We start from the raw sequence: 72,089 nt of genomic DNA, 5'->3' as shown, positions 1-72,089 counted from the left end.
AAAATTGGCTCGACGCCACAATTTATCATCTAAGTGGGAAGGACCCTACATAGTGGTCAAAGTCACTAGACCTGGATCAGTGCGGTTATCTAATCTAAATGGTGAAATGCTCGAAACCTCATGGAATATCGATCAACTCTGATAGTGTCATTCATAGATAAGGGCAAAGTTGACAGAAAGTATTCACCTAGCTCTGACACATAGTGGAGATCCTACTTTCCCTTGAACAAGTCGAGGATCCTCTTCTTCTCCTCCTTGGGGTGGCAGCTGATCGCCCTAGAAATCGACCGTCGGCCAGCATAAGGACTAGGGAGAGTGGCCGATGCAAAAACCCTACCTGTGCTCGAGCTGATGACTGGCGTCGGAGATGCCGAAGGACCCTTCATGGAATATAGAGACGATCTGGTAGTTGTCAACAGAGATGACAACCATGCTTTCTTTACCACCGTATGCTTGGGGGCTATATCACTGAAGACTTCATCGGTGACCTAGTCGATGGACTCGTCAAGATCACCACCGTCTTCATCTCCCTCCTGTGAAGCTTGCATCACCAGCTCACGCACCACGGCAACAGAATCGAGGAAGCGTTGGATGTGCCAGGTGAAGAGTCGATGACCTTCGATGAACATCATGTTCCCTCTCCTATTAGGCCTCTCACTCGATTCCTATTCGTCAGAGGAAACGATGATGACTCCCAGTGGAACCATGGCGAGAGGCCATTGGGTGTGAGATCCTACTTCTTTGGTTTTTGGACATTGCTCAGGAGACGACGGTGGAGTGGAGGCCATGGTTTCAAGTTCTACGAGTGCTCCTGAGCAATGCGTAGGGACGAATGGAAGGAGATTGGGGTGAAACAAACAGCTTCAGGTCCCCCCCTATTTATAGTTGCGGGAATGGGTCGAACGGAAAAGTTTTGAGCCATAAAGATCCGATAACGACAATTGAAATTCTGAGGTCGCCTCGTGTGCGTGGCGTTCGAAGTTGACACAACACGAAGAAGCTGAGACGTCACCAAGGCATTATGTGAAGGCAATCATAGAGATGAATGTATCACACGTCTATGTTCATGTACTATTGAATAATGTGTTATTCTAAGAATGACTATTGTTTACATTGATTGGCAAGTTTGTGACTTGTTCAAGAAACTCTTTGTTTATTTCATGATGTTATTCTTAGTCAATCCCTGGTCACATATCATTGTGATGATACATAAGACCAGCACATGTATTGATTGATGATCATGTTTCATGGATCATAGGTATAGAGATACCAAGTCAATAATATGGACATTTATGTTAGAGAACATGATGTTGGATAGACCCACCTTGAGATACTACTGGGATTGTTATTTATGATGCGCCATTTGTTGTTATCTCAAATGGTGTATCTGTAGGATCATTAGAACTGATATCGTCATTGGTTCCCAGAATGTGCGTGACATACTTTGAGGCTACCAAATGCTATTCCGTAACCGGGTAGTTATAAAGGTAATTTTTGTGTTTTCATGAAACATGCCGTGGGGTGTGAGCGATCAAGATGGAATTTGCCCCTCCTTGATAACGGAAGAGATATCTCTAGGCCCCTCGAGGTAGTTGGATTGAGAAAGTGTATGTCCATGCCAATATGATTAAAGAGTTAATCATAATGAATCCACTACTTGATCGAGTGAATGCTCGGACTATCACAAGGGTGGCACATATCTCGCCTTGAGCTTAACTGCTATCATGGGGCGAAGGGATCGGTGCATGTGTATATCAAGGTTCAGCCGATATGATCTTTTATGTGTACTCGGGAGTCAACATGTCCTGCTAGGGACCGCTATTGATTTCAGTTTGGAAAGGGTTTTCGAGTCATAGCCGTTTGTACATGAACCTAACGGGTCACACACTTAATGGGTTGGAACAAAATATGCAAATTGGATTCGTATATGGGTTTTGATTGGATTGTGATCCATGAGAAGTTAGAGTCCTAAAGAGCTTCCAACATGGGAGTCCATTTGCGAGCTTATATAAGGAGAGGTGTGGGTAGGGCGTGCTAAGGTTGAGCCACTCTGAAACCCTAGCTGCAGCCTTCCACACGATCTCTCAAAACCTTAGTCGCACGTGCGGTGCTAGCACATCGATGCTCGGTGTTTCTGCCCAGTACGTGTGGATACCATAGAGGCGCTTCTGCTATTGTGGCGCTGATCTTCTCGGTGAGTTGAACGCGACGTGTTCGGGACTGGTAGCCACCTGCTCGGAGTTGGTCGAGGAGCATGACCACCTGCTCGGAGTTGGTCGTGGAGCGTGACCACCTACGCGGGGCTGGTCATGGATCTGATTGAGAAGCTGCTTGAGGAGTTTGATGCACACGACGTTGGATTGGTCTACTCCAACTCTTCTTCCGCTGCACTGCACGTCCAGCGGTAACAATCTATGATCTCATACTAGCATGATTTCCTGGGTGAATGCGGTAGAAAAATTTTGTTTTAGGCTAGTGTAGCCTGCCTATTCCCCAACATTATGGTGCGTCCAAACTCCATGTAGAGGGATGTTGCGTCATTATGGCACGTCAAATCAAAAGTTGCGGTGAAAATGAGCATTCCCAGGAGTGGGTTTTTAACGTTCACCAACCTGACTGTTTGAGTTCATTCGATGACCATTACATAATCACAGCCATACGGTTGTAGGTCTATGCCTTCGAGCATGTGGTCGGGAATAATGAGTCGATGCTTATGCTCTACTTTCTACTCGATCCAGCTATTGAGCGAAGAGTCAAGGGCCATGTCAGGTATTTTTTTTATGCTACAGCTCTACTCCCTATCTTAATTATCACATCAAACAAAGAGTAGGGGGCTACATCAAATACTTTTGATGATGTGGCTTTCCTCTCCACTCGATCCAGTCATCAAGCAGAGAGTCGGGGGCAACATCATATATTTTCGATGATACAGGAATGTTCTGTCTTACTCTCCGATCGGGAAATCTTCTCCTCAACCAGAGAGTTGAGGGATACATAGTAATACATATTCTATAAATATATAGTTTTTTGCAAAAGTTTATCTGGCTTTGCGTTGGTTATAGTGGATAGAACCAACTGAAGCATGTGTTGGGTCAATGACGAACAACTACACCTTATAAGGCATAACGACATTAGAGATTGTCAGACATCTCACGCCTAATGGCCCATAAGGTTCTGAAGTTCTAGTCGGTCTCATGTGTGTTCTCTACCGAGTTCATGTTCGCACGCTGGTTAAATATGCAAGTCGGTGAAAGTTTGTAAAATATAATCATGTTATTCCTTTTTCTAGTTTTGTACTAGTCTTTTCCTTATTCATTCGGTTACTTTGAGTGATTACTTTAGGTCCGATGCATTTAATAATATATCTAGTTGAGCTTTCTGGTATCAACAGATTTTCAATCAGCAAGTTTTGAGGATGGGTATAACACATAGTAATCAATATTGCATCTACTTTTGCTAACTCTATTTCATCAACAAAGAAATAGTGGCAAAAGCATAGTAGGCAAGCAAAATAACAGTAGTTTTTACAGACATCCTCAAACCACGGAGAGAGATTCCAATGTTTTGAGTCAAGAACCATAGAAAATCAGCTAGAAAGACTACCCTCACTTTTGTCATCAGACAGCCTGAGTGCTAAGGACTTGACGAAGGCAAGAATTAGAGGTTGATGCTTTGAATGATGTTTGCTGCCTCTTCTGCAGGGCACTCGAACCCCTCTGTCACTACCAAAGTGTCAATGGTGGGGTTGTTTCTCTTAAGGAGACCAAGCGTTATTTTGGTGTTGATGGAAACCGATTGGTTCATGACATCAAGGGCCTTATCCCTCAGCTTCTGAAGTGTTCTGGCCACAGTGTCCCATTCTACAGCCATGGTATCCCAATTAGTTTCCACTTTCTTCAAAGTGCCAGATACTTGTCCTTCCTCTCAATAACTTTCATTGCCTCATCAAGAACAATGCTTTTGTCTTTTAAGAAGTATTCGAGAGCTGGGAAAGCAAACAAAAAAAATATCATCAATTGCCTAATGTTCAAATCACAGACTAGTGATATGTGGGTAGACTAACTTTCAATTCTTTCTTGGCTAGTGGCAAGAATGTATTCTTTTCCTTCTAGTAGCTGGTGTGGTCAATCTCCGAATACCAAGCTTTGGTGATTCTTACCAGGGCACCTATAGCCTTAATGAGAGCCTCTATCACTTCCCAAGGATCGTTAGTTGGGGTCGATGCTACGGGCTCAGTTTTGTTGGGCCGTAGGCTTTCTTCGTGTGCTTCTGTGGGGGGATTTTCAGCTCGAGGAAGTGAAGGCGGAAGGATAGGAGAGGCTGGAACTAGCTGACTGGCCGATCCGCTTACAATCTATTCCTTCAATGTCTCCGGGGGTGACGGTCTGCAATCAACAGGATGAGGAAGGGAAAGGAAAGTCGCAAGTCAAGACAAATATTCAAGTCAAACCTTTTGGCGATCAGAATGCGTGAAAGGATGTTCAACCTCTGCCTCTTGATTGTTATTTTCTTCTTCAGCATACCAGCAACTGTGGCTGGTTGTATCGAAGGGATGGCCTGGGAGTCCGATAAAGCTAAGGAAGCCATTGCTTGCAAGAAACCCATCCACAATGACTCATCATCATTCTGGACTTATCAAGCGAATCCTCAGAAGAATGACCAACGTGAGGGGGGACAACTTGATACAAGTTACCTCTCCTACCAAGTCATCAGGCGCGGTGGTCACACAAGGAGGCGATCAAGGGGGAACTCCAGTTGTTCCCTATAGGAAGGCCACCCATACAGCGTGACATCAGTTGGCATGTACTCAATAATCAGAATAGCAGCTAGACAAGTGATCATTTAAGGGCTCGATTTCAGTACCAGTTGACTTTTTCCCCGCGTGCACTTGAGGGGAGGTGAGTTAGATGGTGAGGATTATCTCTTGGATCAAGGAGACCCTTCAGCCTCTTGATTAGTCAGCATTTTTCCCTTGTCACTGGCGTGCGAGGAGGAAGTATCCTCTTGGTGGAAGGCTAGAACCTGGAATCAAAAAGATGAATTAGGTCGAACAAGTAATAATCAGTACTACTTTCTTAATCCAAGCAAATTCTCACTGGTGGTCGAGGATTTATGAGGGAGTAGGGCTAAACAGAACATAGTTATGCCTCTTTAGCAAATAATTTTCTCAATCAAGCAGTAGTGTCCTACAGGGACAGGGCTAAAGAAAGAAGAAGTCACTCAAAAGATTTTGACCGTAGCTACAGAAGTAGTAAAATGCTGACTAAATCTTACAGCCAGTCGCATCCCGAGAGCTATCATCGTCTCCATCATAGTCCCTGGCAAAGCGATCCCACGCTTTCAAGGGGCTCGACCTTTGACTAACGAGTCATTAGTCACATGCCACCCAATTAAGCTACTCTGCCTAAGTTCGCTAATCTTCTTGACGTAGTATGCAGTGTGGTCTGATTCACAATGCTTCTTTGACTAGGACGGATTTGGGCGGGGATGAATGCCTTTATAAACTAAGGGAGAGTTGACTAGGTCAGGGATGGAAACATAAAACCAGTTTTTCTTCCAATCTTTTTGCCAGGAGGAGGTTAGTGCAACTAGGATACAGGAATTCTTCATCCCATTCTGCAGTTGGAAAATACAGCCTCTGACACATTTGTTTTCATTATTCCTTTTCAGATGATAGAAATACTTGAACAAATTTAAGCTCGATGTAATACCATGGAATGTTTCACACAGGTGAACAAACACGCTAAGCATGGTGATTGAGTTCCAGTTCAGATGCTGGAGCTCGATTTGGTAACAGTTGAGTATGGTGAGAAGAAACTTGGAAGGAGGGACATTGAAACTGCAGTGGAAAAATGACTAAAATATCACAATCTCATGACCAAATTGGCAGGATGGGAATTCCTCACGCGATGATAGCCTCTAGTTGGCCAGCTCATGAGGAGGGATGATTCCTTCACCTTCAATTTCTTGGAGCTTCGACTCTTGCATCGTCGAGATCGCAAAGACATCGGTTAGGTGCTTCATCTCATCTAGTTGTTTGGGAGAGGCGTCAGTAGCCTTCAAGTCGGATTCCTAACTAGGAGAGGAAAGAGAGGCATCGTTCGTGGAAGGGCTAGTGGCCATGGAGCGAGATTGTTGTGCAGCGGCGTGCGCTTGGGTGAAAAAGCGAAAACTTGAAGTAGGAGACTGGTGGTGAGAGGATGAAGAATAGCTACAGTCCAAGTTCCTACGGAAAAAAAGCCTGGTACTTAACATTTGTTTGGTAACCACTCCAGTTACTGTAGCACCTCGTTTAGCACAAAAGGCGAGGTGATGGTGTCATGTGAATCTTTGCATGCCCGTCCGGATGCATTAAATGTGTTTATACCCAACGGTTCAAATTTCAGAGATTTCTTTTTAACTGTACTCAGAGTCGGGTGTCAATAAGTCGAATCTTTAAGCCTTTCTTGAGACTTGAGTGCAGACAACAACAGGGTGCTTGACCTAATTGTGATTCCACTCAATACTCGGAACATGACCCTTCTTGCTCGATTCTTTCGACTACAAGCTTGATCCACCTTACTCGACCAAGCCCCAAACTTGGCAATACTCAAGTGGACGCTTGTCGAAGCCCTCCCTTCTGAACAAAGGTAGGGGTTACTCTCGAATATCTAACTATAGGGTATATACGCATAAGGAGTACACCGTATATTAACAGGATACATCGTACACATGTTTAACAACTTCGGATATTGTGGACCTGAATCTGTGGGAAACAATATACTCGGGGATTTCAAAAACCTATTCTAGGAAGGTCTTGATTGGGTTAACCAACTCAAGTACGACTGGTATCTAGGTTGAATTCGATTGCCTTGCCTTGGCCAACAAGACAAATGACTCCCTATCGACTACGACTGGACCCACGGCAGTGCCAAGACCCCTATATAAGGCGGGGACTCAGACCCCTATGAACAGACCAACGCATATGCAACTCGATGTAAGCAGCAGTAAGACCATAGCCATCAGAAATACTCAGCAACTTCAACACGAGATCAACTTAGATCCAATTTGCTCCATTGTAATAGGTCTCACCACATTGCTTATGCTTGAGATAATCAATATACAGCAACATCCACATAGGACGTAGGATATTACTCCAACTGGGGGCCCGAACCCATATACATTGTGTGTCTTGTTTCCTGCTTGATCCTTGATCCCGAAGGTACCCCTGTTTAATTAGGGTTCCAAGAATGCCTTGGGAGTTTAAGTGCTACCTGTGTAGCAGGCTTAACGTAGACATATTTTCCTTGGCTCGATTAAGAACTAAGTTGATGTGGCATCTTACCAAGTCTTTATAGTAGCCACTCAATACTGTATGCGATAGGGCTCAGTCTAAACCCCACCAGCCAGTCTATTGATCGTCCGGAGGGAGGAGTGCGATAGGAAACCATGGAGCAGGTGCAAGCAGGTGAAGGCTTATCAACCCGGTTGGAGGCCTAGTATAGGTCAGGAACCTCTGGTTAGCTCCCATAGGCTAAGGCTTAGGTGGGTAATGGCTTTGTTGTGTCGTACTGCCACGATGGTGGTATGTTGCCAAACTTGGCTTGTGGGTAAAGTGTACCACTCTGTAGAGGTAAAACTATTCGAGCATGTCCACAGTCATGGATGAATTATGGTTCAGTCATAACATCTAGCATGGGTTGTGTGTGTTTCCTTAGGGTGTGAGTGGGCAAGATGTGCCGATTGTTTATATTTCGATATAGGTCCGACAGTATGTCGTGGGTTGCTGTGGACGGAGTGTCTGACAACATTAAAACTTGGGCCATGGTGACCTTCCACCACGGTCGAACCCCTCCTTCATTTAATAATGATGTTATTGTTTTCTTTTCACAAAACCCGCCTTATGAAAATAAACCCTTGCATGTGTAAACTTGGCATTTCTACAAAATTAAACTTATAGCCATACCCTTGTTAACACTGTATGCATGTATTTATACTCCTTGATGTAGGGCAAGGGTTTGTACTTGCTAAGTACGTTTGTGCTCACCCTTGCTTATTGTCACGTCCCGAAATCCGTAATTGAGTGTTTAATATTAAACATGTGTCATTTGAGTCATATTTGAATTTGGATCGCTTTCGATCGCCTGATTGGAATTTGAGCTGCAGTTATGTGATCAGATGCCCCTATGGAATAAAATCACAACATAAAATTTTTTGGGTTTTTTGGAGCACAATAGCACCTCAATTTGGATTAATGAAGTGAGCGGAAAGAAAATTGGAGAGAGAATTGAATTAGAAGCAAAATTGGACTTTTTCTCTAACTTGTGGGGCCCACATGAGGGAAATATCTCTCTCTCACTCAAAAGGGGGCAGCCCACCCTCTCTCTCTCTCTCCTCCCTCACTCCCCACGTGCTCCTTCCTCTCTCCCATCTCTCTCTCTAGCTCTCCCTTTTTCCCTTGTCTCCTGCCACTACAAGCGAAGCCGAGGTGCGTGTGTGGTACCCACGCGACCACACGCTCGAGAGCTACTCATCCATCAATTTCTTTTCGTTTTCCCAAAGGATTCGATCCGGTTTTGATCGTTTTAGGTGTTCAAGGTTGAAACACTTGGAGCATCAAAGTTCTTCTTCATCCCGAGTGTTTTGCTTCTTCCCGAAGGTCGCAAAGCGGAGCAAAAGCATCCTTAGTGAGTCTCCTAGGCTTCCCATGGCATGAACTTGCATTTGGATGGTCGATTTGGGTTTTGGATCACTTTTTGAGAAATCAAGAGTTCTTGATGTTATAGTAGCAATAGTCGAGTTTTGGTCGATTTTGGCGTATCATGTGATCCTATGCGATAGAGGAGGTCAAGGTGATGCTCTAGGACTAAATCCCCACCCTAAAGGTCACCGGAATCATCGTCGGCGAGCTCGCCAAGTTTCCCCAACTGTATACAGTGGTCTGACCACCAGCTCAAGCCGATCAGACCGTCAGGGGCTAAAACTCTCTATACGCGGGCGGTCTGACCGCGTTTCTGGCGGTCTGACCACTGTCAGCTGTTTTAGCACAGTTTTCTGTTGCCTGAAACTTGTAAAATTCATAATAAATTCTCTGTAACTCCAACAATTATGAAACAAATGTTTTTGGTTTCATAATAAACTACTATATCTATTAAAAATATCCCCAGCCATTAAATGTTGAATTAAATTTCTGAGATTAATTAATTATGTTAAAGCTTCATTAATTCATCGATAATTCTTCACAAGTCCAAAGTGGGTGAATCCAATTTTCCTACTTTTCTTATGACTTGTTCTAGCTAGGAAAAATGTTTCCATGCATTGTAAAGCATTTTTTTATGTTATTTCATCTTGTGCATATTGTGGCATGCATGTTTGCAATTCATTCATACTCATTGCATTGCATGCGTTGATTCTTTTTAGAGAACACCGATCCGTCGATCCCAGAGGCCGAAGGTGATCCCGTCGTGCCGTATCTTTCTGATCCAGAGCAGCAATGCAAGCGTCTATCATATTACACCGTGTTAACTTGAAAGTCTAAAGTGTTATCTATGCTTATGTATGTATGCATGTGTCGGGTACCTTTGGGTAGAACCTATGCCGTTGCATTCTTCCACCTTGGTCACGAGTTCATGTGTGTTCCTTGAGGCCTAGAGGTGATGTCGATGTCTAAAGGTCTTCGCTATGGTTAGCAATGCTTAGGTATTTCGGTAGAAGTCGAACAACGGCGTTCTCTGTTGTTCGCAAGAATAGGATCTACTACTGTTTACAATTACATGTTGTTGGTGATGGAATAGTTAGGGGTGTCATCTGCCTCGATGGAGAGTCCAGGGGGCAGGTCGGGAGAGGAAACCCGAGCATCATAGACCGCTTGCATCATTTAAGGCTGATCGTCGGGGTTGTTGGTTTTAGCACTTACCTTACTCACCACATGCCGATCTAATGGTAAGGCGAGCCGAATACCTTTGTAGATGTGGCTTTGTGGGTGTGAACATCGACGGTGTGAGCGGGCGGGCTTGTAAGCGGTACTAGTTTGCTCCGGGAGTAGTTCTAGTATCGCCTCGCTGAGCGATGCATGCCCCACACGGTTGGGGTTGGTTGGGAAAGGTTGTCACGAGTATCTCCTTGTGTGCACTTTGGCCGGTGGCATAAGCCAAATGATCCTCGTGTCGTGTGGGTCCAGGAGTATCCCCCTGCAGGGTGTATAAACAATTTGAACTGCCACACTCTCGGTCATGAGCATGCTATTGTTTCATCTGCACCCGGTCATAGAGTTTTCGTTGTGGTTTGTGAATGATGGCATGAGGTTGATGGTTGGGCATGTGATTTTGGTCTGGGTATGGTGGTTGGTGGTTGGTGGTTCGAGTTGGCACTTGTTTACATTAATATACTTGTTGTTACATTTACATATGCTCAGTTGTTGGTTATGGCAGGGTAGTTTCATATAAGTTGGTTAAGTTAGTTGCTCACACCTATGTCTAGGATGCTTACTGCTTAATTAACTTAACCACGTTTAATTCTTGCTACCAACTTAATGCATGATCCTTGGAGTCAGGAATATATATACCCATACTGTGTAAGACTTGCGAGTACCTTCGTACTCAGGGTGCTGCCCTTAAGTTGTTGCAGGTTCACAGGTCGGTGAGGAAGAGGCGGTGTTCGGCTACTTTGTACCTGCCGATTAGGGTGGCGGGCAGGAGTAGCACACTCTACTTTGAACTCGGTACTTTTGGGACAGTGCCTAAGGGCATATGGCGCCGTCGGCTTTTGTTGTATAGGTTTATCTTCTGCTGCGTAGTTGTTGTTTCCTTTTGATGTAAATTGTGGAAACAACTGCATGTTTAAAGACTTGTAATATAAATGTTTAATTACCTGTTCTTTATTAAACTATATTGTGATGAATATGTTGGAAGGCATGTGTTCCGATCCTTGGGCACAAAACACGTGCCGAGACTACCGGGACGGCATTCTGATTAATCGTTGAGGTTGTGATTATGAAAAATGATCTGCCTGATGATTAATTTGAATACCATTTGGACGGTTCCTCACATTTATGATTTCAGAGGAAGACCTGGACTTCACCGACATAGACGGTGAGGCTGACGAATAAGTCTTGGTTGAGTCCACAACCAAGTTGCCTATCAAGTGGCATGTCCCCAGGCTGATCCTATTGTGCCCTCTGGTGATGTGAACTTCGATGCTCGCAAGCTTTTACAGAGCCCTTTATGTACTATTAGCTTTGTGGATTTAGTTCACACTCCCTTTATTGTATGACTGTGATATCACCTATTGTAACACTTGTATTTACCAACGACTGATCCAGGGACTGGTATAATAAAGTTTTAAGCACTGGGAATGAACCGGGGTGCTTCAAAGACCATGATGGACTACCTTACGGAGGTGAGGAAGCTGGAAAAGAAATTTATTGGACTCGAGGTCAAGTATATCCCAAGGAAGGATAATAGCCTTGCTGATAGTCTTGCCGCATGGCATCCTCACGGTCTCCAGGACAACCTAGGTTTTCATAGAGAAACTCTCGAAGCCGTCTACAAAATCATCAGAGGATGCAGCTAAAGGAGTGGTGGACGAAGAGACTTATAACCAGCTCGGGGGCTCGCCAGGGATTGATGCCCCAAAGGGAGTCACGGGGGAACTCGTGGCTTAGCTTGAAAGTGAAGTTTCGTGGATGACCACAATCCACAAGTACCTTCAAGATTGAGTTGTGCTCTAAGGATGATGCAATAACTGAGGAAATTTCCCGTCGATCCAAAATGTATACCTTGGTGGACGGCATCCTTTATCAAAAAGGTGCTCACAGAGTACTCATGAAATGCATCACCCAGAAGTAGGGTAGAGAACTACTTGAAGATGTCCATGGAGGGGTGTGCGGAGCTCATGCTTCCTTTAAAACCCCGGTCGAAAAGGCATTTAAATAAGGTTTCTATTGGCCTATGGCTCTCCATGATGCAAGAGAGTTGGTAAAAAAGTGCACAAGCTGTTAATTTCACAGCAGAAGAGTACATTAACCCGCTCAATCCCTACAGACGATACCTTTGTCGTGGCCATTCGTGACTTGGGGGTTGGACATTCTGGGGCCCTTCCTGGTAGCGCCCGGGGGCTTCAAGTTCATATTTGTTGCAATTGATACCTTCACCAATTGGCTTGAAGCTAAACAAGTCGAAAAAATTACGTTAGTGGCCGCCAAGAAGTTCATCATGAAAAGAGTCATGACAAGATTCAGCGTCCTGACTAGAGTCATCACCGATAATGGCACTCAGTTCTCTAGCGTAGTGTCCATTGATTATTGTGAAGAACTTAGCACTACAGTCTACTTTGCGTCTGTGGCACATCAGCGAAGCAATGGACAAGTCAAGCGGGTGAATGGCCTAATACTTTAGGGAATCAAAACCCGTGTCTTCAACCGCTTATCCGCCTATGCTAAAGCTTGGGCTTCTGAGTAACCTAATGTACTCTGGGCACTTCGAATGACATCCAGCAAGGCGATGGGTGAAACACCTTTCTTCCTAGTCTATGGGGGCAAAGCAATGCTGCCCTGTGAACTAAAGATCAAATCTCTCCGAGTTGAACTATACATCGACAAGGATGAAATCCTGAGAAGACAACATAACCTTAATGTTCTCGAGGAAAAAAGGACGCAAGTGTTGATAAGATCAGCACGGTACTAGCAAGCTCTACGATGCTACCACGACAAGAACATCCACAAAAGATCCTTCAAACCCAGAGATCTAGTTCTGCGACTCGTACAAAGTTAGAAGAATAGCAACAAGCTATCTCCAAAGTGGTAAGGTCCTTATAGGGTGGTCGAATGTAACCGACCAGGGTCTTATAGGTTAGCTATGGAGGATGGTCAAGTCCTTAAAAATTCTTAGAATATCGACCAGCTTCATAAGTTCTATGTGTAAGTACTTAGAATATATTTTGTAATATTCATTATCATATTATTAATATACATCTTTTCACCTATCCTCAAACGAATACCATAAACAACTGAGATAGGCCGCAATTCGGGAACATATACCCATGCACGAACTTGGTTTTTTGGACTGCCCATCCTGGAATCCTTCCCCAATAGCCAGTCGGGAGCTTCATGTGTACTAGGAGTACAAAACTTGTCACGCATATCTTTTCCTAATAAGAAAGGAAGAAATTTTCTTTTAGGGACTACGAAGAACCTTATCGGGCGCGGCTGCTTTTCAAGTCATGGATGTCCAAGCGATGCTCGGTCATCAACGCTACATCTTTTCAGCTAACAAATGTAGACAAAAGGGCAAACTCCAGTGCAGTAGTTTACTCGCTAAGGTTTCCAACGCATGTGTGCAGTCAAAAGGATGGGATGACGATCCTTTCGCATTTATGATAGATAATCTTTTTCACCACCACGTAAACTTTCTGTTGACATGGTTCAACTTCCAAGCCTAGCCAGCTACGAGTCCTATCTCCCTTATACTTGGCAAAGACAGGATAATTTTTCGGGCCGACTAGAAAACCTACTCGGATGGGACAAAGAATCCAGTACTCTCTTGAGAACTAGGAGGAGTTCAGAAACCCAAGTAGCTGATCTGAGAACCCAGGAAAGCCAGTCAGATGCTTCATCCTAATCGGAAATTCGAGTCTACTTGATGACACGGTCAGATAAAAAGCTTATCTTTCATTGCTATGTATTTAAACCATCAAAACCTCATTTTACGTACTGATGGGGGCTTGACGATGAATAATAGATAGTTACCATATCTGGTACCCTAGGGTTCTCCATAATTCTCAGAACATATCTTTATCTTTGGGAAAGGGAACCCTGGAAGAATGGCATCCCGTAAACAGGAAAGTTTATTTCCAAGAGTAGGAAGGAGGAGTACAGAGGACATATGATACCCACATATATATATGAAGCCGAGAGGCCCTATAGAGGACAGGCCAAACTTAAGGGACACAAGCCAAAACAAGTCGAGAGAAGCGAACGGAAGCTAAGGAGGAAGTCACCGACTAGGTTTAGATCCATCTAGGCTAGCTACACCCCCTTGTAACAGGCTCAAATCAATAGTGGACAAACAAGATGTATTGTTATTAACCTCAGTGAGGCCTGAACTTTTCTAAAAAAACCCCGAGTGTTCCTCTTGTGATTCATCTACTCAAAATATCCCCTAATTCTTCAACAAGTTCGTTAGATCAGTGGTTCACAAATCATTGACAAAATCCAAAGCTATTGGTACAACATGACCAAACTCTATGAGTAGCCATAAATGTTCACAATAGTTTTAATGATAGAATCAAACGCAGCTAAATCTTTTCAAGGTCATAACTATTCAGGTAGATTCTGAGGCATTCAATGAACAACATTCAACTATATTTGTCTCTAGTAATAATTAGTCTCAAAACTTTCAAGGTTTTTCTAATTGCCAAGTCCAATTGTAGCTCTAGCTCTAAATCCTATTTGTAATATCGAAGCTTTTGATTAGAGCAAAACCGAACACTACCCGTTGTAATAAGTGTTTGCACTAGTTTTAATGATAGAACCATACCCAACTAAATATTTGTAGGGTCATAAAAAATTACATAAGGTTCTAAATTATTCAATAAACAACACTCAACTACATCTGTCCCTACTATTTAATAGCCACTTTACCGTCATGGCTTTCAATTAAGCCAAATCCAACTATGCCTCAAGCTATCTACAAATTCTGATAGTAAATTCAAAGCTATTGGTAAAACTAAACTAAACTCTACCAGTAGTCATAAATATTCACACAAGATATAATGATAGAACCGAACCCAGCTAAATCTTTCCAAGATCATGACTATTCAGGTATGGTTATAAGGTATTAAATGAGCAACAATCAACTATATTTATGTCTAGTAATAAATAGTCTCAAAACTTTCATGGCTTTTCCAAAACCCATGCCCATTGTACCGCTAGTCATAAATTCTATCAGTAATATAAAAGCTTTTGATAGAGCAAGACCAAACGCTACCAGTTGTCATAAATACTTGCACTAGTTTTAATGATAGAACCAAACCCAACTAAATATTTGTAGGGTCATAACAAATTACATAAGGTTCTAAATTATTCAATAAACAACACTCAACTACATCTGACCCTACTATTTAATAGCCATTTTACCGTCATGGCTTTCAATTAAGCCAAATCTAACTATGCCTCAAGCTATCTACAAATTCTGATAGTGAATTCAAAGCTATTGGTAAAACAAAACTAAACTCTACCAGCATTCATATAATATTCACACAAGATATAATGATAGAACCGAACCCAATTAAATCTTTCCAAGATCATGACTATTCAGGTACGGTTCTAAGGTATTAAATGAGCAACAATCAACTATATTTATCTTTAGTAATAAATAGTCTCAAAACTTTCAAGGCTTTTCCAAAACCCATGCCCAATGTACCGCTAGTCATAAATTCTATCAGTAATATAAAAGCTTTTGATAGAGCAAGACCAAACGCTACCCATTGTCATAAATACTTGCACTAGTTTTAATGATAGAACCAAACTCAACTGAACATTTCAAGGGTCTTCACAACTTACGTAAGGTTATAAAGTATTCAATGAACAACACCCAATTGTATCCGTCCCTATTACTTGATAGTCTATTTACTGTCAAGGCTTTTAATAGAGCCAAATCCAAATGTGCCTATAGCTATAAATTCTCATAGTATATTCGAAGCTATTGGTAGAACAACACCAAACTCTACCAGTAGTCATAAATGTCCATACTAGTTTTAATGATAGAACCAAACCTAGCTAAATCTTTACAATGTCCTAAGCTATTCGATTGAAAACATGCAACTACATCTATATCTAGTAAGAAATAGTCTCAAAATACTCAAGACTTTTCCAAGAGCCAAACCCAACTGAACCTCTAGCTTTAAATTTTCTTAGTACTTCAATGAACAACACTCAATTGTATTATGTCTCTTGTACTTAATAGCCTCTTTATTCTCAAGGCTTTTAATTGAGCCAAATCAACCTGTGCCGCTAGCTATAAATTCTAATAGTAAATCCAAAGCTATTGGTAGAACATGATCAAACTCTACGAGTATCATAAATGTTCACACCATCATACCCAGCTAAATCTTTTCAAGGCCATAACTATTCACATATGGTTCTAAGGTATTCAATGAACAACACTCAATTATATTTGTCTCTAGTAATAATTAGTCCCAAAATTTTCAACGCTTTTCTAATACCCAAACCGAATTGTATCTCTAGCTCTAAATTCTATTCGTAATATCGAAGCTTTTGATTATAACAAGACCAAACACTACACGTTGTAATAAATATTTGCACTAGTGTTAATGATCGAACCAAACACAACTAAATATTTGTAGGTTCATAACAAGTTACATAAGGTTCTAAATTATTCAATAAGAAACACTCAACTAGATTTGTCCCTACTGATTAATATCCTCTTTACCGTCATGGCTTTCAATAGAGCCAAATTCAACTATGCCTCTAGCTAGCTATAAATTCTCATAGTAAATTCAAAGCTATTGGTAAAACAAAACTAAACTCTACCAGTAGTCATAAATATTCACACATGTTTTAATGATAGAACCGAACCTAGCTAAATCTTTCCAAGATCATGATATTCAAGTTTAGTTATAAGGTATTAAATGAGCAACAATCAACTATATTTGTCTTTAGTAATAAATAGTCTCAAAACTTTCAAGGCTTTTTGTAAGGACCCGTCCAAATTAAATTCGAATTAATCATTAGGGATGATATTTTAACAAGATGAGAGCTAGCACATGCCCGTCTCACGACGCACTACGTGCTAACCCACATCACATCACAAAGATTGTAACTGCCGATGATTAACCCAAATCTAATTCTAGCAGTCCCGATATGTGTCCGTTGGTAACTCCCAGTAAAGCTAGTACCCACACATGCCTTTAACAACATGAATATCACAACATCAAGATTAACTAGGATACATAAGATTACAAGTTAATGCATTAGATAAAACACAGGATATAATCTATCATAAATATACACGAAACATAGCATAAAACATCTAAAGAAACAAAACTGGTGGCGCCATTTGCTCACAAGGAAACCAAGGTTAGAGTAGTATACCGACTGCTCGCCACCACACTGCTCTTGGTGGGATAGAGTAGCCAAAACCCAACTTCACCTAAAAGGAAAATAAGCAGCGTGAGTACGAAGGTATTCGCAAGACATAATCCATATGGGGTACTTATAAATAACCCGACTCCAAGGATTATGCATTTGGATGTTAGCAAGGAAATAGACACATGGTTAAGTAAATTTATGCAAACGCAACTTTGACTCCAGTGTGTGAGCATCTACACCTAACCAACTACACATATACTATTCTAACCTGTAGCCATCAACCTGTACATAAATGTAAGTGGAACCATATGAACATAAATGTAAAAAGGAACCATCTCCTAACATACCATCCATACCCCATATCTCCCACAATCGTGACTCTACGACCGATGAAAATGAACAGAAGCATGCTCATGAATGAGAGCGCGGCAATTCGAATTGTTTTTACACCCTGTAGGAGGGTAAATCTGTACCCACACGAGTCGAGGACCATACGACTTGTGCCACCCGCTAAAGTGCACACAAGGGGGTACCCGTGTGAACCTTTCCCAATATGCCCCGACCATATGATCATACGCCGATAGGTGTAGCGATCATCTAGAACTACTCCCAGAGCAAACTGGATACCCCAATCGGCCTCATTCCTGACACCATCAACCCGCACGCCCAAAAGCCACAGCTACAAAGGTATTCGGCTCACCCATCCCATATCCGAGTGTGTGGTAAGTACGGACAAGTGCTAAGGCCAACTACACCGACGGATAGAGCTTAAACGACGCAAGCGGCCTACGATATCCGGGTTCCTCTCCCAACCTACCCAGGGGAACTCCACATCCAGGTAGGAGAAACACCTCTAACACCATACACATCTTGCCTCATTCTCACAACTCATCCAACTACATCACCAACCCAACATTGTCGTCATTGTGAAAGTAATTAAACCTATAGCTCGCGAATGATGGAGCGTTCCACCGCTCAACTTCTACCGAGGACCTATTGCATTGCTAAGCATATCGGACATTTTAAGTTAGACGACATCAAGTTAAACACCAGGTTACAAGGATACAAAATTATCAAGAATTCAAGTTAAGGGTAATGCAAATCCATATAGGTTCTACCCATATCACCCGACTCTGGAACTCTAATCAAGCGAACATACATACGGCATAACTTATCAAATTATATCATACGAGATCCAAAGTAGTGGATAGAGTATGCTTAAATGCTTGCCTTGCTGCTTAACTTCAAATAAAGATCAACAACAAAACCTCCTCGCGATAACCTGCTACTCTCCGGTTCGACGATCGCTAAAGAAAAGAATGCATCGCCATAAGCATATGATGAAATGCCATAAAATTATACTTTAAAATGTATGAAAACATTTTTCCTAGTTATAAAAAGTCATAATAAGACTAGAAAAATTGGTTTCACTAATTTGGGACTTGTAAAGAATTAACAACGAATTGCTGAAGCTTTAACATAATTAATTTATCTCAGAAAGTTAATTAATTATTTCATGGATGGAGCTATTTTTAATAGGTAAAGGAGATTATTATGAAACCAAAAAAAATTAGTTTCATAATTTTTGGAGCTACAGAGAAATTATTATGAATTTTACAATCTTCGGTAAAGAAAACAATAAAAAGAAAAATGTCTAATGAACAGTAAAATCCAGTGTATCTAGGTTGAACTCGGACACTCTGGGTTCTGGAGTCTCTGGGCCAAGCTCTTGGTTAGCCATTGTTTTTTTGGAAAAACCTGAAACCTCCAGGTTGAGCCTGACACTCCGGGTTGGGCCAGACTATCCGCGTGAGGCTCCGAGCGAGGCTCTCTGCCAAATTTATTCTAATCAACCCATACAATCTGGGTTTGGCTGGACTATCCGAGTTCTGGCCAAGTTGAACCCAACTTGATTTTTCTCTGTCGATTCAACTTGGATGTCAAATCTATCCTACATAAACATGTATATACACTATACGAAAGGTTCTAGACTCAAATTTCACACTAATTCCGTAAGAACTTTGAGTACAATGCGATGGGTTTTCCCCTGTGCCACCCATACTATTCGGGTGAATCCGTACACTCCAGGTTGGGTCAAAAACATTGATTTTTCCTGGGATTTCTCCGGCAACGATTCCATTGGCTTTTGGGGTGGGGATTTTGGACCTAGAGTATCATATAGACCTCCTCTACCACGTAGGACAACCTGCATAAGCTGAAAATGATCAAAACTCGGCTATTTCCTCCAATGGGGCGGTGGCCATGGTTGAGCTCTTTTGAGCTCGATGCCGATAAATTCGGCCATGTGAATGAAAAGGGGGGATGGGGGTGCTCACCACGTCCCAGCAAGCTTGTGGCTTGGTCTTCGGGGTTGGGGAAGGGCTAGAGCTCAAGAATCGGTCGGGGAGGGTGATGGCCGGCTTAAGGAAGAAGAAGACATGACCACGGTTCTTGAGCTCGATGGGGAAGGCAACCTCCTGCGGGCTACGGTGGGTGTCACGTCCAGTTTTTCAAAAGAATAACCAGGTGCATTCCACATGTATGCCAAGATCAGTTTCATCATACATGCAGTGGCATAATAAGTGATATACAGTTCTATATCGAACAAAACAACTTTATTAAAATAGATACTAGAGTTTTTAAATAGCAGTGGAAGAACAAGAGGAAACTCCAACGATAGCTTCAGGGCACACCACTGGCAGTCGACTGGGGCAACACGACCTTGGACGCTCTGTCTTCATATAGCCTTCAGCTTCCTTGATCTTGATGTCTTCTCTAATTGAGCAACATTTATTATTGAAAATAGCAAGTGTGAGTACATCTCGTACTTCACAAGTGTAGGAAAGCATGACATGGGGCTTAAGTCAAGAAAAGGTTAGACACTGGTTCACTGCACTAAGCAACCTTAACCTATAATTTCAAGAAACAGGCATCCTATTTACTAAGTGTGAAGACATAACTTAAATAAGAGGAACAGCTCATCGGGTTCTATCCAGCTACCAAACTCATCAGACATTCCATATCTGGCTACCAAAACTCACCAGGTAATCACATTACCTAGCTACCCGACCATCCATACCTGAACCTTGATCCCAACTAATCAAAAAGAAGTCCAAGCCGCTCTTGACCATGAGCACGGCTGATCAATCAGATTTATACTCTGCAAAGTTTGCCCATCTTTCCCCACGGGTCATGATTTCATCACCCGCATTACCAGGTGATAGTTTCCATGTTGTCATGTCGGCCAAGCACTTATACACTTCCGAGGTGTGCGCTAGAAGATCACTACAAGGCCTTTACAAAGCTCCCACCAACCCGCATGCACCCATTGAGGTTCACTGCTAACAGACGATTACATCGCTGCAGAAGCCCCCTCTTGTGCCACTTAATCATCTAATAGTGCTCGCAGAACTGGAGGGATGGCTAATTAATTGGCCAGGCCGCACCTATATAGGCCCCATGGATGGTTACGGTTTAGCTTGGTTACATGTTCAAGAACCGGTCCTTAGGATCCCACACAGGAACCACAAACCTACTGTGCAGCACCACCTCAAACCAACCATCCAGTTAGGATCCCTATACCATGTTGCTACAAAAGATTACCACTCCTGATCATGTTGCATAGACATTAATCAAGTTTAACTCATAAACCAACCATGACAGTGACTAGCATATCTACCCTTATTCCCATGACTCTTTTAACGACAACAAGGATAATCAAACAATTACTAGTAAACCCTAATCATAAGTTTCCAATTTAGACAAGCATGCATGAAGGATAAACAACTAACATATAAATCCTAAAATAGTGCAAAATGAGCAAGACACTTGCCTAGATGTTGTTCAATGATCTTTGTAAACTCGGTTCTAGCATATCTTGAAGTCTTGACTTTGCAGATCATCAATTCTTCTAGACACGTCGTATTCTGCTCACAAGATATACAGACAAAAGAGAATGCACAAAACAACTAAGAAACAATACACCAACAAAGACAACACATCATAAAAACACTATGGCTAGAAATGATATGATTTTAGAAGAATTTACAAAGTGGCATTGGAATTTGGACGAAATTAGCTAAATTGGACACAACATGAATTTATGTTTACTGAATAAGATTTGAATAGATAACTTGGTAAAAACCCTATAAAAAATTCTACACATTTCTACGAGGATTTGAGCGCAAAGATACAAGGTTTTGAAGGTAAAAAGGGTTTATTTGAAAATAAACTAAACTCCAGGGGCTAAACTGAAGAAAAACTGGGGCTAAAAGTATTTATAAAGGTCTAGGGGCGGTTTTCTCTAAAAAGATAGGACCTAAACCTAATATCAAAGAGTCTAGGTGGTATTCTGCTAAAAGGAAAGGACCAGAAAAAGGCTAGGGGCTTAGACATAAAAACTAGAGGGCTTAAACATAAATACAAGGATTTCTAGGGATTTATGCGCTTAACAGGGGCTGACTGGCTTGGTTGGCTAAGGTGGTAGGTGATGCGGCGTGACACATCGGCTTAGGTGCTGAGGTGGTAGGCTGATGTGGCAAAGGGGCGCTGACTGGGATTACACAAGACACGTGGCAACACAAGATTGGGCCGGCGAAGGGGTATGCAACCATCTAATCCTAACCGCACATCCAAGATAAGACGGTCAGAGATCGATCGGGAGTTTTGAACTCGGTCAGCAGCGCTACACAGAGACGATGGCCAGCCGACGACAGCGCACGGCCGGAGCATCGCTGGAGTTGCGCGAAAACACGCATCCGGCCACGGAACTCGACAGGAAGATGTGCAAAAGAGAGAGGGGGACATGAGGAGTCTTTACCAAGGGATCTTGATGGCGGAGAGGGATGGTGGGCGGTCGGTGATGGAGAGATGCGGTTAGCGGAGCTCGGACTCGACATGGGTGGCGCTCCGGGGGTCAGGCGACGCCGAGAAGCGGTCGGGAAGCTCTCTAGTGACTTGCAAAGCCGGAGAACTGGTCAAATTGGCCGGAGACGGCACATCCACAAAGAAAGGCGGTGACGGCGCAATCTCACCGGAGTTGAAGGAGACGATGGGGCTGACTATGATTCTGAGTAATAAAAGAGGCGTGAGGGGTTGTGAGGGGTGCGGAACCTTGCTACGGTGATGAAGGGCGGCTTAAACAGGCACGAACGTGAGCGGGACGGTCGAGGCTCGGAGAAACGGCTGGCGGCACTAATGGCCATTAAGACCGGTGGTTTTCCTCTTTGATTGAGCAATTGAGAGATTTAGGAGGGGGGAACAGGTGGGGGCGTCTTTATGTTCTTATTGGCTCGGATCCGGCCGCTACGGGGAGGAGAAAGGGCGCGGGGAGGCGCGGAAAGAATAGTGGCCGACACAGGGGATCAGAGCCGGCGAAGGGAGGAAGAAGGGGACCCAGCTCGGCAGCTCGACACGGCTTGAGCCAGACCCACAAGGCAGAGAGAGCATGAGAGGGAGAGGCTGGCTGAGGAGCGAGGAACGGCTGGCTAGCCAGCGGCCTGGTCCAATGCGCGAGCGTGGGAGAAGCTAGGCCCAGGAGAGAAAGAGAGAGGGAGAGGGAGGGTTTGGGCCGGATTTTGGAAGGGATTTGGCCCGGAAAGGTTTTAGGTATATGGGGATTTTAGGATATTAGACAATAGGGTTAAAAGGAATATCAGGATAACCGATGAAATGAAAAAGTCAAATACTCCGGTAGGGATTTTTGGAATGAAAGAAAAAGAGAAATAAATTAGGGATAAGGACATTTTTGGGAAAAAAAATATTGGAAAGAAGGGAAAAGGAATTTTTCGAGGGACTTTCAAGGAAGAGAAAAGAGTAGACTTCCCGGGAAATTTGGGAGAGAGGAAAAAGGATTAATCCAACCAGGAAATTCCTTAACCTATTCTAATATTTTTATAAATTCATTTTTCATCACACAAAACAAATTCTTTTAAACTCTAAAAATTTTGGAAAAGCTTTCAAATTTTAGGAAAAATTTTATTTAATTGTTTTGAAATACTCACAACCCAAAATCGGAATTTTAGAGTGTGACAAACTACCCCCTTTAAAAGATATCTCGCCTTGAGATTTGGGTGGTCTGGAGAGATTAGAAGGAGGAGCATGAGGCCTTAGGTTTTGTCTTGCGATTAGCTACCACCCTTAAAAAATTATTTTTGTTATTTGAAGAAAACACCACTCAACGTTTACTATTGCGTTGTACACAAGGATGGATTTTCACTCACTAATCGAAAGGACACGTAAGTGAGTGGAGTATATTAATTGTTAAGGAGAATCTTTAGCATCGGACCGCTATCTTCAGCAGTGGGCCTTCATCTTTAGCGACGGATCTTCATCTTCAGCAGCAGGGGTTCGAAACATCCATTCTAACTAGGGTCACGTTCCTACAGTCGATATATAGCTCTGATACCACTTGTCATGCCTAGTTATTCTTTTGAAAAACCAGGCATGACAATGGGGGAGCTCGAAGGAGACCTCCTCCATGGTCTCCCCTCCTTGCTTCTCCTCTCCTCTCTCTTGGGCTCGGTTGGGGGAAGAAGAGAGCGTGAGGGTGGGAGAGAGAAAGTGAGGGAGAGGGTGTGCACGTGAGAGAGTGCGCTAAGGGTTAGGGGCTGCTGTGCAGCCATGTGGGAGAAGGGAAAAGGCGAGGGGTATGGGTCCAGCTAGGTGGGCCCCATGTGTTAGAGAGGGAAGCTATTTCAGCTGTAATTTCTATCATTTTCTCTCCCAATTTCATTAACCCAACACGAGGTGCTCTAGTGCTCCAAAAATTTTAGGAATTTTTGTGCCACAATTACGAAACGAGATGAACCCAATTTAATTTGGATTCACAAATACATATGCGAAACTAAAATAAAACTCGAACGTTGAGTATTTTCAAAACATTTAGCAAAACTTAAGCCACCATATTAACTACCAAGTGCCAAACAAATGCTCACGATTAAATAGATGCTTATGATGCATGTTTATGCCTAATTACATGCTTACGAAATGTGGGACGTGACACTTTTCCAAAACACAAGCCCAACTGTATCGCTAGTCATAAATTCTATCGGTAATATCGAAGCTTTTGATAGAGCAAGACCAAACGCTACCCTTTGTCATAAATACTTGCACTAGTTTTAATGATAGAACCAAACTCAATTGAACATTTTAGGGGTCTTCACAACTTACGTAAGGTTATAAAGTATTCAATGAACAACACCCAATTGTATTGATCCCTGGTACTTAATAGTCTCTTTACTGTCAAGGATATTAATAGAACCAAATCCAACTGTGCCTCTAGCTATAAATTGTCATAGTAAATTCAAAGCTATTGGTAGAACAAGACCAAACTCTACCAATACTCATAAATGTTCACACTAGTTTAAATGATAGAACTAAACCTAGCTAAATCTCTAGAATGTCCTAAGCTATTCAATTGAAAACACGCAACTACATCTATCTCTAGTAAGAAATAGTCTCAAAATATTCAAGACTTTTCCAAGAGCCAAACCCATCTGAACCTCTAGCTTTAAATTCTCTTAGTAGTTCAATGAACAACACTCAATTATATTATATCCCTTGTACTTAATATCCTCTTTATTCTCGAGGCTTTTAATAGAGCCAAATCAACATGTGCCTCTAGCTATAAATTCTCGTAGTAAATCCAAAGCTATTGGTAGAACATGACCAAACTCTACAAGTAGTCATAAATGTTCACACTAGTTTTAAGATAGAATCATTCCCAGCTAAATCTTTTCAACGTCATAAATATTCACGTACAGTTCTAAGGTATTCAATGAACAACACTCAACTATATTTGTCTCTAGTAATAATTAGTCTCAAAATTTTCAAGGCTTTTCTAATACCTAGGCCCAATTGTAGCTCTAGCTCTAAATTCTATTTCTAATATCGAAGCTTTTAATTAGAGCAAGACCAAACACTACCCTTGTAATAAGTATTTGCACTAGTTTTAATGATAGAACTAATCCCAACTAAATATTTATAGGGTCATAAGAAGTTACATAAGGTTCTAAATTATTTAATAAGCAGCATTCAACGACATCTGTCCATACTATTTAATAGCCTTTTTACGGTCATAGCTTTCAATAGAGCCAAACCCAAGCCCAACTGTATCGCTAGTCATAAATTCTATCGGTAATATCGAAGCTTTTGATAGAGCAAGACCAAACACTACCCATTGTCATAAATATTTGCACTAGTTTGAATGATAGAACCAAACTCAATTGAACATTTTAGGGGTCTTCACAACTTACGTAAGGTTCTAAAGTATTCAATGAACAACACCCAATTGTATCGGTCCCTATTATTTGATAGTCTATTTATGTCAAGGCTTTTAATAGAGCCAAATCCAAATGTGCCTCTAGCTATAAATTCTCATAGTAAATTCGAAGCTATTGGTTGAACTAGACCAAACTCTACCAGTAGTCATAAATGTTCACACTAGTTTAAATGATAGAATTAAACCTAGCTAAATCTTTATAAGGTCGTAACTATTCATGTAAGGTATATCTTAACGAACAACACTCAACTATACCTCTAGCTATGAACTCCTACAATAATTTCAAAGCCATTGATAAAATAGTGTGAAACCAACTAAATCGTTATATGTATATTAGTTTTAGTGATAGAACCAAAACCAACTAAATCTTTCAACTGTCATAACTATTCACATAAGATTCATATAGTAACGTTCGTGGTTTTTTCAAAAGAGGCAAAAAAAAAAACAAATAGAAAACCCAACTGTACCTCTAGTTTTAAATGCTCATCATAATTTCAAAGCTATTCATAGCGACACTCTATCTCTGGTAAAAAAAATATTCACGTACATTCTAAAGTATTCAAAGAACCACCCAACTATATCTATCTCTAAGTGGAAATATTCTCATTACTTTCAAGTTCCATGGCTTTACACAGAGCCAAAATTCCATCTGTATCTCTAGTTACAAATATACAAATTAGATTAGAAGCTATTCAATGAGTCAAAGACAACTATATCTCTAGTCATATATACTGGCGAAGATTTCAGTTCTGAAATTCAGACTCATTAATTGTAGCACATATAGATTTTTCTAATCGCCTATAAATAGGCCTGAGACTAAGCTCTTTACACACAATTCCCAGCTTCTCCTATCTCCCTTTTTTAGCCATGGATGCGCATGCTAGACTCCTATTGACTTCACTTGTTCTCACAGGCCTTCTGTCTCACACCACTTCGACCATAACCCATGGAAACTGTGAAAAATCTGGCCAATGCACATATATTGTACGTGTGCGCCCTCCTCCGAACTTTTCCGCTGAAAAGAGCCCCACGAGCCTTGAGAACTGGTATAGATCATTCCTCCCACCAGGAATGGCTACATCCGAGCTTAGATCTCCATTCATCCACACATATACAGAAGCCATTATCGGGTTCGCTGTGAGACTCACAAAAGATGAGGTAGAGTATGTCAAGAAGAAAGATGGGGTCCTTAAAGTATACCAAGACGATATTCTTCCACTCTTGACAACCCACACACCAGATTTCTTGGGCCTACGTCCAAACGGAGGGGCTTGGAATAGCTTTGGCATGGGTGAGGGAAGTATCATAGGGCTCTTAGACACAGGGATAGACTTTGCACACACCTCTTTCAATGATGATGGCATGGCCACACCACCTGCTAAATGGCGTGGGTCCTGCAAATTTGAAGGTGTTAAATGCAACAAGAAACTCATCGGTGCAAGGTCATTGATTGGAGGCCAGAATTCAGAGCCTCCAATGGATGATGTTGGCCATGGAACACACACTGCAAGCACAGCCGCTGGAAGGTTTGTGGAAGGTGCAAGTGTGCTTGGCAATGGCAATGGTACTGCGGCTGGCATGGCTCCACGTGCACACATAGCCATGTACCAGGTGTGCGACGAGTTGGGCTGCTATAACTCAGACGTACTTGCCGGAATGGAAGCCGCGATTGCTGATGGTGTTGACATATTGTCGATATCACTCGGTGGTCCTACACAACCATTCCATGAAGATATTCTTGCCATTGGAGCCTTTTCTGCCATGCAGAAGGGGATATTTGTGAGTTGTTCGGCAGGAAATTCAGGTCCATTTTCCAGCTCAGTAAGCAATGAGGCACCATGGATCTTGACAGTTGGTGCAAGCACAATGGACCGGCAAATGAAAGCCATTGTGAAGCTTGGTGATGGCCGCTTATTTGTTGGTGAGTCAGCCTACCAACCATCTAACCTTGCTTCTTTACCGCTGGTGTTTAAACTAGATGGTTCTGGAAATATCACCGGAAAGGTAGTTGCTTGCGAGATTGAAGGTCCCCTGGTTGAAAATGGACAAACTATCAAGGATGGTGGTGGTGCTGGGATGATAATACTGGGAACTGAAGATAGCGGCAACACAACTTTTGCCGCAGCACATGTTTTACCAGCATCATATGTGAACTCCCCAGATGGTGCTGTAATCAGGAAATACATTGAGAGCTCCAAGAAGCCGACAGCCTCGATCATCTTCAATGGCACGTCACTGGGAACCATTCCTGCTCCTGTAGTTGCATACTTCTCATCTCGAGGGCCAAGCACAGCAAGTCCTGGTATTCTGAAGCCTGACATCATCGGACCCGGAGTAAACGTCATTGCAGCATGGCCATTCCAAGTTGGACCAAAAACAGTTGATAAACATGATAAGGTGTTCAATTCCATGTCTGGAACATCAATGTCTACTCCTCACCTTAGTGGTATTGCGGCTATTATCAAGAGTGCACATTCAGATTGGTCACCTGCGGCGATCAAGTCGGCAATTATGACAACAGCCTATGTCATATATGATAACAAGAAGCCAATCCTAGACGAGAAACTCAATCCGGCTGGGCATTTCACTATCGGTGCCGGACATGTGAACCCTTACAAAGTTACCAATCCAGGTCTAATCTATGATATTGATGAGCAGCAATACATTTCTTATCTCTGCGGCCTAGATTATACAGATTCTGAAGTTGAGATAATCACGCATCAGAAGGGTGCCTGCAACAAAGGAAAGAAAATCGCTGAAGCTGAGCTGAACTACCCTTCAATTGCAGTATGGGCGAGTACCGGCAAGCTTTTGGTGAATAGGACTGTCACCAATGTTGGAGATGCAAGGTCATCCTACACTGTAGATATTGACATGCCCAACGAAATTAAGGCTACTGTGTCACCAACAAGGCTAGAATTTACCAAGGCGAAGGAGATGAAAACATTTGTTGTGAGCTTAAGTTGGGATTCCAGCAAAACCAAGCATGCTGAGGGAAGCTTCAAGTGGGTCTCTGGCCAGCATGTTGTTAGGAGCCCCATTGTAATATTCTAATGTAACTTCTCCAAGATAGGACTTGCCTGCAATCCTGTTACTTGCTATATCAAATAATGAACTATTATTCAATCACAATCTGAGACCATGCACACAAAAACACACCAAATCAAAAGTAACAGTCTAAATTATGACAGTGTGGTTAATATGCAAATTAAGTGCTAAATAGATATCTCAATGAACACAAATTTGATACTAAAATATATATCTTCTATCGGCCAACTGTGACCTTTATTTCTGTCCTCAAGTACATTACTTATTTTCATATCGCCACAGAGCTAGGTTTTCAACAGCAACGTCCTATTCGGAATCCCCATGATTCTTCATGCACAGATTACATCTCAGGTGTTCGATAGTTTGGATACACTCAGAGGTGAATTTGGATAGAGTTTATGCTGGGAACAGCAAGGATTTGGAGGTAAGCATCAACAAAGAATTATGGTACAGAGGAGACAAAGTCAACTCTATTCTGTTCAACCCTCCTCCAAGTGATCTTGTCTTCTTTTGTACTGCTACTGACTCCCATGGTCAAGGACCAGCCCAACGCCTAATAGTCCGTGACATTCCCCTCCCATTCAAATGTGGCTTGCCCACAAGCCGCTGCCAAGTAAACCACCGGAATCCTATGGCATTTGAGATGACAGGACATCAGGAGCAATTGAGCCAGCTTTGTTCGCACCAAATGTGAACTCAAGTATCTCCTCCACCATTGCAGCATAAGCTTTAAGAGAGTTTCCATTGACCTTTCAGACGGACGTGGATTTTATGAAGTGGATGTGGGATTACATTCCTATTTGGACCGCAGAAGAAGACGTCGAGATTCGTAATACAGGGAGAGGGGAGAGAAATGCAGGCTGCCTGGTAGGTATGATTTTAAAACAGCTGAGGTTGAGCGACTCCAGGCTGGGGAGGGGAGGTGCTGCACCGGCGCACCCACGTCAGGTCAGAGAGGGCGCTGCCCGACCTCGCTGGCGCGTCCTCGATGCTGTGGTGCATCAGGGACATGGGCCGTGAGTCGCACCACAGCGCCTCCTCGCGCAGGGTCTCCCTGAGCCCGGCACCTGCGAGGACCAGCCACTTGCCGGGCACGAACTGGAGCGCCGCGTCGCCTCGTCGAACCTGACGTGCGTGTCGGACGGGCACATGTTGTGCCGGTGGTTGTCCCCCTGCTTCCAGTAGGCGCGCGGCCTCAAGAATGGCAATCACCGACTGCCCGAACTGGTGCGCCTCGTCGATGTCAGCGAGCTCGGGGAGCAGACCGAACCCGATCCAGAGCTCGTCCTTGGAGATGCTGTGGTCCTCGGGCCACAGCGCGCTGATCAGGAAGCATTCCCTCACCATTTTGACCTCCAGATTGTCGTAGCAGAACTCCACTAGAGCATGGGTGCTCTTTTTAGAGCGGGTCGAGTGCATCAGCCCACTCCTCTGGTGTTTTATGGCAGAGCAAGTTAGCGCTGAGAAGCTGAAGAAATCAAACATTTGAAATTGAAAACCCGTGATTGACTAGAAATTTATGCCAACTAATAAACGAAATGCAGATAAATAACGAATTTTGGAGCATTTCAATCCAAAGGGAAAAATATCTTAAATTCAAATATCCTAAATTTTGGAGCGCGCTGATCAATCCAAAATTCAAAAATAATGAATTTTGGAGCGATGAGAGGGGAGGAAAGCCCTCCCGGAGGTGGCAACAGTTGGTGAGCACGACGGCTAGACGGTGGGGGCACCAACAGCTGGGATTGCAAAGGACGGCCGGTGGGGAGGGTCGGGACGGGGGTGTAAAATTGAGAGAGGTTAGTGTGGCGGTGGGCAAAGGTCGCGGATTCAACGGCTGGAGCCACAGGAGATGGGAGGAGAAGCCCAGGGGGGTGAGCTCATTGGCGTGGCTGGATCAGGAAAGGAGAGGAAGATTTTCAGAGGAGAAGGAAGGTAAGGTGGAGAAGAAAGATGTGGGCTGTTGGATAGGAAAATCGAGTGTGGACGGCTCTAAAAACAATTGAACAGTCAATAGACATATCCAAGTTTCATGCGCATAGAACAAGGAAGATTTAATCATTTGGTTTTTTGCTTAGTTTGTCCTTATAGCTCTTCCTCCTCTTCCAGTCTTCTTCCTTCCTCGGCCTCTTCTTCCCTGATTCCCATCCTCTATTGTTTCTCTACTTCCCAGCCTACTTCTTCCTCTTCCCAGTCTACTTGCTAAGTTCCTCTTCTCTGTATTTGTACCCGAATCGAGTATTGACTCATGTATGACTCTGAGCTTTTAATGGGATTGATCAGTGTGTTTGTGTATCAATTAGGGAATATGATAATGGTATCAGAGCCATCGATTCCCGAAGCTGTGGTGCGACGGCCATGGATTTTGCAGGAGGAAGCATTTGAGGTGGAAGCGCACACTAAGTGTTCGGCGAAAATGTCGGGCTGGCGAGGAGGCTTCATTGGAGCCAGGCTGCGCACCTATATGAGCCACATGCGCTATCCGATGATCGACAATGTGCTTCATCAAGTCTATGACGTCTAGGGGCGACGGCGGTGCAGGTGCTCACACCGGCGAGTGGCCGATGGAGGCTCTCGTCTGGTTCCGGACGGGTCTTTACGTTGAGCGAGCTTGGTGTGCCACCCACGAGCACAACATCTATGACGGTTGCTACTTGTTGAATGTCCAGCTTTTGCATCCCATCAGCAACCACATTGGTGTGTCGATGTCCAACCCTACAACGGCATATGCTGCTATGTCAGCATCCGCTCTGGCGTCGATGACCACTACTGCATCGGCATCCACACCAGTGTCTGCATCAACTTCCGCTTCCGCATCCGCATGCCCTACTGTTGTGTTTACAGCGGCATTCACCGCGGCGTCGGTCTGTTGCGATGGCGTCCGCCACCACACCGACAATCATCACGGCATCCGCCACGGCATCAGAGTCCACCTCTGCGTCGACAACCACCACGACATCTGCTGCGGCGTCCTCATTGGTGTTGGCATCACCGCTGCTGCATCAGTTTCAGTAACCGCGCCTACATCCACCATTGAGCCAACATCATCCACCACAACCATTTCAGAGTTGATCAGGGCGGAGATTTCGGAGAGGGTGGCGGTACAAGTATCCATGACGGCCCAAGACCAATGTGTTGGAGGTCCTATCGGGATGCGCTGAACTCGTTTCTGCCAGTGCGCTGCATAGCCATCTCAACCAGACGCCACTCGAGCAGGCACCCGACACCGCCGCCCCCCCCCCCCCACATGTCATCCCCTCCACACTCCAGGACCTCTCTAAATTAGAGGAGGAAGCACCGTACCCATCGACAAGCTGGCCACCGAACCGCGCGACGTGCCCTTCGGGGAGGCCATGTGTTTCTCTAATCGCGCCCGCACCGTATAGAACTGCCTTGTCACCAGCGAAGACGGGCGTGCCACTCTCTTTTTCCTCCGTGGCATCTCGTCACCAAAGGAAGATTCACCACCGTCCTCCGCAATCGCCACTCACGCCGCGGCCATCGTTCTCTTCCATGGTGACATCAATCTTGAGCGAGCACGAGAAGCTATCGTGGAACGCTGGATTAGTCGCGAGGAGCTGTGCGGGTGTGTGCATGCTCGCGGTCTCCACCAACATGCACTTCCTAGGGAGCCCCCACCTCGCCTCCTCATTCATCAGAATTTCGCGGAGATGCACGGCGTCACGGTGGAACAGGAGGATGGTCGGTGTCGCGCTCCACTGGCGGCAATGTCGTATCCATCGTCTTCGGTGCAGACAAAATCAGCCACCTTGTTCTGCTTGTACACGTAACACCATGCACCATGCCAAGGCTGCTCGATGAAATGCCTCGTTGCCACAAGTGCTCGTTGCCGGGCCTCAACGTCACCTCGAGCAACCAGCGTGCCATGACCACATCCCAACTCACATTCGACATGTCCAAGAATGTTCTAGGACCGGTGGAGTCTTCGAAGTTTCTCTTGCAGATGGTTCTCGCTGACATTGAGCTCGACACACCGGTGCCCACCAAGTGTTCGACGACGTGTCCCTCCCATGACATGGATACCAACAATGTACGTGTTAGATGGCGACCTCCTGCTCAACATGGGCACGACAGTGAGGTACTCACCTTGGCCACCTCCTGCTCAATCTACCTTAGGTTGTTTAATTGCTGGAAAAAGGCTGTTGGAACACCTGATATATGCTAGGAGTATATTGATGATGTTCAGTGCAAAAATTATTTCTTGGAACTTCGTTCTTATGAGAAATTGGACAACATCGAAGAAGCCTAAATGTTGTTTTGGGGATGGCTGTAATGTTGTTGAGAGCTATTATCCTTGCATAGAAGAGTTGTTTCACCTTGAGATAGGTGTTCTTTCAAGCTTTAGTTTAATCATAGAGAAGAAACAAGGAGAATACAATTGTCTTGAACTTAATGGTTGCTATATTGTGAGCCTACAACTCTGGGCACTAGAAGGATATATCCATGAGCTCCCAAAATTATCTCCTTGTTATACAATTTCTAGTTCCCTCATTGTGAATTCTGTTACAAGGAGAGTAAGGTGCTTTTGTAGTGTGATGTCTGGTACTAAGGCGGCTACGATGATCTTTCTTAATGTGGCTATGATGAATTGGGCAAAGCAACTTGCTGAGCAGCCCATGGGTGATTCTCAAGAAGGTAAATACATATTCAGGTGCAGGAGTGCTACCTGTTGGTGGATCAAAGATCTTGCACTTGATTCTTGTGTTATATTTCACCAAACTTGGAAGCACAGTTCAGTCCAAGATTGTGCTCAAGGAGAAATAATGTTGCTACATTTATTTGGTGAGCCTTCAATGATCCCTCATGGTTACTCAATCTCTACTGAACTACACATCGTGAGCTCTTTCATTAAGAATTTGTCAAAAATTCCTATTGTTATGTGGTGCTTTGGTTTGATGTTGCCTTGTACTGATGAAATCAAGACAAGCTGGCAGTTTGTTCAACCATTGGGTGGCAATATCAGTTTGTGTGCTAACAGCAGTAAGGTTGGGCTTAACTCTATGGATATATGTATTGTCAGCATAGTGATTCAGTCGAAGCGTGGTGAAGATGGCTGCCTGACAAACTGTTGCTTAGTGTTGCATGCTTACATTGTTGCTGATGGTCTTGGCACCAATGAAGCCGCTTGACCTGACTCCATGGCCACCACCCCAGAAGTTTCCATGGGTAATGACCGCAGCTCTAGTTTCATCATTTCTTATTGGTTTGGAGTCTCAAATTGAGTCGTCGGCATTTCTATTGGAGCATCATTTCTTATTGGTTTGGAGTCTCAAATTGAGTCGTCCGCATTTCTATTGGAGCATCACAAGTCTACATTGTCAATTTGGGCACTACTATATTTAGCAGTACAAAAAAATATCATGGACAAAGAGGGAGGGGCTCAGCAGAAGTACTTCCATTTACATGTACCTCGCACATATACAGGCATCATTAGTACACCTGCAATTCAAGGGTGCCATGGAACAAAGCTGGAATACATATTATCTAGTGGTATATCTTCGGCAATATGCAGTTGACTGCAGCAATGAAGATACTCAGCATTTCTTCTTCGAGATGGCCATTGACAAGCATGTGCTACTACCATGGGATCCGTGTGGTTTCTATCAGAATGTCGATGGATTCACACTAGGTTCAAACATTCTTATCGGCTTGAGAGCAAGATAAATCTCAAGGAGGGAGAAATGTCATGTACAAGGGGTGTTCGGCTGTCAAGTGGGCAGTGCTATCAAGTGGAGCCACATACTCAGTGACGGGTCTTAAAAAGGGGAAGCAAACAAGCAGCTGGCTCATCGGTGAAAAAACAGGATAGCTCTTCCTCCTCCTCCAGTCTTCTTCCTTCCCCAGCCTCTTTTCTGATTTCCCATCCCCTGCTGTTTCTCTACTTCCCAGCCTAAGTTTCTCTTCTCCTTCTTCCTTTCCCGGCCTTTTCTTCTCTGATTTCCCATCCCCTACTCTTTCTCTACTTCCCAGCCTACTTCTTCCTCTTCCCAGTCTACTACTTCTTCCTCTTCCCAGTCTACTTGAAGTAGAGTTCCTCTTCTCCTTGGATTGAGTATTGACTCGTGTATGACTCTGAGCTCTTGGATGGGATTGATTAGTGTTGAATGGGATTGATCGGTATATTTGTGTGAGTGATTTGTGTGTTGGATTAATTGGGAACATGACAGGGGCGTCTAGGTTCAACTCCGGCCACGAGCGCCAGTGGAGGAACTGGTGCGGTCAAACACATTTGGAGCCTTGGAGGGAAAAATCATAGCTTAAAACACGCGCACTAAATCGCATGCAACTTCACCGGTATGAAACAGAGTACCACCTGAAGATAGCTTATTCTCTATCACGGACTATTCGCTATCACAGGACCACCACAACAGTTTCAGAGCATTGTACTTCACTCATTCCATGGAACAGATAAGTGTGCAAAGTAGTAGTTGTTCAAGAGCGTGCAATGAAGTCACTGTTCGCGCACACGACTTCAGTCGCTCTTGATGTCGTCGGAGCGGAGCGAAGTAGGGTACAACAAATGCTTCCCACCAGCCTCGGCCATCTTCTTGCTCAGAGCCTCGGTTTGGTTCGCGTCATGGCCATGCATGTACAGGAGGCGGTAGCAGATCTCGACAACCTCTGGCGCAAACACCCTCCACAGGTACATTGCCCTAAACCATGCCGGCACGGTGAGATAGTGCTCACCTTGGCGAGCTGCTTGCACCATGGCCTTGGCGCAGTTCTTCGCGTATTCCACTGGGAATAACCCAATTTGAGCCTGAAAATTGGATACGAGCAGTGTATCAGTATGTCAGTATTGTTTTGTAAGTCAAAAGTTCGAACGTAACTAATGTCAGAGATCAACAATCGAGCAGTAGTGTTCTCACATCTCGCATTTCCTGATCAACCTCGACTTCGCCATGCTCCTTCAGGAATTTCCCTTTCGACATCTCGGACTCGATCCACCCAGGCGTCACTATTGTGATCCCAACTTCACTTCCTAGCTCCGTCCGCAGCGTCTCGAAGAAGTTTATCAGCGCGGCATTGGCAGCCTGCACAGAGATAATTAAAACTGACATCAGATTCAGGACCCAACACTGAAATTTAGGGGGACGGATGAAATTTCTTTTACGTTATAAAAGCTCATTCTCGGAACAGGATTCCACCCGGTTGCAGACGCAGTGACCACGATTCTTCCTCGGCTTTGTCTAAGATGAGGAAGTGCAGCAAAGGTTGTTTGAACTGAACCCCAGAAGTTCACATCCTGGAAAAATACTACAAGCTATTAATTCGTCACCTGCGGATACAAGTGAAAGAAGGCATCAGGAATTCTGTCATTACAAGCTGAGAACTGTAGTTCCTGACATCAGGAATCTCCTCAAAAGCGCCTACACTGGCAATGCCAGCATTGCATACAAGATGGTCCACTGCAAACAAGCATCAACCTAAATTAGTTTACACAAATGATGCTGTCAGCCGAAATACATCAATTAAATTAGTAATGCCCAACGTCACTTACATCGGCCATAGTGACTGATTGTGGCCTGAACAAATCTGTTGCAATCATCTGGGTTAGCGACATCGCCTGGGAGAATGATCACATCATGTGCACCGAGCTGGAATGCTTGATCGGCAACCTGTCGGAGGTTCCATTCCCTTCTTGCGACTAGGACCAGGGAGGCCCCCTTCATCGCGTACTGGTAGGCTAATTGCTGAAGCAAATATCCCAATTTAAGTGAATTTAACAATGCTAATCTCTCAGATCTTTACTACAAACAGAAAATAATGTAAAAAACAGTTTGGTGTTAACAAGCTGCACCCAAAGAATTACAAACGAGCAACTTCACCTTCTCTGTCCTCTTACTGTTTCTCTCACTCTTGTCCTCCCCATTGATTTGTTCATTGTTTCTATTTACTCAACTACTCCATCACATGATTATATATTGCGCGCATGGATTTGGTACGATGAAACAGAGTACAATAATCTAAAGTTGAATCGGATGAGACATTAGTTGAAGCGCGAGGATAGAGTACAATAATCTAAAGTTGAATCTAAAGTCAACTACTGAGTCAGTGGGTGAGTCACCTCGCCGATGCCGGAGGATGCGCCGGTGATGAGGACGACCTTGCGGGCGAGGTCCTCGGGGAAGAGCCAGGAGAGGAAGGAGTAGCAGGTCTTGAAGAGGTAGTAGGGCGGGTAGAAGAGCAGCAGGCTGGCCACCATGGCCGGCGTCCCCACCCAATTGAGCAAGCCGTTCACCAGATCCATCGCCTCTTCGCTTGCCTCACCTGCTCAGCGCTGGTCGGAGGTCACGGGGAAGCTGAGCCTGGTCAGTGCCCGTACGGATGTGTCTCTGCCAGGGAGAGCAGGACGAAGGCGAGGTTCGTTCTAGTACTAGTTTGCCGCTCTGCATCTGCATGGATGGAGGGAGCTCAGCTTGGCGACACGTAGCTGCGGAGAGGGGAGACGTGGAGGGCGGTGAGAGAAGTGGAGCACTCGGTTGGCTGGCTGGACGTGGCAGACTTCTTCACTTTTGTGTCGGGGGCTGTGCGTGACCGCCAGGTCTCCCCTCGGCGTGTCGGTTAATTTTCTAGTGCAAATATGCAAAAAAAAATTCTCGAATGTGCAATCTACAAAGCAGAGACACCCACCTAAAAAACAAATAATTTTATATTTAAATTTTTAAATCAAAAAATTATAAAAATAGATATCCGTTTTGAAACATCACATGTCTAAGACTCATGTCACAAGTAGGACTCTTCCAATGGAGAACAGGTTTAAAATTTTTAAAAATTGCATTTCATTGCTCTTAAATTTAAAACACTATCAAAATAATTATGAAAAATTCTCAAAAAATTGGGTGACATAGAGGATACTATGATCTAGCTCCCTAAAAAATTTCAGAGACAAATATGATTTGTACAATGAGTAATAAAAATACAAATTATATTATTTGAATTGAAATTTTTTTACCACTGCAGGCCAAGTGGGCCTGATGGGCCGACCCAGCACGAGCACACCTAGGCACAATCTGTCAAGCGTAGCTATATCGGGTCGTGTCGTGTCTGCCCGCATGCCGGAGGCTCAACTCAGGCACAGCTCGTGAGGCACCGCGATGTCCCGGGCCGAATCGGACACGGCTAAGGCATGGCGGCCACGGCATGCTTGACGGGCTTGGCGCAGCCCCTTTTTGGAAAATTCCACCAAAAATAGAAAAATTCAAAAACTATAGCTCAAAAATTCAAATACATCAGGAAACATTATGGAAAATAGATAAAAATGAGCTTTACTGATTTGTTGTCTTGTTAAAAACATTCTATAGAAGGAAAGAACACTACAACCTATGCTCCAAAAATTATACGATTTCATTAGAAACTTTATATTTTCTTTTCTTGCAACATGTAATTTGCTTCCTCAAGTGTCATATTCCACTTATAGACCTTGCACATATCCACTGCTGCATATATTATACTTAGCAAATCTTGTCTCTTTTCGGTCTATTCCTTTGTAGATTTTTTTAAAATATTATCATATTGATGACCATAGCCGCGAGACCTCAATGTCTTGATCCCTTATAGCAAAAGAGAGCTAGCAAGTAGAGAATTAGAGATGTACGGCTGTGAGTGGTTTTGTAGGTGGTGCTTTGGTGGGCTGGTGGCCTATTTATATGTCAAGTGGGCAGTGGGTCATTTTTGACAAAAAATAGAAATAATCAAAATAATTCAAAAATAATATGGACACATAATTAAAAATAGAAATAAGCTTTATTGATATTTTGGTTGTCTCATTAAAAACTTTTCTAGATAAAAACTAATTATGAGATCCCTAGAAAGGAAAAAAAAGTATAATCTAGTTCAAAAAATTACACGTTCTCATCAAAATTTAGATATAAATTTTTGAATGAAACTTCAAGCTCATAATTCCTATGAATTTCCTTCAATCCAAAGGGGGCCTAAAAATTTAGATTTTATAAGAACTATACAATCTCTTAAGAGACTGTAATTTTCATATTTGTTTAAATGAGTAGTAATTTCAACAATATTATACAGCATAGCACATGTTTTCAATATTTTTTTAGCTTGATACGACACGCATTATAGTATTTTTACCATATCCATCACCAATGTTAAGTGGTAGATCCGCTCTTGCAATGAAGTAGCATAGCTCCTTTCGAGCATTGACGGAGTCATACTCCCAATGACAAAAAGAGCTGTCAGGGTTGTATTGCAGCATCGTCTGCTTCATGGCTACTCTAGTCCTTCGCTTGCAAGTTACGGTGTGCCTCTTCAAGTGTCTCATTCCATCTAAGAACTTTACCAATAATTCACTTTTGCAAATATAAAACCTAACATACCTGACATTTACCTCGTATTCCTCTCTATATATCCTTTCAAGTCTTGTCAAACTTTGGATATACTGGGTCTTAATCTTTTGAAGCTGATGCTTGCTGACGCGTGTGTACTTGCAGAGCCTAACGATATTGGTGCATGTGAAGCAATTAGAGGTTCACCATCGAGTCTTTCTGCATCTGCAGCATTGCTGCTAAAGATGTCATAGTCCCCTGAGAGTCATTGAAGAAAAAAATCATTAACGATGGGTGTATCATGATTATCACCGTCCAACTGTGGCGAGCTCGGCCGATGCAAGCCGCCGCACGGCCGACACAAGCTCCCGCGCCTCTGTCACATCCTCCATCGCCCTCGCTATTGCCCCCGACCAGAGTTGAAGTGGACACCCGCAAGATTATATTCGACTAAATTCCCACAAGGTAATTTTTTTTATAATTGCTATGATAAATGCAAATTGGAAATTTTGATGTGTGGTGTAGTTGAATAGAATTGTGAATGGATTTGAAATGTTATTTAATTGTATGCGGTAGAAACATAGAAGTTTGAATTATTCTATGGGAAAATGAAATTAATATAAAGTATATATGCACAATAGAAAGAGAGATAGAAAAAAAATAAAAGATGAGCATTTAGGTAAGTTACCGAAGTAGGTGCAAAAAACTCAATCTACAATATGAGTTTACCCTATATAAATTTTTAAGATAGTATTATAGATAAACTGTTAAAGATGTTCTTAGACTTTGTTACAAACTAGTTTTTATAGGACACAGTATAAAAAATGATTAACTTTAGATATATTATTAAAGATTGATCAATTTTAATATATATAATTAAATTTCTCTAGACTTTTCAGTTTTCACAGTGTGTAGTGGAAGTGATGCCGAAGACGGAAAAACTGGCAGCCAGGAAAGTAACTGCGCCGGTTCAAACTCAATAAAAAAATTATTTTGCCTGCTGACGTCCCAACTGCCTCTCACCTCGATGGCCCGGGATTGAGGTCCCAGCGCGAGGAGGGCCAGCGCCATGTGGAGCCGCGGAGGAGAGGCAGCGCCCGGAGCGGCCACCTGCAGTCGACCCTCTCCGCGGAATTCATCACCTCGTTGCGGAGTGCTCGACGAGACGCGTGGTCGAGGTCCTCGCAGGCGAAACGGAGCAGCCGAAACGCTCGTGACTTGGGGCTCGTCTTGCGTCGCTCGCTGCCGACCACATCCTGGCGTCACTGCTCTCGGCCTGGGCACCTGCTCCTAGTGCTTCGGCTCCTTCCAATGCGACCAGATCCGAGCAAGACAATTGCTAGGAGGCAAGATTTGGGAGGAGCTCGATTTTTCTGGAGGCAGTGAGATAGACTTGAGGATTTTTTTTTTCCTTGGGCTGGGAGCAACGGAAAGAACGGGTGCGTGGCTCCTTCCGATGCGACCAGATCCGAGCAAGACAATTGCTAGGGAGGCAAGATTTGGGAGGAGCTCGATTTTTCTGGAGACAGTGAGATAGATTTGGGGATTTTTTTTGCTTGGGCCGGTAGTGAGGTAAGGAGATTTTATATGATTTTTGTGTGAAAGACTCCGTGAGACTTTAATCTATGTGGTTTTTTTTTATTTAATGACTGATGTGTGTACAGAGAGTAGGGACATATATCGTATGAGGAGGGTAGATCTTTCGAAATATAGGATCTGTAAAATTTTCTTTAGAGAGTGACGGAAGCTTAGGGATTTTTTTAAATTAGATATATGTCATTATAAATGGTATGGTTTAGAGTTATATCATTATAAATTGTGTATTTAGAAACAAATCATTACAAAATGTATAAAATTGTAATTGTGCCATTACCTATGTCTTTGACTCTATTTTATACGTTTTTTCTCTTTAGTATTTTTATATGGATCATTTTGCCCTTATCTTCAACCTAAGCCATTAATATCTTCCTTCAATACTCGCTCTCACCAAACTCATCTTTTTCTGCTCCTCCTTAGGTAGGCCTTGCCAATTCTGATGAGCTTGTCATCGTCCTCGCTGGATGCCTCCTCTACTTCGTTCCACTTCTCCTCCTGCAACGACGACTACTTGGTGATGGTGCTAGTGTTGCCTTGGAATCGGTCGCTAATCCCCTCCGTAGTGGAACTCTCCCACCAGTGAGCTCTGCCTCAATTCCTTGCTTAGAGAGTATCTAGGGTACACTTCTAACCTTCCAAAGCCGTCAATTGCAGAGCTCCCAAGCCGTGAAGGCCCCACGACGAGCGCCCCATCCTTCACCGCCGCTCTCCGTTGGCCGCCCTCACCGGAGCTCCAATGCTGCTGCAGACCACACAATGAGCTTCATCTAGGTTCCTAGCGACTCCCAGCTCCTCGCTGAAGCGCGTGCACGACTGCAGCCGAAGTTTGCCAACTCCAGCCATGGCTCCGCCACTCCCACACCCTGTCGCACGGCTCTGGTGATTATTCGTCCCCAAGTCCAGGTCACGCGCATCACACCATGACCTTGAGCACGCCACTACATTCAAACTCAGCAGGAACGAGCCTAGCATGCGCATCGACCATGAACCACTACCGTCGCCACTTTGCCACCACTGTCTAATTAGCTCCGACCACCTCCAGCTATGAGGCCACCATAAGAGGACTCCTTGCTAGCTCCTTGGCCAATTTCATCGGTCGTCGAGCATCTTTCGCCACCACAAAGCCATCGGCACACGTAGCTGAAGAGCCTTGGAGAGCAGCAACATGACCGCATGGCTTGGGCTAGAGTTGAGCCAAGGGCAAAATTGTCCAATCACAAGTGATTTTAGAGCAAAGCAGCGAGAAAACGTAGGTAATGGTACGGTTCCAATTTCAGAGCTTTTGTAATGGTATGTTTTTAAATATTCGATTTATAATAGTATTTCTCTAATTCATATCATTTGTAATGGCATATATCTAATTAACTCATTTTTTTTCGCACGAGGGGAGCGGTCGTTGAGGTGAGGCATCTTATTTTATTTCATGTGAGACTCACCTTCTGCAATTGCCACCGAAGCCACACGCTGCAGATTTCGAGTGTGATGCCAATTTATCTGCTGTAGGGTCCGAATTTTTTCCGGCATCATTCCCAACGCTGTGGAAGGCCTTATTGGACCTGTAGTACTTCGTGGGTTGAATTCTTCTCGATATGCCTTTCTGTATTACCGGGCTCGATTCCTTCTTTATTTCCTTTTTTTTACAGCGTGTTTTTTAAAAGAGTGTACTTTGTTGTTTTTCTTCCTTTTTTATTTGATTATTTCCTTTTCTTTTTTCTAGTTTTCAAATTTATGTTCTTGTAGCATATTTCCACCACTGTTTTTGGTATCTTCTACAAGGTGTTGCTTGCTACTGTTATTTAGTTTCACTATTCCAATAACATAATTTGATTGTTCCCGTAGCATTCCTGAGTTCTTTCATGGTAAATAATGGATTGTCCAACAGGACCCTGTTGCATTACCACGGCAATTGAATTTCAATTTTGCAATGCTCCTGCAATACCAAAGCCAAAATTTGAAGTACGAATGCAGAACTTTATAGGTCGTGTGACCCTAGGTTACCACTTTTGTTTAACCAACCAAACATAATGATATATATATATATATATATATATATATATATATATATATATATATATATATATATCTTTTACTCTATACCAACTGAACCTGCCCCTCTCGCCGCCGGTCACATCCCTATCCATCCTCCATCATGTCACTTCTCCAGCCACCATCCTTGTTATCACCTCGGATTTTAGATAGTGGAATAAAATATCCTTGCCTTTAGAGTTAGCATCTGACCTGCAATATCTCATATCGTTTTAGTAGAGAAACTTAAACTAATGAAAGGTAATATAATTCAGGTATAGCAAATTTGTTAAGCAATAATCCTATTGCTAAATCTCCATCCATGATTTGCAAAAAGCTGCATCACGGTAGACTCAAGAGTACGTTATGCAAGATTCATCCTCTCCTTGTCTTCATCACACTTTTGTAGTTGTGTCTAGAACCGAAACCAATATATCCCTCTGTATAGTACCTGCATAAAAGTTTTACAAATTTTTTTATTAAAAATCATATCATTTCTGTTAAATCATAAAACCTAATATAACACAGATACCCTAGTTAACAACAACCTCTTTTCCTTTGTACCCCTCCCAGCCAACCAATCTCTAAATGAATTATCCATACTGGAAGGTATATTCAAGTTAAAGGTAATTTGAATCACTCGCTATATAAATTTAGCAAAATAACAATCGAAAAAAGTATTGAATGGTTTCATTGCTATTACAAAAGAAACATATTTTACTCCCATCCCATATTTTTCTACCTAAGTTGTCTTTAGTAAGGATAACACCCTTCTTTAGGTATCACAAAAAATCTTTATTTTCAAAAGAATCTTTATATTCCGAACCACCCTGTTCACTTCTATATTACCATTGTTTACCAGGACTCTGTACAAATAATGAACTGAAAACTGTCCATTTTGATATAAATTCCACCTAAAAACATCATGATTATCATTCCATTGAATATGCATTACACTAGCCACCAACTGATACCAATGTAGTAAATTATTACCAACCAGTGATCTACGAAAATAGATATTCAAAGGAACTCTACTGAACACCATTACTACGGAAGTATTCTTCCTATAAATAATATTATATATCAAAGGGTATAGCTCTCTAAGGGTGAAGTTCCCCAGCCATTTATCTTCACAGAAAACGAATTTGGTTTCCATCATTAAGATGGAATAAACCCAAACTTAGGAATTTTTCTTTGACATTCATCAATCCTGACCAGAATTATGAATCTTCTGGCTTTCTCTCCATCTGGGCTATTGTTTGGTTTTTTAAATACTTATTCCTCATAAGATCATGTCATAGTCCATCCTCATTTATTAACTTGAACAACTATTTACTTAGCAAACATTAGTTTTGTACTTCAATATTTTGCATTCCTAGGCCACCTTGATCCTTCGGTTGACACAAAATGTCCCATCTAGCTAGTTTATATTTGTTCTTATGGCCATCGCCCTGCCAAAAAAACTTCGATCCAAAGTACTTTAGTTTTTTAAGGACACCTCTAGGTACCTCAAAAACAAAGAGCATAAACATTGCTAAACTAGTTAACACAGAATTAATTAGAATCAGTCTACCTCCAACCAACATGTACTTACTTTTTCAACTACTCAACTTCTTCTCAAATTTCTCTTGTATGATCCTCTGATCCTTATTGCATAACTTTTTATGATGCATAGAAATACCTAAATACCTAAAAGGATAGGTACCCCTATGACATCCAAAAAGCTGAGATACTGTTCTTGGCAGTTGTCGAAGGGTTAACTCCTGTCGCAGGGATCCTGAGGGACCCCTTTTTAAAGATTCTGCTGGGGGGATGATCCTGAATATGTTCGCCGGAGAAATAAATGGGTATAAATGCGATGGCCGGCGGGGTGCAACGATCTAGTGCGGAACGAAGTAAATGCGCTGGTGTTTAGACAGGTTCGGGCCGCACGGAGGCGTAACACCCTACTCCTGTATGGATACTATAAATGCCCTAAGAATGTCCCTCAAGGATGTTGCTGGTTATAAGAATGTTTGTCTATCCTAGAGCCTGAGGCTCCTTGTTCTTCGATCTGCGTGTATCTGTTGGCTTTGGGTGCTCTCAATCTTCTCTTCTCTTCGCTACTTACTTCCTCTGGGATTTTCCAACCTGTCTTTCAAAGCTTGTCTTTGTCCGTGCTGCCGGCTGCTTTAAATACCCGCCGGCAGTAGTGTGCCCCGAACGGGAGGGCACGAGTTCCAAGGCACCATAAATGTAAAGGGTGTCATCATAGCCTCTGTGCGAAGTGACCGGAGGTGGAAAAGGCGCCCTGCGCCCGGTCATCCGTCACCATAAATGCATCGGCAACGGGCGCCGTGGAGAGGGCCCACCGGGTAGCCGCAGAGCGTCCCGGCGTGCCCGCCCTGTCTTGTTCTCCTGCCACAGTAGCGCGGCAGACGGAACACCTCGACCCTCACGACGTTATCCCGAGGCGGGCCGGATGGCACGGGATGGGACATGTGCATTGAATGACCCCACGCCCTTCTGCCAGAATGTGGCAGGAACTGACACCGAGCGTGGTGGGAGCAGTTGGAGGTGACAGGCCAAGCGCGCTCTTAAATGCAGTCTCGGGCCTTTGACTGGCTGACACCTCATCAGTGGCCCCCTGTGGGGGCTACTTGTCAGGGGGGCTTCCTGGGTCGTCGGGGAACTGAGTGCTTGGGGGTCACTGTTCACCTCCTCGAGCACTCTCTCCCGAGAATGCCCTTCCTTGGTCCTCGGGGAACCGAGTGCTCGGGGGCTACTGTTTACCTCCCCGAGCACTCTCTCCCGGACACGCTTGTACGGATCCTGGGGGGACCGAGTGCTCGGGGGCCGCTGCACGCAGCCCCGAGCACTCTCTCCCGGAACTTCCTTCAGTGGGTCCTCGGGATACTTGGGTGCCTAGGGGGCCACCGCTCGCGGCCCCAGGCACACTTCTCCTGGTACTTAGCTTTCCTGGTCTCCAGATATAACTTAGTTTACGTATAGCTTTAACCATAAAGCAGATTTTATGTAGATATTCAGTTATATTCTCTACTGTTAACCTTTCGAAACAAAGATAACCTGGTAACAAAGCTTTTCAATAGTTTTAAATCCAAAAAACAGTAACAAGTTATATCTGGAGGTTTTTTGATTCTGGGAGGAGCTACACCACACTCCACAGCCCCTATCACCACATTTGGTGTACCTCTAGTAGCACACATCTTCTAGCGGATTGAGCCAACAACCTTGTCTCAGGGACATCTAGTCCACACACTCATCAAGACACACGCACCTGGACTCTAGTTAAAACGGTTATTGCTGTTGCATGTCCATGACTGTGGATACGGCTATTCGAATATGTTTACACTCTGCAGAGGTTGTACACTGTACCCATGCGATATGCTCAGCCTTCAACCGTTGCAAGCGGAGGAGCGAATCATACCGAGACACTTCAATCACCTTTCCTGCTGGGCTTTTCTACGAGATTTACCGCCAAAGTCCATGTACTGAAGGCCAACTCCCCTTTTAAGCCTAGACCTGTTCTAGAAACCTTTAAACAGAGGGATGGATAGTCACTTGATTGCTCGCTCCTCTCAGCTTCCTAGTATGATGTTCAACTCAGTCCGATGAAAGAAAAGTCAAGTCCTATCCATTCAAGATGCATGATTGCACAAGGGTGGTTAAGTATGATGGCGCAATGACTCAGTCCTTAAACGACCGGAGCTGGTATTTTCTGGCAATGAACACCATAGAGGTGACTCAAGCCCACAGGAGCATCCTCATCCAGAGTACTACTCCACCTGCCCCCACCAAAATAGTTTTCACCTATTTTTACACACCACCCTACATATCCCACACAACATCAAGGATTTCACAATGATTACGGAATTCATAACCATCAAGAATTCATGGTATATGAGTTATCATTGATAACAGTAAAACTTATCTCTGAGGAGAGGTGTTTTAAAAGTTACGCCTCCGAGGAGACGTATTCATTCCTAAATATGCTAGATATCAAAGTATCGTCTGTCATTAATATAGATAACAACAGGTAATCTTAGGGTGATATGTATTTTGGATGATAAGATTTATGGCATGGTAAGTATTTAATACGATTAACTACTATAAGTAGTTTGTAAAGGCGCAATACATAGCACATACGATATAAGTCCAGTTTTAGTTGATCATATAGATTAGTTAAAAACATAAGTTCAATATGATCAAGAAGATAGGACTTGCCTTCCCGAAGGTCAATTCACGATTGATCTTGTCATGTGAGTCTCCCGGGTTCTTTATTATCGGGCCTCGCCTTCAGTTCCTTCCTTACATTGTCGCTTAGAACCTTGACTTTGAGCCTACACAAATTATCGATGAAAAGTGCACAACGACTAAGCAACGGAATACCAGAACAAAACCATTTTATTAACCTAAGAGAAAGCCTAAACAAGTTATTAACAACTACGTAAGTGTTGATTATTCTAATTGTCGGAAGGCGACAATTAGGGTTTCTACGTGTAAGTGAGTGCATATGTATCGATATAAACGTATGTGCGATACTTACGTCTATATGTATATGAGAATGTATAAATATATACGTAAATATAACTCTAGCTTATTATATGTGCTTAAGTGTCGGGTTAAATATTCTAATCTATAACACTAACCAATGTTATCTAGTAATTAAGCTTAATTACCTAGTGTTGTTTAATTGCCACACTGATTAAGTTCTAAACTATTGCTATGGTAAAAAGCATTTACATAATTAATGTAACTAGGTTAAATTACTGCACTAATCTAATTAATAATTATTATTAGAATATTCAATTGATTAATTACCAACGCTAAATTATTCTATTAAATACTAATGATAGATAATTATTCATTTAATAGCTACACTGGTTGATCTTATTACATTAATTAAACCAAAATTAGTCTATAAACTATCGCATGAAATGACAATCTATTTTTAAACATTTATCAAAAGTAAACTCTTTAGTTTATTCTAAAAAATATTCTTTAATTAACATAGGGATTAAACTTATAGTTAAGTTAGATTAACATAAGCGACTAATCTACGATTATAACCTAAACATGGTTATTGAATTATCTAACTCAACTTTAATTGATAAAAGACAAAGCTATTTCTATTTTAACACCACGACACAAAAGTAAATACCGGACGAAAAAATTAAACGAGCTCTAAAAATTACAAGAGTTGGTCAAGAGATAGATTATGATTTTGAAGGAATATCAGCGAAAGAATCGTCGAAATCGAAGTTAAAACTGAGGAGATACATCACTCTGAAGATTTGGTGAAAATGAAGTCATGAAAATTAGAAAAAGGCACTATGCTGCGGATTGGGTCCATGAAGCTTGTGGACCGGAGGGAGTTGTTAGGTGGGTGCACGGTGGACCGGGCTAGGTGAACTTGTCTCATGGGTGTGGATCGGAGAGTGGGCTCGGGTGGATGGTGCACCATGGACCGATGGCCATAGACTTATGGAGCCCGTGTGTTAGAGAGGGAGGGAGAGGATAAAGCCAGCCGGCCTTTGCCCGTGTGGCTCATAGAGAGAGGGCGTCAGAGAGGGAGGCGCTAGAGTGAGGGGCGGTTGAGAGAGGAAGGCGTGCCGGGAGGAGGTGAAGGCTGGAGGAAGAGGGCGGCTCGACCACGGCTCAGAGCCAGGCAGGCTTAGCAGTGTGCCGGTGGGGAAGGAGAAAAGTGAGGTGGCCGGCGGGAAGGGGAGCCCAGCTGGGGGAGAAAGATGGGTTCCTGCCTTTCATGTGGGCCCCATCTGTCGGTGTGAGAGGAGGGCCAAAGTGATAAGGCCGGTCTGGCCACTGCCCATGCGTGAGGCGCTTAGAGAAGAGAGAGAGAAGAGAGGGATACTGGGGGCGCCGAGAGATTGAGAGCCGAAGGAGGTCTCGCCGGTAGGGAAAGTGGAGGTGGCGCCGGGAGATGGAGGCGGTGGTCGGCTTGCTGGCAGCAGCGGGGTGGCAGCACGACGCGGCGCGCAGAACGGAGCGGCGCGGCGTGGCGTGCGGATGAGTGGCTAGCGGCACGGCGCAGCTGCGGCAGGACGCGCAGGGCTTCGCGGGTGGACGGCGCGAGAGCGCGCGGCGCAACGCAGAGGAGTGCGACCAAGTGCTGACGCGGGACGACGCCGCTACGAAAGGAGGAGGGAGGAAGGGGGTGCTCACCATGGAGAGAGGCCGGACAGTGGGTGGCGCTCTTGTAGGGGTTGCACGCGGTCGGGCGACATGGCGACGCGAGGAAGCGCGGTAGCTGCGCACGCCCGAGCGGCAGAGCAGCGACGTGATGGAACGGGCTCGTGGCTGTGCGTGGTGGCAGCGCTGATAGGCTGAACTCAAGACAGTCCATGGTGGCTCGGCGGGGAGCAGAGCAGCAGGCTTCTTGGCGGTGGTGGCACCTTCGCACGCGCGCAAAGCTGACCGGTAGCGAGCGCACACTGCGGTGCAGGAACGACGCGAAACGACACGCGAGCGGTCGGCAGGCTCGGCTAGCCGAGCGGCGGCGATGTGGCGTGCATGACGGCAACACGCACAGCTGCAGCGGCTTTCCCGGCTGCTCAGCAGGGACGGCAGCACGAGGACAACACGCACGACGGCGGCGCGAAGGATCAGAGGAGGCCGGCTTGGGACGACGCGCACGCAGGAATGGCACCAACTGAGCGCGGGCCAGCGGCTGGACAACTTGGATGTGCAGGGCACGGAGGAAAACTGAGCTGCTGATGTGTGTTGTACGCATGTATGTATGCTTGTATGTGGGTGAAGCGTGCCTTGCAGGTGAAGGGAGAGAGCAGAGGAGGAAGGCAAATTGGTTTAGATAGTGAAGTGATGGCCGGCTGTTGTGTTGGTGTGAACGCGGGAGAGAAATTGGCGGCGGGGAGTTGATCTTTTGCTGCCTATGTGAGAGGGAGCAGAGGGAGATCAGAGAGATGAGAGAGTGATTGAGAGAGAGGAAAGCACATCAGCATATGGGGTGGTGGCGGCATGCAGTGGCAGGCTCAGGATTTTCAATTTGGATGTACATATCTGTCATGCTCATATCCAGAGTAGAAAGTCACAAGCTAAACAAAAGTTAATCACCCACAAAGAGCTCATGCACTTGATCGATCTCAGAGCTCCAAGATCCAAGATACCCTTGAGACATCAGCCACTGAACTTATCTAGATTAACTAGTAATCACACGCTTTTGCTGGACTATGGTGCAGACTGCAGAGAGGGCAAAAACTGAAGTACTTTGAACGGAATACCTCCGATGTGATCTTCGGATCCTGAACACCCATTGCAAGCCAAAAAGGACTCCACAAAACGCCACTTTCCAGCTGCACATATCACCCTGCATCAAGAACAATTCAGCAAGATTAGCAAACAATTTATCAAATTTAGTGTAAGCTCAAAATGAGGGTTGACCTTGCATTGCCATAGCACCTTACAAATCAAAATTACAATTCAACTTTACGGTTCTTCATCTTTTGAAACGCAGCTATGACATCATCATCTCAACTTCCAAAAAGAAATCCCGCTCAATAAATGTGACCAAACAATCATATAAGTATTGACTCCCTATTTTATTTCTTAGCTTATTCTTCATATAAGTCATTGAAGAAAACACCCTCTCAACACTAGTTGTTGCTACAGAAAGAATTAACACCAATTTGAGAAGCTTGTGAACAACTTCAAAAGTGTCACTCTTCTTTGTTCCAACAATTTTAATAGAAAGATTGGCAAAAATTTTCACATCTTTAAACCTCTCACCCTTCGCACATCTGTGATATAATTTCTTAGTTGATTGAGAAGTTTCAATATTTCATCCTTTGTGAAATCCTTAGGATAAAATTGAGAAAGCTTAACCAAATTCTCTTATCAAATGCAGCAAATGAATCAATAGGATTGAATGATGCCATGCAAATAAGTAATTATGTGATCACCTCATCAAACCGGTCATTAAGCTCTCGAAGTTGCCTATCAATAACACCCAAAAACATATCAACATGAAAGTGGTGTTTATTTGTAGCTTTACCATAGAACCTTGCAGATCTTCCAACCGGCTTGTAGCGACCATCCATATCAGCAATTTTGATCTTATGCTTCACACAAAAAGAAATGACACCTTGAAGGAAAGTATTCCATCCACCATCTTCCTGCAGTAACTGCAATTGTTCCTTTGTGGTATAAACAAGAGAAATAGCAATAACAATATCTTGTTCCTTCTTTTACAAAGTATTGCCTAAATCATCTGTGTACCTAAATATTTCTTCCATCATATATAACATGAAAACAAACTCAAATGACTCAAATAATGTCAATATAGTTTGAGCCGATATAGCCTCCGTCCCACTATAGTCTTCCCCAATCTTGATGAGAACTTTCCGAATTGGTTGGTACAAAGCAATAATATGCAATATAGCTTCATAGTGAGATCCCCACCTTGTATCACCTGGCCTTCCCAAACCCATCTCTTGATTCAAACCCTGACGGGTTTCAAGTTCACCCAATTCCAATGATTCAATGATAGACTCGTCTTGAGCCACTCGAAGCATTCTTATCTTCTTACAAGAATTCCCAAGAACATTTAACAAATATGAAAGTTGTTGAAAAAACCATTGACAATCACCACTCTCCTTAGCAACAGCAACAAGAGTTAATTGAAGTTGATGAGCAAAGCAGTGAATATAATAAGCAGAAGGAGACTCATCCATAATAAGTTTCTTCAAACTATTAATGTGACTCTTCATGTTACTAGCTCCATCATATCCTTGCCCACGGACCATAGACAAGCTTAACTGATGATCCATAAGCAAATTTTCAATTGCAGTTTTTAGTGTTGAAGATGTAGTGTCTTCAACATTGACAACACCAAGAAATATCTCAACTGGCTTTCCGTTTTTATCAACATAACGCAAACAAAGAGCCAATTGTTCATTTAGGGACACATCACTAGATTCATCAGCAAGTATCAAAAAATGCTCATTACCAAGATCCTCCATAATAAGCTTAGTAGTTTCCTTAGCACAAGAGCTTACAAAATCCTTTTGTATCTTGTGGTCTATCATTTTACTTTTTTTTGGAGCATTCTTTAAAACTATCTTGTTAACTTCTTGAAAATTATTTGCTAGAAAATTTAAAAGCTCAAGGAAATTTCCTCTTCCCAGGATCACGCAGAAGCAAGTCAACATCATAAATTCCATCATCATTATCATCCACTTGAACCGTTTCGTTCTCTTCAGCCTCTTCATGAACTGCATCATCATTGTCATCATTTTCAATGATTGGGGACAATGAAACTGGAACATCAGGTGTCGTGCTAGCAGTAATCTCAATCTCATTGTCAGGCATAGGCAATTGAATGAAACTGGGATATTCAGTTGATGTCTTTTTCGACTTTGCATCTTTACTCCACATGGTTCTCAAATCAATAGTCTTTCTCTTGATAGGCTTCATAGTCCACTCTAGAGAAGAAAAAAGAGAGCATATCAACATATGAGCATGTTGTACAGATAATGTTAAGCTGACCAAATACACAAAAACAATATAACAAATAACCTAAATGCTTCTGCACATAGACAATTTTGATTTTTGAGTCACATAGTCACATGTTCAGAACAATTTTCAATTTGGTCAGTCCCTCAGTCACATGTTCATACTTCTTCAATTTGAAAATTGAATCATGTTCACTTGTTTAGTCCAGCAGACCAGCACATGTTCAGTTCATACATTGACAATTTTGAATAAAAAATTTAGCACACAAGACACAACACACAACAAAGTAGCACACAACCCATTGAAGTATTGAACAACTGGTCGGCAGCACACAACCAGCTCTACTTCTTTCTTCTCCAAAAGAACACGTACTCTAAGTTGCCGCTGCTGTATGGCTCGTGCTTGCTCCCGCGCCCGCACCGGTGCCACGCCACGACGCCGCCTCGGCCTTAGCCAGGTTCGCGCTGGCGCCTGCACCTGTGTTGTTGTCGCGTCCCGACGTAGTCTCGGCCTGGCTTGCGCCGGCGCCTGCACCCGCGCCACGCCCCAACGCCATCTCGGCCTGGCTCGCCCGCCCGCGCGCACCGTCGCCACCGTCATCGCCCTCCATTTGCGGATCTGAATGCCGCTACCACCTCCGCGTGTGAGTGGCCGATTCAGTGTTTCCCGTTAGCGAGTAGTGAGTGGCCGGGCCGAGTGGCTGAGTGGGGTGTGGACGCCTGGACGGTGGACTGCGTGATGCTGTGGACTGGTGGGGAGTCAGGAGTGGAGTGGGGTTGTGGGAACTGGGCCGCGCCCCACGTGGGCTGAGTTGATTGGTTACGGGTTGCCTCGGTTGGACTGAGTTGGTCGAGTTTCGTTGGGCTACCGGCTTTGCTGCATCAATACATGAAGTATACATCTGTACACCTAGAGAATATTACATATAAAAAAAATTGCTCAAAAATTTGGGTGTATATCTGTACACCCATGGCCCAATGTGGGTCCGCCCCTGGCGGCATGGGCTTTTGCCTGTGAGGGAGAGAGAACAGTGAGGAAGGAGAGAGAGTGGGAGAAATTGAGAGAGTGAAAGAGATGAAAGATCTCTAGCATTTGTATGTAACTGAATTTGTAAAATAGATTTGTAAACTGGATTTGTAATTATTCAAATGAATGTATTTAAAATGAAATGAGATGTGTGTTGATTCAAATAAATGACTTGAATTTGAATTGGATTATATTGAAATAAATTTACGAAGTGATTGAACTAGAAATGAAATGAATATATCTTGTATGGTTCGAATTTGCATTTGAATATGTATTCGATGATGATTTGATTGAATCTAGATTTGAGATATTTGGGATTAGATTCAAATAGGAGTATTTGAATTTAGATATGAATTTGGATTTGACATTAATCCAATAAGAGTATTTGAATTTAGGAAAAGATTCAGACTTGAAGTCTCAGGATTTGAGTAAGGTTTGAATTTAAAAGGACTGAATTCAATTTGGATTTCAGCTGATGTGAATCTAAGAAATATATTTGAATTTGAGAGACTTCCAAATTCAATTATCCACTCAAAGAACCATAATAATAATTGAACCAAAGATGCATATGATCAGTTTATCGCAACGATTAATTTAGAAATTAGTTTAGTGATATCTGGAATACTTAGCCAAAATAAGATATTTGAATGTATACATAAGAGTATATATATATATATCAAATATATATTTCTTTGATTTTATACTAGTTTAATATTTAGATTTTTTTTTAATTTAGAGTGAATTTTGCTATTTTTTAAAATGCTAAAACTCAGGATGTTACAAAGGGTAACCTTGTCGGTGTCCTTCTTTGTTTGAAAATTTTGACCTACTTGGTCATTCACTTTATTCCTATGTATCTGCCTTGAACAAAAGATCTTATCTAGTCACACCAGATTGGTGAGAATCCTTTTATTCTTAGAACTTATTTTAAAAAATATCACTTTATTTTATCATAAGCTTTCTAGAAATCAATTTTGAGAATAACTCCGTTAAGTTTCTTTCGGTGTAATTCATGTATTGTCTCATGTAATATGAGTACACCTTTCATAATATTTCTACCTAGCATAAAAGCCGTCTATGTTAGACTTATTACCTTTTGGGCTACCCTAGAAATTCTGTTTGTAGCTACTTTGGTAAATATCTTGAAACTCACATTTTATAGACAAATAGGTCTATAATGTTGAATTGGTGAGGCTTTCATGCTTTTAGGTAATAATATTATGGTTCCAAAATTTAGATTACGGAAAGGTAGTGTTCTTTATGGAAATCCACAAATAAAGCCATCTGATCACGTTTTATCAAGTCCCAGAAGGCCTGATAGAACTCAGCTGGAAAACCATTCGGTCCTGGTGTTTTATTATGTTTCATTTGAAATATAGTGTGTCTCACTTCATTTTTAGAGAACACTGATGTTAACATTTCATTCTCTAAAACAGAGACATGTGGGATGTCATCCCGCTGGGTTTCATCCAACACAAAGTGGTTACTATCCGGAGACCCAAATAACCCTTTGAGTATGGCGTGATATGTTTCTTAAGATCCACATCCCCACGTATTATTGCCCTATCTTGTTGCAACTGAAAAATTCTTTGCTTCCGATGTTTCCCATTTGCTACCAAGTGCAAAAATTTGGTGTTATAGTCACCTTATAACTCTTTTACCTTACTCGTTGGTACCATTTAATCTCTTTTTCCCTCAACAAGTGGGCATTAAGACATTTCTTTAAATCTATTTCATTCAGAGACAAAGGTATATTTCAGCCTTTCTATACAACTCATCTAATTTATTTAGTAGTTTTTTTGTACCGGCCACTTACATTCTTTGCCCAACCTCTTAAGTGTTGTCTTAGTCTCTGGACTTTTACTTGCCATTTCTTCATAGGAGTATTTCTGCCTGTTACATTTGTCAAAACTTTAGCTACCACATCATAAAAACCATCTCTTAACAATCAACCTAGTTTAAATTTAGACATAAGTTGATTACTACTACTGATACCTCTCATGTGTTTAAAAGCAGAGAAGTATAATTAGATATTCATCTTTTTAGAGCTTGAACAATTGAGAGTGGAAATTTCTACTCCCATTCTGTCATCATGAGTATTCTGTCCAATTTCTCGTAAGTTGGTATAGACACCGCATTAGCCCAAGTGTATTTCCTCCTTAATAACTATACTTCCCTTAGTCCACTTATAATTTCATTAAATAAGAAATGCCATCTCTGTTCAAAATTATCATTATTCTTTTCATATAGACTTCTCATAATATTGAAATTCTATTAGAATAGGGTAAGTTTCATTTGTACACATTTGAACTAATTCTTATAAGAAGAGGTTCTTAAACTTAGCTTGTGCCAGCCCATAAACTACAACAAGAACCCATTTATAACCATCTGACTTATTACGTAATTAGAATTTCACATAGTAGTCCCTTTCTACAATGCCTCCTATATCATATGTATCAAGATCTATCCCAGCAAGATACCACCTAATCTACTTCTAGATGCTTTACTATGGCACATAAATTCCTTACCCCCACACAAATTCTTGAGGAAACCTTGGGAAAAATTATCACCTCTGATCTGCTTCTGCTTGCACACATAATTTCCCCACCCTACAGCCATGGTGTTCAAATGACAGCCTACATCTAGCCAACATATGACAAAATTTTAGTGGTACTACTGCAGAATACCTCATCAGTATCGGTTCAAAATTGTCATCAGTAGCGGAATTTGAATCGACATTGATTACTCGATACTGATAGTCATTGACTATCAGTGACAGATATAGAACCGGCATTGAAAATCACTATTAGTGCCGATTCATCTATGAACAAGCACTGATAATGAATTACCAGTGCCAGTTCCCTGTTAGTAACCAGAATTGATACTGATTATCTGTTCTATAGTAGTGTGGTCTATTTGAGCCAACAGTATAAAGCCGACTCCGACTATTACCTCAACCACTGCCGTGTATAAGAACACAAGGGCATTCTTTCTCAACACTACTACAAAAATTATTTTTAGAGGCGGGTGGTAACTTGTTTTCACAGGCGTTTAGTGCACCCACCTGCAATCGAAGGCCTGTAGAAATGAATGCTTTCCACAGGCGCAAAAGTGACCGCATGTGGAAATCTATTACCACAGGCGGTTCACTTAAGGAACCGCTTGTGAAAATAGGTTTTCACAGGCGGTTTCTTAAGTGGATCGCCTGTGGAAATTGATTTTCACAGGCGGTTCCTTAAGCGGACCACCTGCGATAATCGGTCTCTCAATCGATATTTTTTTAAGCAAAAAAAAGCAAATTTTTTTTTTGACCTACTAGGAACCCCATGTGGTCGCGAAGTCACAAGTCATGCGTTTTTTCGCGCGAAATACGCGCGCTACGCGGTTTTTGGCACTCGAACTCGAAACCTGTCGGATCGCGCGAACCCTACCCACCATCACACTAGAGAACGACTACTCAACATACGAGCATATATAATTCTTTTGATATCTGCAATCTGAAACTTCAAACAATTATTTGGGCATCTAAATGACTTGAAATGAAAAACTTTTCAACTACAAAGTTGTTGATCTCGTCGACGGCTACAATTTTTATATAAACTTTATCCTCGTCCAACTTCGTATAAAAAAATTATGAATTTTTGAAGATAAGCTGTCACTCATTTCTATAGATAATATGGACATGTAGAAATAGGTGATAGTTTATTTTCAAAAAGTTATAACTTTTTCATATAAATTTGGATGAGGATAAAGTTTATATGAAAATTGTAGCTCTCGACGAGATCTACAACTTTGTAGTTGAAAAGGTTTTCATTTGAAGTTATTTAGATGCCCAAATAATTGTTTGAAATTTCAAATGATTATTTGGATATCTAAATGACTTCAAATAAAAAAAATATCAACTACAAAGTTGTAGATCTCATCGAGAGCTACAATTTTTATATAGATTTTTTCCTCATCCGACTTCATATACAAAAGTTATAAATTTTTTAATGGATGGTTATTTCCAGAGGCGGTTTACGTAAGGAACCGTCTGTGGAAATGATCATTTTTACAGGCGGTTCCTTATATGAAGCACCTGTGATAATAATCTATTATCACAGACGGTCTGTAACCGCAGGAAACCCTTGCCAATTATTCAGACGATTTTTCAAATAAATCGTCTGTAGAAAATTATCCTAAGTGTCATGAAAAATAGTTTTTTATAGTGCAAACTGATGAATTAGGTGTCCCCAGTGGCATTAGTGTATTTTTTTCTGTATTGAAGAGCACTGTACTCGTGCGAGCTATTCCCTCACCTCTGTACTATGTTTTCAACTTAATTAATATATGTATCAGTCTATAAAAAAAACTCAGCCCACACACCTGCATAAATGTGTGCTAAAAAGTGCAAAATTCAACTAATTAGAAAATATCGAATGACATGAGTGTGTTCACTTTACCTTGGTTGATTGTTGCGCCCGGTCACATGAAGTACCTAAACTGCAATTTACACCAGAATAGTTACAATGTGACCATAAACTGCAATTTAGAATATCCATATATCCTAAAAGACCATACAAATTAAGAGTAGTGAAATATAATATATTATCCTTTCACAGAAAAAGCCGAATGGTTTTTCTCTTGGGTTCTTCCTAGTAGGGTGTAGTAGCAAGGTAGTCAAGCATAACTTCGGACACGCTAATACTCTGTTAGGTACCGCAAACAGCGAAAGCTATACCGAATTGTCTTTTCATCACTATGGGCCGGGGCACCCTATGGATCTAGTAATAGAGATAGCCTTATCGATGGTTGGTACAGAGAATATTGCTAATTTGCTTTTCTTCAGCTAATGCCTCTAGCCCGGCTTGTAGTCTTAGAGGATATTATTTTTTGCATAAACAACATTTTTTCCATACTATTTTTTTGGACCCACACATTTTTCATACTTAATATTAGATAATAGATCACGTACGTGCACCCATTATAAAATATGAGGATGCACTTAGGATGTGCGTGGAATAGGATTAACTAATGTATGCTTCGCATTATAGGAATAAAATTGCTACGAATCGTATGTGTAATCTATTCATTTCCCAAGCAACACTTGTGAAAGCAAACTGACAGCTAATGCGAGATATCTGGCTCTCGAGCTGTTCAGGTACCAATGTTTCTGATGTGTGAATTACGTGTGATGGAAACGGCGACCGCTCCAGCACGCACATACTGTGCATACAATGCAATCCCCATTTGATCATCATCTCCCTATCATGCATCTGCCAGTTTTATTTGAGCCAGATTGTATGTTTGCACGTTTCATTGCATCGGCATTCAAGACTAATTACCTTGGTGAAGTCTAATTACACGAACAAAGAAGAATTTATACATGTATCTATCGCAATGGCTTTTGCTTCATTTCACCTGCATAACGGAACATAATTGAAAAAACTAGCAGTTCTTTGGTAGCAACACGTGGTTGTTATCAGCTATGGAAAATATTCTCACTCTTTTTGAGGAGCATAAAGCGAGATGTCTCTCTATCACGTTAAAGAAGAAGAACCGTGCAACAGTACCACCGAAGTTCCTTCCTTAGATGCAAAGAAAAGCAGATGGGAGAATCTTGGAACCTGCCATGGAAACTTCAAGTATGTTCGTTCAAAACTTCAAGTAGCCTGAGGGTTCTGTAAGATATAATTTGTGTTGGATAATGCTTATCTCAACAACGTAATAACAGGTCACCTGGAGTAACGTTTCGCCCATTAAAGTTCGTTTATGACGCCTGGGGTGTTAAAGCGGTAGCAAAGCATCTTTATTTTTTCTTTTCTTAGAGCAGAGAAGCTTTTTTTTAGTACAAAGAAGTATTGTAGAGACCGGCAAGTAGAATATTGGCTTTTATCCTCTTTATTAGTCATGAATGGGTAAACTAAATTAGTTCAAGTTGAATAATATTGCAGGACCTATCATATATGCATTCATGAACTGTAAACTACTAACAAGTAAAAACTGAAGTAGTTAGCAAATCCAGGAAAAAAAGATGCGGATGGTCCCGGACTTACACAAAGAAATTAAATGAACATAGGAAAATAAATAGAAGAACATATCAAAAACGTTGCGCACTTCATTCTAAAATACTTTACTCATTTACATTGATGTAACTTCTTTTGTACATAAGAGATTCCTAACGGTTAACACCAAAACCCAGGGGCAGAGCTGTTATACAATCACCGGAGTCGTGTGATCCCGATGATTTTTTGCAAACACCCTTGTAACACTAACTTTGTAGCTAATGGCCCCGTGATTCTAGCACGGTTATTACTTGAGGACACCGGCACATAAATTTCCTGGATCCACCCCTGTCCAAAACATCATAAGAACTGCTCAGCAGCAGCACACGAGCATCCTTGCCTCTAGCTGCCTCTCCATGTTGAACCTTGCGATGAAGTCCTCCACACGACGGTTCAGTTCGTCGGCTGGTGGCAGGTTCATCTCCTCCAACTCCTCCGCCGCCGCGCACTCTTGTTTCACATCTCCACTCACCTCTTCTCCTAGTGCTAACTCAAGTATCCCACCCTCTTCTTCCAGTTCTCCCTGCATTTCATCTAGCTCATGGACAATTAAATGACTACGTTCCTCCTCACTTTGATCCATGTGCACACCTTCATGTACTGCTGATGTATCCTGCTCTTCTTCTACTACCATCAACATGTTGTCTTCTTGTTCTTGTTTGCTCTCTCCGGTGATCATAGGAAGCAAGTCCTCCAGCACCACTTCCTCCTTGTCCTGCCCATCATGCAGCACATATCCCTCTCCCCTTGCAGTTGCAGCAGCGTTGTCATCAGTAGTGTTCAGCGGCCCACTGCTCCTCCGTGAGACCTTCGACTCGCCGACAAGGAAGACGACGATGATGTTGGAGAAGACGAAGAGGCACTTCGGTGCGACGACAGCCGAGACGACGGAAGGGAGGGTCTCCAGGAAGAAGGCCCTTAAGTAGGAATACATGTGGGGCAACCAAGTAACCATGCAGAGGATGGTTAGGGCAAGAAGAGTGGCCTTTACGCAGCTTTGGACGTCCATGCCAAGGCTCACGGCACTTGTAGGGATGCAGTTTGTGTAATCTAAAGCTGCAAAGTTTATATGAAGATAGGGAGGCACACATAAGAACATACAACAAGCTGTGGCCGAGGGTGTATTTATAGCAGTGGAGGTGTTAGAAACTTGGAATTCCTCACCGGTTAAGTTATTCCCTCTCAGAAAATGGGTACCTCTTTTCCGTGTGCTCTTTGTCTGCTTTGGCGAAAGTGATGCCCGATAGGATGTGATGGCTTCTACTTCTAGCTTGTAGCCTTCAGGTTCTGGGATCAATGCAAGCAGTCATTCTGTGGCTACACCATGCCTCTGGATGTGGCTGTACCCACCCTCCAATTTTCATTAAGCTTCTGAAGAAACACGTAGCAAATTGGCATCAGTCTGCCTTACTTTCACCTCGCAGGGGCCATTTGGCACCAACTCATGGTATTAGACAAAGTTACTTTATACAGATCATGGAAGTTATGTTTATTAGTAAATTTTTACAGTATTTCGTCCTTGAAAAAAAACATTCAGTATTATGATCTGTTTTATTATTTTTCATACATCCAGTTGGCCGGATTGTTTGTATATGTGTAGACGCGCCAACAATTTCATAGACGTTGGTTGTGAGCTAATCTAGTAACTAGTAAAGAGTCCCATCGCTAGAGCCTCGAATGCATGCTACTGATAAGATAAAGTGAAGAGACTATGGATAGTTGGTAGCTGGAATATTGCCAATCTTCGATTGCTCCTCCCATGCATGTATTCTGATCCACTTTAACAGCGATACCAACCGATTCACAATCTACGACTGAGGACTGCTGCTAGAATACATTGGAAGATATTGTTTGCCCCATCAATAACAATATTGCATCTGCACAATTTGCAAATAGATGTGTGCATGGGAGTTGTTGGAAATTTTTTGAACATCAGCATATCTGATTGGATAAGTTTAAGATTAATTTGCATACGCACCAGGGAAAATGTTACAGATCGATAACTGGATTTGATACTTGCAACTTTGAGATAAGGATCGAAAAACTTGTGAATCTCGCTTTTAAATTTGAACGTTAAATGTAACCAACTGGCAACCGTCCAATCTAGGATAAAAAGTTCTTCCTTCTGCGGTGTTTCTTGTTGCGGGAAATAGGACACTCGTTTGAATCCCACTATTTTTATATTTGTCTATTTATTTTCTTCCAAGAAATTCCAATATATTCTGTTTCAGATAATTTTGTCTGAAATATCCTAATTCCACAATTTCTGCTTACTGTAAATATGAATGACGGCCGGGATATTTTCCTTGGTAGGCACATTAGGATGCCGAGATATTACAGCTGTTTGCAATTGGACAACTCGTGCTCTAGCTTGTTCTGTTGAAACTTGATAGACATGGACACAGCTGGATAGGATCATGCATGGAAGGTAATGATTCAAGTCACCAAGCCACGCTGAGATATAGGTGATATAAACTACACAGCTAGTCACAGATTCATCATAAAAAATCTACCTTGTTGATCGACATGCTTCCAGCGAGCAAAAGTGACGTGAACCACGCAACCAACCATCATGAATGGTGCAATCCATGTCCTTGATCACTAGACCTACTCTGCAATGGCTTAAAAAAGAAGGGCAGGAAGTTTCCTGTCAGCAACTTATTTGTTTTGGATGGATAGAGAGAATGCATCCCTTTTTATATGCACCTATCGAAGTAAACCACAGCTCACCTCGGATCCGGCAGAGGCAAACTAGGCCGATTAGCACGGTACGCGTGGCCATGTGACTTTAGTGTTTCGTCAGAGCAAAGGAGATAATATTATACAGACTTTTTAGTAATGTAAGAGATGGACTTAATTCTAATAATATGGATTTAGTTTAATTTATAGATAATACGAGCTTTGTTATGCAAACATGGCGCTTTAATTTTTTATTTTTTGAAATTCCAGGGGCCTGTTCACAAAGCTGCCTCTTTTTCATAATTTTCGAGAAATTAGGGACTTTGTTGCAAAATTGACAAAGGAAGTATTACCTTATATAATCTAAGGTTTGCAAAAAAGACCCTATATTTCTACAACAATACATACCGTTGCAGCCACCTTCACTCCCTCATTCCTCTCTTTCTTTCTCTGGTCGGAGGATCCGGCGAGGCGGCGTGGTGTCGAGCTCGCCGTGTGCACTGCAGGCGGCGACGACGACATCGGAGAAGAAGCTGTGACCTCCGCGCGTGAATCTTGGCAGGGTCCAAGCGCTGGTAGCCCGCATTGCAGCCGGCGAGGAGCTAGCCTAGATCTACGGTGACTTCGATCACGGTGGGGTCATCCACGCCTACGCGGTGGAGCACGATGCAAAGAGCTACAGATCCGCTGGGGTCGCTGGATCTAGGTGGCTCTTGCCGGTGGTCTCTTCAAGGAAGTGGCTCCTCGGCTGTGCGGTGACGAGGCCCACGGGTCAGGATGGAGGCGCGGCTGGATGGTGCAGGTGGACGTCTTGTTTGTGTGAGGTCGTGGTGGTGTAGATATGGATCTTTGGTGGGCTGCGGGACGATAACGAAAAGCGTCGGCTTCTCTGACGGTGTGTTTTCTATGATGCTGGCCTTTATGACGTTGTGGCCTACGTGCCGTGTGTCTGTGCATTTCGTCACTGTCGGCGAGTTATGTGCTTGCGGCATCCAGCTTTTTTTTCCTTTTCTTTCCCACAACGTCCTGCCCTCGTTGCCTCCATCTCAACTGTCAACCGTGTCAACGGTGAGTTATGTGCTGCTTCCCAAGCCGCGAACAGGAGGATGGTCGGCTCTGGCTACAACAGTGGCTAGGATTAGCAGCGACGACGGCGTGGAAGAGGAAGGGGCTGCCCTCGTGCGAAAGATTCTAAGTAGTTTTTTTGCTGTATACTGTAACTATGGACGTCGGTTTTTTTACCATCCGTTTTGTACTAGATGATGGTGGTAAAAAAAAAAAAGACTCAAACGGTAGGCCTACATATCAAGTACTGTAGCTACAGTACTGAAGCGCCTCTGCGAATGCAGGGTAGTCAAAGGTGTTAGCGAAGCGCCTCTGCGAATGCAGGGTAGTCAAAGGTGTTACCTTGCCCCGCTACGATAGGACGCATAGATATATACATTGATCATGCGGTGCTAGGGCTCCAACGCCCGATGGGTTAGAGCCATAGAGGTGGGCTGAGAGGAGGCAACAGTGCCACAGCTGCCCGGTAGTCATATGGTGGTCGGGAGGTGCGGGTCGCCGTGGTTCCAACACCGGCATCTGTGACAATGCCGGGCTGTGGGAGCTGCAGTAGAGGGGGTTCGTGGCGCAGAGGCAATGGAGCAGAGGGTTCTGAGGGTTAAAGGAGACAGATGATTACAGGGCTTACGCCTTATCCTGCGTGGTACTATCTTGAATCAATATTATAATACGCGTGAAATGTTTCGAATTTTTCTTATTAGTGTTACAGACGGTATAAGCATCATGTATCTGTGTATCACTTGGCTTGCATAAATAGAATATTAATGAATTGATGGAAATATGTAAGGGCTCAAAAAAGAAAGTTACATAAACATCTACTTTGTTTGAACTAAATGAGCGTACATACTTTTTAAATGAAAATTTGTTATATGCATTGTCAACTTCGGCCTTTAATGCTTCTCTACATCTTCTAACAGCACTCTCATCTTTGCGACAAGTCTCCAACTTCTCACTATCTGGTCGGCTATAATTTTTTTGAGTAATCTTTTGTTGTTGCCTAATTCTGACTATCCAATAATTTGCGTAACACTAAAAACATATATTATCCAACAATCCTTTCTTTAACTCAAAATTCGTACAAAATATGCTTACGAAGAAATTGTCTCCGAAACCTCAAAACGCTACTAAGCATCACTAATACCAACTAAGTTCAAACAATGCTTGAACTTAGTATTAGAGAGCGACTTGATAAGCATATCTGCGGGACTATTTTTAGTATGTATCTTTCCCGTAATAACTTACTCTTAGGCAACAATATCACGAATAAAGTGGTGCTTGATATTAATATATTTGGTCTTGACATGAAACATATCATTCTTCATCAAACAAATAGTACTCTAGCTATCACAATAAACATTATTAATATCCTATGGAATACTAAGTTCAGAAACTGGATCTCACAACCAAATAGCTTCCTTGACACCTTCAATAGCTGAAATATATTCTGCTTCTGTAGTAGAAAGAATATTAACAGACTGAAGAAAGCTTTCCAACTGACAGCTGAACCACACAGAGAGAAGATATATCTAGGAATAGACCTTCATTTATCAAGATCATCAGTATAATCAGAGTCAACAAACCCAGTAATATTATTTATCTTCACCTTATTCTTATCAAATATCAAGCCAAAATAAGAAGTACCTTTCAAATAACGAAGAATGCACTAAATAACATTCCAATGTTTTTTACCAGAATTATGCATAAATTTGTCAACCACACTAACTGTATGAGCTAAATCTAGTCTAGTACAAATTATAGTGTACATGAAATTTTTAATTTTATTGGCATAAGCAACACGTGAAAATGCAAGTGATCTCAATCATGATCACTAGGATTAGTCTACAATGGCCTTTCTGCTAAGAATATGTACCTCAAAACAATACTTGAAAGCAGCCATGCCATTTGAACAGTTTCATCTTCAACATTACTTGTGACAGGTCTGCTCTGCACACTGCATGAAAAACAAATAAAAGAGACACAAAATTAGCGGTAAGTTGTAATATGACCTGTCACTGATGATAATAGTGACGGATTGTAGTTGTGACCTGTCACTAATGATGACTTATCAGTCATCCTAGCCCGTCATTACCTGTTACCTATGACTTCATAAGTGATAGGTTAAGATCCGTCACTAATGACGACTCATCAGTAACGCGTTCAACGTAATAGGTACGAGACCGTCACTAATGCTAGTTACCACCCATCACTAAAGTCTTTTTCTTCACGTAGTGGCACAAAACAAAAATAATAGAGTATGAGGCCTAAGTTACCGCAAAAGTACACTTTATGTCCTTATTTCACAATACACAAGTATTGTTTGTTGAAATGGGTTCAGGAAAGTGTAGTTTTGTGATCCAGGGTGTTACACTTAAAGCACAAAAGTGTGGTTCTTTGAAATTTACTCAAAGTAATGTACATGTTAGGTTATTTCAATGAAAGAAAAAAAAGGAGGAATGTATAGTGTAAAATTACATCGTTTGGTCAAAGGAAAACTGAGAATGATTTATATTCATCGACATATCTGACAACAGTCGTTAATGCTCCTCTACTGTCAGGCCCAGTGGTTGTTTTTGTTGCTCAGATCTAGTCCTTTCCTAAACTAGTGTCAGGCTCGGTGCTTCTTTCTCAACCCTCGGATCTTCAGTTGGTATTTTAAAAAAATTAACAAATCCATCATGTTGATACACATGGATGCAGGCCAATAAAGGTGTTGTTCTGCCACATGGATACATGCCCATATAAGAACGGAATTTCCCTTCCCTTTCTTAGTTTAGAAAAGCAAAATGAATATCACTTCACTACCAAAAAAAGTTTATCCGTACCGGCTCATCAGTTTTGGTTAGGCCAAAACCAACACTGATAGTGTATCAGTGCCAGTTTGTAACATAATCAGACAAAAATCTATCTATTTAGATACAAATCGGCACTGATAAGTATTATTAGTATCGGCTTATATAAAAAACTGATACTGATAGTATCAGTACTGGGCTTTTATTCTGAACCGGCATTGAAGGGGGAACCGAACTTGAAATTTTATTAGATTCATTTAGGGTCGCATCTGGCTCTATCTCTCTCACGCTCTCTCTCACACGCTCACGTCTCTCTCTCTCACACACACTTATCTCTCCGTCTCTCTCTCGCCGCACATCTCGGCCTCCTCACCCCCTCGAGCTCGTCAGCCTCCTTGCCTCCTCCCCCTCGGCCCCTCCTCTCCTTCCCCCTCACCACCCTCCTTGTCCTCCTCGTCGGCATCCTCGTGTGGGGGCGGCAAGATCTAGCGCGGGGGTGGTGGGATTCGGCGCGGGGGCGGCAGGATCAAGGCCGGTGCCTAGAAGCAAGTGGCAGAACGAGTAGAGCTTCTTTGATCCATCTCCATCCCGATTCCAGCGTTTCCCTGAGCGAATCGAGCTTGGCAACGACGTGTTCTCCAAGTCCGGCCAACCCTCCGCTCCTCTCCACCGCCGTGCCATCGACCCGCCTCCCTACCACTCCTCCGTTTGATTCCCGCACATGGTGAGACTCACTGGCTCTTACTCCATGTTTTGCGCACAGTAGATCCCCACCGTCCCCACGTTGGCCCGGCTGCTCACGAGTGCTGAGTGTCGCTGTTGCTCACACTTCGTCGCCAATTGACCTCCTGGCACCGCAAAGTCGCCGGATCTGAGCCAGAAAGCATCGGTGAGGCATGCGTGATGTCCTATGATGTGTGTGCTAGTGTGGATGTATGCGATTTGTATGACAGTGTTTAGAGAATAAAATTGCGAGTACATGTTCTTATGTGTTCTTGTGGATGTATGCGATCTGTGTACATATTCTTGTGTGTTCTTGTGGATGTTCTTCTTCTTGTGCTAGTGTGGATGTATGGGATTTGAGTATATATTCTTGTGTGTTCATGTGGATGTACATGTTCTTGTTCTTCTACTAGTGTGGATGGATGCGATCTGTATGGCATTTGTGTGTTTTTAGTTCCATTATGCAAATCGGTCGGCAACTCGTCAGATCAGGGCAGCGGCGGCGGTGGTGACAGCCGAGCCAGATTGAAATCGAGTCGGCTCGTTTATTTTTTTGGCTGCGAGAAACTTTTTAGTGCCGGTTGAGAATGTTGGATTTGGTGACTCCCAGGACCAAACACGACCAGCTCCCACGAGCAAATCAGGCGACCAGCTCACACGAGCAAGCAGTCACACGACCAGTACGTGCACAACCACATGATCCGCCAGCGACCACATGATCTTCCGGGTACGTGGTCGATCACCTTGTCCGACTAGGTGAGTGCCACGACCACACGAACAACCCGGCGAGAAGCAAGATGGATGATCCGTCAACCCAAACTCGACGAGAGAACACAAGAACAAACAAAATTTCTGAGGGCGCGACAGCTTAGCCTTTTCTTCTCTTCTATTTCTTTCGAAGTCTAGATCTGAGATCCAAGCTCGCTGAGTACTTAACTAAGTACTTCGAGCTTTCCTCGACCCAATCATAGATCCAAACTCGCTGAGTACCTAACCAAATACTTTGAGCTTTCCATGATTCGACACCCCGAGGAGATCCGGGCTCACCGAATACTTAACTGAGTACTTTGAACTTTTCTCCCTAATGAATCTAACCTCCTATTACATGTCCTTGCTTATATAGGCCCTGAGTACATGACCGGCCAAACATACAAGCCATCATCTCCGACTTGTATATGATCTGGACTCCGTGCACCTGCACGTGTACTTCGCCATATAAGCATACAGACTCCAACTCGAACTCTACGACCTGGACACATGCAAGCATACAACTCAGACTTGATCAGCTGCCGTGTATCCCACGGACTCGTAGACCTTCTATACGAGTACGTATACAGTAACTGGCCAACCAAAACTATTCTAGCTTTCTATGTGCATGCATCTGACTTGCCTTTACTAAATACTTAACTTACCTAAAGACACCAAAACAAGATTAATATTCAATAGAGAACCGTGGACCGGCACTGATACTAATTATCAATGCCGTTTTACAAACCGACACTAATAGTCATGGACTATCAGTACCAAGTAATTATTGTCGGTTCAAAAACCGGTACTGATGAGCCTTTCTATAGTAGTACTTTTCGTTCAACACTGAAGTTAATATTAAGTGCAAAGAAAAAGAAGAGGAGAACCTTTAGGTGTGAGGTCCAATGGAATTTCATGCATGCAGTGAGGAGATTGTCCAACTTAAGTTGTGTTCAACTTGAATGCATGCTTCAGTGCTAGTGAAAGCTACAGTATGTAGTAACAACCACGGTTCAAAAATGCGACGGTAACCACCCAAAAATCACGGTTACCGACCTTCTCGCTGCGGCTCGGTTTCAAAAATCGATCGGTTACCGAATTTGAATTCAAAAAATTCAAACCGATTTTAAAAAAACAAAAAATCCAAAAAAATCTGATAAACAACTAGAGATAATTTCAAGAGTATCTGTGAAAACCAAACTTGAAACAAATATCGTTTGGACATCCAAATTGATGGGCAAACTTCAGATATATTTGTAATGGGCTCGTTTCTGTTCTGGGCCGAATGAACAGTCAACTACGGTCCATTTGCAGCCCACGGCAAGTGGATAAGGTGGCATCGGATTGGAGCGTCCTGGCAGCGCTACACTTTCCCCACCGCAAATCCAGAAGCTCCACGAGCAGCGCCGGCGACTTCCCGAGCCAATCCGCCGAAGTTCGGTGCAAATCCGGTGCTCAAGCGTCGGTTATCGCCATCATCTGCTCGGTTACCGACCGTATTTATTCGGTAACCGACCGGCGGTCCCAGCTCATCGGCAAGCAACGCCTCATGCTCGGTAACCACTTCGACCTCCTCGGTAACCGCTGCAGTTAGCGCGATTTTGTCATTTTAACGGTCGGTAATCGTTGTAACACGGTCGGTAGTGACAGATTTCGTGTTATTTCGACGATGCATCGCGTTATTAGTTCGGTTGTGAACTGTGTAGTAGTTTTTTTTGTGTAAAATGCATTGTTCGGTGATGAGTTCGGTTGATTCGTTGAGTTATAGACCTTATTACATTGAATTGTCCATGTACATGTGAATGATGGTAATATTCGTGCTACATAATCGGCTATTTAGGTGTATATGATGCTAATATTTGGTCAAATAAGTTTATTAGTTGGGTAAGCATTGATAATTTTTGTTCAATTGAGTTGAGTAACGATTTGAACACATGTGGGCATATGTATTAGTAGGCTAACCTTCGAGATTTCTTCTTCCTACAGAGAAATTGTAAACTAATCGATGACAGATAAAGATGTGGTGTGGCAGCATGGGGACAATTTGGCCCCGGGTTTTAGGTGTAATTATTGCAATAAGGAGAAGAGAGGCGGTGGTGCCACAAGGTTAAAAGAACATTTGGCAGGGCGCGGATCAAATGTTGTACACTGTGATAGGGTGCCTCCAGATGTACGCGATTATTTCAGACGTGAGCTGGATAGGGCAAGAGATAAGAGGAAGGGAAAGGCAGACGAGAGGGTTTGGAGGCAAGAATCAGCTAGAGTTCAAGTAGATTTGACAAGCGACAATGAGGACACGGAAGAGGAACAGGTGTAGCGTGCCATAGGTCAATCGAGGGATGAGGAAGAGTTTAGGAGGAGGGCAGGCGAGTCCTACGAGCATGGAGGTGGTAGTGGTACTGACAGAGAGGGTTCTGTGTTAAAGAGGATGCTTAGGAGAGCATCGTCAACAAGGGAGCCACCACCAAGTGTCTGAGATTACAATGTTGCTTTAGCAAAATCCCCTGTGCAACTGAGGATTGACACCGGGTCATGGAGTGCTAAGGGAAAGAAAGCGAAGGAAGCTATTGGTGTGGCATGGTCCAAATTTTTTCACACTTTAGGCATTCCTGGCAGAAGGGGGAACGATGCATTCTTTATCGCTGCAGTTAAAGAAACACAAAAATGGGGTGAGTGATTAAGTTTGTAATGAATTTATTATTGTCATACTTCTTTCTTTTTGAGGTCTGATCATTTGTTCTGTAACAGGCGAGGGTGTACCATCTCCAACAGGGCGGGATATAGATGGTAAGTATCTGGACGAGAACGAAAATGCTTTAAAAAAATATTTGACAAGTGGAAGCTAGAATGGCCAGAATACGGTGTTACTATAATATGCAATTCGTGGACGGGACCGACGCACATGAGTATTATTAATTTCCTCTTATATTGCAATAGTCGTATGTTTTTTTACAAGTCTGTTGATGCGACCGGCTACAGTCAAGATGCAAAATATTTGAATAAGGTACATTATTTTTCTCAGTTGCTAACATAGTATTTAAATTTTTGCATATTTATTTGGTTCATTCTTTTATGCAGGAGATAAGAGCAGTGGTAACTGATTTGGGCCCACAAAATATTGTACAGATTGTGACTGATAACGGGTCCAACTACAAGAAGGTATGTCAGGTTCTGAGAAGGGAATATCCTGCTATCGCGTGGCAGCCTAGTGTGGCACACACGATAAATTTAATGTTAAAATCGGTTGGTGATTTTAGAGAACACGACATTGTCATCCAAAGTGCAAGGGCTATATCATGATGGTTGTATAATCATTCGAAACTACATAAAATGATGAAGGCAGCAATTGGTGGAGAGTTGGTGAGGTGGAATGCCACAAGATTTGGAACTAACTACCTATTTCTTGATAGCTTTCTATGACGAAAGGATAAGTTCATGCAATGGATGGCATCTAGTGAGCTCCAGCAGTCTCGATACATTAGTTCTGATATTGGGAGATATGCACATAGTTGCCTATCCAGCTTACCATGGTGGGACAATCTAAAAATGGTTGTCGATTCCGTCCAGCTATTGTATGCATTCCTCCGTTTTGCAGATCAGGACAAAGTGCCAACATTGAGTGAGGTGCTACTGAGATACACCATTGTGAAGCATGAGTACGAATCGTTGTATCGGAATGATAGGGATTCTTTGGATAAGTACATGGCAATTATCGATCGCAGAATGAATGATCTAGCCAATGGGACATACATGAATGCCGGTAATACACTCCTACCATCTAGCCAATGGGACATACATGAATGCCGGTAATACACTCCTACCACTTTTCAAATGCTTGTGTTTCTAATGCTTTTAGTACTAATGTTTTGATCATCAACTTGCAGCGGCCGCTTTGAACCCCCGCACGCATTACGCGTATGGCACAGGTCCAACCTTGTTTGAAGATCTTCGTGAGGTATTTGAGAGGATGACTGATGTTACTACTGCCGCGGAAGCACTTATTGAGGCTGAAACGTATCAGACAAAGTCTCTCACATTCTCAGGTCCTCTAGCTGCACGGATGGCTTGTGACGGCAGGACTCATCCGGGTACAAATTTTTTTACATATCTATCTGATCCATCATTTTACCTACTTTTCTGAGCCTCATATCACTATACCTACTTGCAGCGCAATGGTGGTCTATGTTTCGTTCGTCTATACCTAAACTATCAATGCTTGCTAGACGCCTAGTGTCACAGTGCGCATCATCTAGTGGGTGTGAGAGGAACTGGAGTACATTTGCTTTCATCCACACCAAAATTCGCAACTGATTAAGTTACAAGAAGCTCCATAAGTTGGTGTATGTCAACTACAACCTGAGAATACAGAACAACTTGGATGCAGGTATCAGGTCAATTGTTGATGATGATCTATTTCAGCGGCTTATGGAGCTCACATTGAATGAGGATAACAATCCGCTCCGGGACTGGATGGATACTGGGAGATCAAATGCAGCCCCTGAGCTTGACGAGGAGGACACAGATAGCGACGTACTCCTGCCTACTCACCTGGTGACAGACACAGTGAACACACCTAACTTGCAATAATGGGCTGCTACAGCGGTTGGTGACACACACACGGGAAAGAGGAAGAAGCCAATGACGCAAAGAAAGAAGAGAAAGAGGACTAAGGGCAAGGGCAAAAGACAAGTGCAAAGCGATGAGAGCACGAATAGTGACCCAAAGAGCCCAACTTACCAATAATCGAATGACAGCAGCTCAAAGACTGACAGCGGTGATGATGATGGTCAGGGTGGTATGCTCATCCAGGCCAAATATCTGCCGTTCCTCCTGTGCAATTCACTGGTGAGAGTCAGTTTTCGCATGCCACGCAAGATCAGGACCACGGTGCTCCATCCTCACCAAGTCATATAATACATGGTGGCCACGATGGATCACAAGATAGTGCGAGCTATTCCAGCAGCTATGGCAATGAGAGTAGTTCTGGATCGTATCCGTACCACTATCCTACCCCCGATGCTCATTCAGAGCCTCCTATTCAGTGGGTCTATGAGTGGCAAGACCCTGAGTTTTATGCCACTTTGCAAGGATAATGGTCAACCATTTCTGCATGGACAGGACAAACATGGGCTGAGTTTAAAGCAGAGTTGCTATCGACACGACGGCTAATGCTAATGTCCATCG

At 42.9% G+C, this 72,089-nt stretch overlaps 4 protein-coding genes across 14 annotated transcripts; 1 reads left to right on the top strand and 3 right to left on the bottom strand.

Moving 5' to 3' along the window:
- Positions 1 to 26,234: 26,234 nt before the first annotated feature.
- On the top strand, positions 26,235 to 28,421 carry LOC133905936 (subtilisin-like protease 3). Its single transcript, XM_062347746.1, has one exon. It carries the CDS (start codon positions 26,235 to 26,237, stop codon positions 28,419 to 28,421), a length of 2,187 nt encoding a protein of 728 aa, XP_062203730.1.
- Positions 28,422 to 34,680: 6,259 nt separating this feature from the next.
- Positions 34,681 to 40,375, bottom strand: LOC133906648 (11-beta-hydroxysteroid dehydrogenase A-like). Of its 11 annotated transcripts, XM_062348605.1 has the most exons (8): positions 39,746 to 40,375; positions 39,035 to 39,122; positions 36,505 to 38,947; positions 35,938 to 36,130; positions 35,760 to 35,845; positions 35,551 to 35,682; positions 35,306 to 35,470; positions 34,681 to 35,196 (listed from the first exon to the last, which is right to left on the bottom strand). In XM_062348605.1, the coding sequence occupies exons 3-8, from the start codon at positions 36,685 to 36,687 to the stop codon at positions 34,909 to 34,911; spliced, it is 1,047 nt and encodes a 348-aa protein (XP_062204589.1). In that variant the 5' UTR covers positions 36,688 to 38,947; positions 39,035 to 39,122; positions 39,746 to 40,375; the 3' UTR covers positions 34,681 to 34,908. The 11 variants fall into 11 exon arrangements, with proteins under 11 accessions (XP_062204589.1, XP_062204592.1, XP_062204593.1 ...); XM_062348608.1 differs by having other exon boundaries at positions 36,505 to 36,832; positions 38,774 to 40,375; XM_062348609.1 differs by having other exon boundaries at positions 36,505 to 36,832; positions 38,785 to 40,375.
- A 9,174-nt stretch (positions 40,376 to 49,549) lies between these two features.
- Positions 49,550 to 51,339, bottom strand: LOC133906003 (uncharacterized). Its single transcript, XM_062347811.1, has 3 exons — positions 50,632 to 51,339; positions 50,291 to 50,514; positions 49,550 to 49,688 (listed from the first exon to the last, which is right to left on the bottom strand). Exons 1-3 carry the CDS (start codon positions 51,337 to 51,339, stop codon positions 49,550 to 49,552), a joined length of 1,071 nt encoding a protein of 356 aa, XP_062203795.1.
- Positions 51,340 to 58,935: 7,596 nt separating this feature from the next.
- Positions 58,936 to 59,994, bottom strand: LOC133905767 (uncharacterized). Its single transcript, XM_062347527.1, has one exon. It carries the CDS (start codon positions 59,909 to 59,911, stop codon positions 59,216 to 59,218), a length of 696 nt encoding a protein of 231 aa, XP_062203511.1. The 5' UTR covers positions 59,912 to 59,994; the 3' UTR covers positions 58,936 to 59,215.
- Between the last annotated feature and the right edge of the window lie 12,095 nt (positions 59,995 to 72,089).

The sequence above is a fragment of the Phragmites australis genome, chromosome 23 (assembly GCF_958298935.1).
Source record: "Phragmites australis chromosome 23, lpPhrAust1.1, whole genome shotgun sequence".
Taxonomy (NCBI): domain Eukaryota; kingdom Viridiplantae; phylum Streptophyta; class Magnoliopsida; order Poales; family Poaceae; genus Phragmites; species Phragmites australis.
The sequence above is the reverse complement of the archived record's forward strand: the minus strand, read 5'-3'. Positions and strand labels throughout refer to the sequence as shown.

Excerpts from the sequence above, each read along its gene's own strand:
- LOC133905936 (XM_062347746.1), top strand. The coding sequence starts at position 26,235 with ATGGATGCGCATGCTAGACTCCTATTGACTTCACTTGTTCTCACAGGC.
- LOC133906648 (XM_062348608.1), bottom strand. The coding sequence starts at position 36,687 with ATGGATCTGGTGAACGGCTTGCTCAATTGGGTGGGGACGCCGGCCATG. Across the intron at positions 36,131-36,504 it reads CATCCTCCGGCATCGGCGAG|CAATTAGCCTACCAGTACGC; the intron begins GTGACTCACCCA and ends TATTTGCTTCAG. Across the intron at positions 35,683-35,759 it reads GGAACTACAGTTCTCAGCTT|GATGTGAACTTCTGGGGTTC; the intron begins GTAATGACAGAA and ends GTATTTTTCCAG.
- LOC133906003 (XM_062347811.1), bottom strand. The coding sequence starts at position 51,339 with ATGGAGGATCTTGGTAATGAGCATTTTTTGATACTTGCTGATGAATCT. Across the intron at positions 50,515-50,631 it reads TATTTGAGTCATTTGAGTTT|GAACAATTGCAGTTACTGCA; the intron begins GTTTTCATGTTA and ends TATACCACAAAG. Across the intron at positions 49,689-50,290 it reads CTTCGAGAGCTTAATGACCG|GGTGATATGTGCAGCTGGAA; the intron begins GTTTGATGAGGT and ends TTCTTGATGCAG.
- LOC133905767 (XM_062347527.1), bottom strand. The coding sequence starts at position 59,911 with ATGGACGTCCAAAGCTGCGTAAAGGCCACTCTTCTTGCCCTAACCATC.